The sequence below is a fragment of the Podarcis muralis genome, chromosome 13, assembly GCF_964188315.1.
Source record: "Podarcis muralis chromosome 13, rPodMur119.hap1.1, whole genome shotgun sequence".
NCBI classification, from domain to species: domain Eukaryota; kingdom Metazoa; phylum Chordata; class Lepidosauria; order Squamata; family Lacertidae; genus Podarcis; species Podarcis muralis.
In genome coordinates, this window is record NC_135667.1 from 51495211 (window position 1) to 51567299 (window position 72089).

Here is a 72089-nt window from a genome sequence, read left to right on the forward strand (position 1 = left end):
CCTTAAGAATGGATAGGTTTGATCTTCTTGTAGTCCATGGGACTCTCAAGAGTCTCCTCCAGCACCATAATTCAAAAGCATCAATTCTTTGGCGATCAGCCTTCTTATGGTCCAGCTCTCACTTCCATACATCACTACTGGGAAAACCATGGCTTTAACTAATGTAATTCATACATTACATTTCTACATTTTAAAAGATACCCTGAGGAGGAGGAGGAGGAGGAGGAGGAGGAGTTGACTTGTTTGATAATTTTGAGGAAGCGGCAAAATGAGGAATGCTTCTTTATTTACCTTGTTGCTACTAAATGTAGTTACTAATTCCCATTATCACTTGCTCTTTTCCATTGCAACACAAAGGACAATGTCTGTCACCACTGGATGCCTGATTGAACATTGCTGCATGAATTGTGCACACCAGTGAGAGGGAGGCGCTCTCAGCAAATTTAGAAAAGTAATTTCTGAAAACAAAGGTTACAGTGGAAGAATGGTTGCTCAACAACGGTGCATCTGGCATTAGATACACATTAGGAACTAGCTTCCATTATGATTTGCTATTGCACTTAGTTATTAGTTTCAATGGTCTCCAGTTGTCAAAGAGGGCAATTTTCAAGCAGGAATTGGATGGAGGGGAGGGGATCTTTGAGATTTTAATACAGGAAATGAGCATGCTGCTCCACTCCATTAGAAGCACGGAGCCCTTCAAAATGTACAATATTGCTTTTATTTAATTAAAATAAGTTGCTATGGATAGCTTTTATCGCTCAATGGCTTTCCCCTCCCTTTCTGTTGATACACTCTGTCCCTGCAGCTTAAAATAGAATACTCTTCAAGATATTCAATGCCTTAACTCACTCCCAGAATTATATAGATACTCACTCTCCCATTCTCAGTCTTCAGGCATTGTTAAAAGAATAAAATATTTAGGACTCAGTGTTGAGAATTTGGGGACGTTTATGCAAACCAACCTCAGCCACCACCATCCAACTTGAAATATTAACACTGGACTAAATGGCAAGGTTGTGGTGTGCTGGTCTCTTAGCCTCAGCTTGCCTTCCAAATTCCACTTTATGTATATAAGAGCACTGGTCCACACTGAAAGGTTGTGGTAAACTACTCTTAGTCTCAGTCCAATCCCAAATTGGATGCATATTAACACCAAACCAAATTGCAGAGCTGTAGCAACTAATTCCCTCTCAGCCGCAAGCTTCCTCCAAACTGCAATATGGGAATTGCATCCTGAATTGGCACTGGAATTTACAAAATGACTATCCCCCCCCCCCCCAATGTTTTGAAATGCACAAAGAATTAAAAGTTTCACACTAAACAAGACCTCAGTTAGAAACAGCAGGAACTCTCCGCACCCCAATATTATTTGATGTCTACAGCCATCCTCACTGTGAATAGAACACAAAGAATATAATACGAAGAACCATTCAGGGTGGTGTGGTGGTGAAAATGGGTAGCATGAGACTTTGTGTAGCAGAGGCATATTTCACCACACGCATGGACACTGTTAGAATTCCTGCTCCGTGATTGCAGTCATAGGATTGTTGTCTATCGCATGACGGTATATGTTTTGACTCCACGCAGTGGGAAGTGACAGAGACAGGATGTTTGTGTTACTGCGTTCTGTGAAGTGGGACTATTGTCCTTTGTTCTTTTTCTCTTTGCTGTCTGATGCTAGAGAGAGAGGGAGCCATGTTGCAGTGCTCCGTGTGTGTTTATATGTAAATAAAGTAGATTAGCCAAAATGCTGAGTTGCTGAGGTCTGTTACGCATGATGCGCAAACTCTGTGGATCCCTAAGTGTGCCGGTGTTGGTTAGCATTGGTCGCTGTGCTGTTCAGGCTGAAGAAAGCTTATGAAGCTCCTGAACAATTGACCAGGAGGGAGAGAACATGCCAGTCGGGCATGTGTCTCTGCCAGGGTCCTACTCGAGTGTAGGCTGAGCTCCTGACACATGGCACAACATATCCCATTTTAAAGGAATAACACATGAAGTGACCTAAAATGGAGTTAATCTTGGCGAGAGGAGGTGGGGTCATTTGTAGGGGGCATTAAAATGTGAAATACCCCTCCCAGACTTGAAGGCCTGAAGAAGCCCAGTTTAACTTTTACCACTTGATCTTGCTGATTGTATAAATGGGCCTCTTTTTTTCTTCTTCTTGTGACAACCTCTCTGAGGGGAAAAAGAATGTGATTGGCCTCAAATTTAGAAGGTCCCATGGATCCCATTTAGATTTCAATTACTCGTAAGTACTTAATGTCAATTAGTTTATAATTTTATGTTGAAGAGTCTCTGCTGTAGTCCTTCAGAGAAATTAAATGTGATTCACAAGTGCTGAGTTGCACAGAAAGAATTATGTTGAAAACCTAGGGAAGAAAAAATCTACGCAGCGATATATCCTATTTTCATTCCAGATTATGTGATCTAGAATAACAGGCTTGGGTTGCATATTTGAAGATTTAATTTCCCTCACTTATTTTTATTATCAAGCTGTATACAGTAATAAATTCAGTTGTATATATCAATATACATCAATCCTCAGACCAATCCTCAGACTCCTGGACTATTGTAAATCAAAAGTGTCTCTTTAAGAAGCAATGCCAGGACCAGAAAGGTCCAGAACAAAGACTTCACACTTCTCATAACCTTCATTCACTGTCTAAGACATAAAACTTGCTCCTGAGTGTTCTGAAGTTACCTTCTCTTCCACTTTGCAGTTGGTTAGGCTAATCTTTCTACTTCAGGGTTGGAGGGGAGGCAACTTGTTTTGATTTATAATGGAACCCACCTTTGGAAATGTGGTCTGGGTCTCTGATTTCCCTGCGGCTGCCTCCTCCCCTCCTCAGAGGGACTCTCACTCGCTGGATCACCACCTTGTTGTGGTGAGTGGGCTTGCACGTTCCTATGACCCTTGTGAGCAAAGCTATCGGGAATCTTGTACTCCCAGCAGAGTCACCCAAGGCGGTAAGGTCAAGGGGAAGGAGCTAGACAAAGAATGATCCAAGAAGTCCTCAACGGCAGAACAGGTGGATGATAATAAGCGGTATGTTACAACGGCTGTGAAGGTCCATAAATAGCAACACCCTAGAGGTCCCGGGCCCTAAGGAAGTTAGATTAGCCTCATCCAGGGCCAGGGCCTTTTCAACACTGGCTCCGGCCTGGTGGAACGCTCTGTCTCATGAGACCAGGGCCCTGCAGGATCTGATTTCTTTCCACAGGGCCTGTAAGACAGAGTTGTTCCACCTGGCCTTTGACTTGGAATCAACTTGATCCCCTCCCCCTCCCCCTCTTTCCTCTTTCCTTTTTCCTTTCTCTTTCTGTGATGGAACTCCTATTTGGGGACTTCCCTGGCTTTTTTTCTGGCCCATGTAGGACCAGTCTGGACAGTTGGCCTTGGTGAAGACTTGATGTTTTCATCCCCCAAAAAGTTTTAGATTTGAGTTCCTACTGAAATGAGGCTGCATTTTAATGTTTTAATGTTGTATTTTAATCTTGCTTTTAAGTTGTATTTCAATCAATTGTTTTTATACCTGGTGTCAGCTACCCTGAGCCCGGTCTTGGCTGGGGAGGGCGGGGTATAAAGAAGAAGAAGAGGAGGAGGAAGAAGAAGAAGAAGAAGAAGAAGAAGAAGAAGAAGAAGAAGAAGAAGAAGAAGAAGAAAGAAGAAGAAGGCAGATAAGAATCTACCGGTCGTCGTGATTACTTATGCCATTGGAACAGAGCCCTACTGCGAAGACTGTGCATTGTTCAGAGTGCACTGATCTACACACACAAAACAAATTCATGCACAGGAGCCTTCCAAAAACCCATCCCAAACCCAACCCCCAAAAGTCCCATGGCGATCGACAAATGGTAACAGGGGCAGGATCGTGAAATCTGCAAGCTCCTAGTCATAATCCGGCACATGGGTGGTGGGTACAGATTCATTCGTTCTGAGCTTTGCTCCCCCCTGCCTGCCTTCCCGGGAGAGCGGAGAAAGGCAGCGCGTTTCTCCGCTGTCCCCGACGGCTTTTGAAGGCAGGCGGGGGGGAGCAAAGACTTTCACCCCTGCCTGCCTTCCCGGGAGAGCGGAGAAACGCACTGCCTTTCTCCGCTCTCCCAGGAAGGCAGGCAGGGGGGAGCAAAGACTTTTGACCCCCGCCGGCCTTCAGAAGAGGTCCAGGACCTCTTCTGAAGGCGGGCGGGGGGCGAAAATCTTTGTCCCCCCTGCCTGCCTTCCCAGAGGCTTTTAAATCGCCCCGGACAGCGGAGAAGTCCTCCGCTGTCCCGGGCGATTTTAAAATGCCGCCCGCTAGCATTTTAAGATTGCCCCGGACAGCGGAGAAGTCCTCCGCTGTCCCGGGGTTTTTTAAAATGCTGGGGGTGGGAAGAAAAGCCCTTGTCCCCCCCCCCCCAGCCTTCAGAAGAGGTCGGGGGACAGACTGTCCCCGGACCTGGTCTGAAGGCGGTTTCCCTAGGAACGCATTAATTGATTTTCAATGCATTCCTATGGGAAACCGTGCATCGCAAGACGAAAAACTCGCAAGATGAAGAGACTTGCGGAACGAATTAATTTCGTCTTGCGAGGCACCACTGTATCCGGAGAGGCGGCCTTCAGGCAAGTTTTAATTTTAATTTTCCTTCTCCCACTTAATGCCCCACGCTCGCCCGAGCAGCTTGCAGTCCTCGGTAACCACGGCGACCCGAGGGAGGGGAGGGAACAGGGAAGTCGAGGGCGGCGGCGAGCCGCGATGATGTCAGTGGGCCGCGCCGCCTCGCCCTGGCACGGTGTGAGAGCCCCGGCTAGTGGTGCGAGCTTCAGAATAAGTGGGATCCGCGTGCACGAGACCGAGATTGCGGGTAAGGAGCTCAGCCCTGGGCAGGAGGAAGCGGGGCCGCGCGTGCGGGCCACATCCCCACAGAGAGCGAGCCTCCCCTGGCCCACCACTCCGGGCAAGTCCACTCGCATGAGGGGGCGGCGATGGCGACGGCCGGCAGCTTGCCTGCAATGCCATCCCTCGAGCAGGCGAGGAGCCCGGAGGCTACCAGATACGAGTCCTCTTTCCCACCCTGCTCGGGAGTCCAGAGCACTTGGTTGCATTCAGGATCTAGAGTGGGGAAGCGGGGCTTGTGTCTGGGCTGGACACATTGGGCTGCCTGTGCCGCTCGACCTGCGGGGAGAAATCAGGGTGGGAGTCACGACCGTGAGGCAGGGCTGCCAAGTGTGGCAGAAGAGGACACGGCCGTCGCACCTGTCCTTAGGTAGGAGCTTCTTCCGTGTCGACCTGCTGCCCTAAAGTCTTGGCTTTTTTCTTGGCTTTTTGGCGGTTGGCACAGAAGGAAGGCAAGGGGGAGGGGAAAAAATTGAAACTTACACTTTCGTGCGTCCCTCCCGGCGTGACGCTGCGCGCTGACGTCACGGGGCTGTAATGGTGGTGTGCCTCGAGATTTTTTTCATGAAACAAGTGTGCCTTTGCCCAAAAAAGGTTGGGAAACACTGCTTTATGGGACATGGAAGGAGAGGGTAAGAGTGGGGTCCTTGGTTTTCCTGTTTGTTTGTTTTTAGTTGGGCATGGGAGTAAGGAGAGGGGACAAGGGAGGGGTTGTAATTGATTGTTCTGCATTGAATGTACTAGGATGAATGGGTGCAGACTTTTATCAACTATTGTGTATATTGAGGGAAATGATTTGTGTTGGCAGTGTATAGAGAGCCTTAGTAAACATGGAAATTTGGAAAGCTAAATAGCTTGAAGCTTATATGGGAAACAGATTGCAAGAGGATATTGTGGAGGATAAATGGGAAAGGGTCTGGAGGGGAAAGATATTTAAATCAATATCAGCCAGAACAAGGGAACTTACATTAAAAATAAATTACAGGTGGCATTATACACCTGTCTCCAGTAGTTGGAGAGGATGTGGAAATAGAGGAACACATTTTCATTTGTGGTGGGAGTGCCGTTGGGCAGCCGTTATGCCCCAATATTTTTAGGAAACTGAATTGTCAGGACACTGACACTGAGAAATGGTGAAATAACGTCTAAAGCAGGATTCCTCAACCTCAGCCCTGCAGATGTTTTTGGCCTACAACTTCCATGATCCCTAGCTAGCAGCACCAGTGGTCAGGGATGATGGGAATTGTAGTCTTAAAACATCTGGAGGGCCGAGGTTGAGGAAGCCTGGTCTAGAGTGCAGCTATATGGGGAAACATTATACATAGTGGTGTGCAGTGGAATTGTTCATAGGGGAACAGTTAGGGCCAGAGACACCAGCTTGTGAGCCTGCTTGGGGAGGGGGACGATGCTAATGTGATGCTAATGTGATGTCATGATGTTCCGCTGCAGGAAAGGCACAGCCAAGAGGAAGAAAAAGGAGGGCCAAACGCGAACAAGACCCCACAGAAAGCAATCAGGAGACAGGGCACAGCCAGCAGCTCACAATGTGCACGAACATCACCCAGTACTGCTGTGAACGCAAGGGGTTGTAGTCGGTGGGCTTTATAAGACCTGGAGACCTCATGAATCTTTGCACCTGGAAGAAAGCACACCTCCTGGGACATCGTGCTACTTTTGCACACTGCTGCCTCTGTCCCCCTCATAGGGAATCACTTACCACCAGGAAGCATCTCTTCCTCCTCTGTGGAGTGGCAGGAATCATTCTAAACCAGGGATGTCCAACAGATTGATCTACTGGTCAATCAAGGGACATCCCTGGTCAATCCTGGTCGATCGCATGATCCTGATCGATCACCCAAGGGAAATAAAAATACAACGGGTAGATCGATGGTCGATACAATGAGTAGATCACTGCCAGATTTTTTTTAGTGGGAGTAGATTGCAGTCAGTGCTGGATTTACGTGTAAGCTAAACAAGCTATAGCTTGGGGCTCCACTCTCTTGGTCCCCCCCAAAAAATTTAAAGGGAAAAAAAAACATTTCCAAGATATAAGATAAAAAACAAATAAAATAAAACCTACCTACAGCAACAGTGTTTTGTGTTGTATAGGCTCCTATGATGTAAGTAATGGGCCCCGCCTGCTAGCCTGCACCCTGAAATATCACTGTTTTTCTCATTTCTATATATAGGGTGCCTACATTCTGCATGTGCAAATGGCTATTAGGTCCATAAATTACCATACAGCATATGTTCAACACAGAAAACAGTGACAATTTGTTGTTGACAAAGGACAGCTGGACATATAATGGCCCCAGTACCTTCAGTAGCTCAGGGCCTCATCAAACCTAAATCCAGCCCTGATTGCAGTCTCTTAAAAGTTGGACATCCCTCTTCTAGACCTTTCACATGTGTTCAGCAGTAGCACTGCCAATGAATTTTTATGTAAAGCAAAATGTTAAGTGAGTTTACTGAGTCATTTGGATGTGGATGATCTGGGACATTTTGATGCACCAACTGCTAAGGAAATACATTGAGTTAATTTGAACTGAAGTTGTATCTTTTGTATTCCTGCATTCCATTTCTGCTATGTTGTAAGTTGGGAGATTTTAACTTTTACAATATTCTATTGATATAGTAGAGCGTATTCTTTGTCATGGCCTTTGACTGGAACGGTAGAATTTATTGAGGATGGGCTTGTGGTTCATTCTCAGGGAAAAAAATAATCTGAAGTATTTTAAGACTAGTGAAATTCTAACGAAGGGCAGGGTTGTGCTTCTCCAGTGCCCAGTAATTGCCTAGTTAGTGTATTCATGAAGGCAGAAAATGCTCATGTCACACTTCAAAAGGAACAATGTGTTTTCCAACACAAAGATGAATACATAGGAAAATGGCAACACATGAACCTGCATAATGTTTCTGGCCTTTGTAAGAAATAAAACTTGTCCCCCCCCCAAGTTAATGTAATTCTCGGTACATCTTTTTCCCCCAGAAAAGTCATTAATTTTTAACACTCGAGTGCACATACATTTTTCTCTTGCATAATACTTGGAATCTACTCCATAGAAGCACCACAATATTATTCTCCCCTGTTACTGATGCAATCTGTTACAAAATTCTGAAGCAAAAGCAAATGGAAAAGTACAGAGTCCTACAGATCATGTTAATGAGTCGCACACATTGGAGAGTGGGAGTGATGTTCATGAAAAGGGAGCTTAGTATTTATGCCATATGTTAATTCCAGCTCCAGAGAATGATAGCCTGGAATAGCGCTGTGCCAAATGTCCAACCCACAAACAATACTGAAGCAATAAGTGTGTGCTTGAAAGGGGGTGAGAAGCACGCAAAAAATCCATACCTTTCATTTTTCCTCTACAAAGCTTTTCAGGCCCGTTAGCAGACAATCAGAATCATGCACTGAACACAAGGACATGATTGAGAAATGGAGCCAACTAATTTGGGCATAAGATGATGTGAGGCCAACGAAGACAAATGGCCCTCAGTCTGCATTGCGCATGCAGCTTCAACCACACCAGAATGCTCACCAGAATACATATTTTAATGTGCATTGAGACTCACATTCAGGCTGATCCTTCCTGCTTTGCTATGCTATGGTGTAATGGCTCAATTGCCATGGTACAGACAGATGGGGAGAATTTAGTATGGTCCACATTTTAAAATGAACTGACGTTATTCACACCTCCCCAAACTATCACATAGACTGAAACGTAACTGGCAGTTTTTACACTTTTCTGAATTTTGCAATGGAGCTCTGGCTCAAAAAAATTACACCAAAATGCATTATAAATGTTCGCGTTAGGATAAGATGCATTTAGAAACTCATATATTGAGTTAAAAATGTGAGTTCAAATATTATTGAGTGATAAACTATGGATTGCAATGCCATTTTATTGAAAGTATCAGATCAATGTGGAAACTAAAAGCAAAAGCAAAACAAAACCTAAACCCAGAGAGCATCGGTCCAGTTACTGAATTATTGGTACACTCAATTTCCCTCACAGACATTGCCATATTCCCCAGAGTGCCTCCCCACCCTCCAACAACTGTAAAACTGAGGTACTTTTAAAGTGGTATGAAAATAATCTTGAAGCTCTCCCCGTTTGGTTCTAGTCTAAGACTGGAAAAAGAGAAAATAGAAGCACATTATTTTGATGCTTTAATAATAGTTTCCACATTTTTATGAAAGCTACCCCACATTAGCATTCACACACACCTTCTCCTTTGACTCCAGTTGACAAGCTCTTTCTACAACATTCCCAAAAGTGTTGTAAAGATAAAAGAGGCCTGACAGTTAAGTCCAGTCTTGAACGACTGGGGTTGGGGCGCTCATCTCGCTTTATTGGCTGAGGGAGCCGGCATTTGTCCACAGACAGTTTTTCCGGCCAGCATGACTAAGCTGCTTCTGGCCAAACAAGAGCAGCACATGGAAATGCCGTTTACCTTCCTGCCAGAGCGGTATCTATTTATCTACTTGCACTTTGACGTGCTTTTGAAATGCTAGGTTGGCAGGAGCAGGGACCAAGCAATGGGAGCTCACAGCGTTGCGGGGATTCAAACCGCTGACCTTCCAATTGGCAAGTCCAAGGCTCAGTGGTTTACACCACAGCACCATCCATGTCCCAGCGCCACCCGCATCCCAAAAAAGCATTGTAATTGGAAGTAAAAAGGGGGTCCTGGTACAGTGGTAGCTCAGGTTACAGACGCTTCAGGTTACCGATGCTTCAGGTTACAGACTCCGCTAACCCAGAAATAGTACCTCGGGTTAAGAAATTTGCTTCAGGATGAGAACAGAAATCGTGCTCCAGCGGCGTGGCAGCAGCGGGAGGCCCCATTAGCTAAGGTTCAGCTTCAGGTTACAGACTCCGCTAACCCAGAAATAGTACCTCGGGTTAAGAAATTTGCTTCAGGGTGAGAACAGAAATCGTGCTCCAGCGGCGTGGCAGCAGCGGGAGGCCCCTTTAGCTAAAGTGGTGCTTTAGGTTAAGAACAGTTTCAGGTTAAGAATGGACCTCCAGAATGAATTAAGTTCCACTGTACTGCCTTCTCTGCTTGGAAGCAAGACCTGTCAGTCATAAAACCTCCCGCCTCCTCCCGCCTCCCGCTTGCAGGGATGCTGCCACATATGATTCCATCACATGGGGTGGAATGTTTCACTCTGCCTCATGTGTGGGCCAGCCCTGGGTGCAAGGGTACCACCTAGGTCATAGTAACTGCCGGCTGATGCCACAGGCTATCCTTGCTCCCTGAATCCTATCAAGCCCAGCCCACCAGCCTCAGAGTTAGTTTATCATTCAGGGCAGCTCTTCCCTATAAGTAGAAACAGCAGTTTCCTGGTGCCTCTTCTAGTTCTACCTCTGAGTCAGGTACTCCATCTTGTGGGACAGTAGTGGAACGGCCCCAGCACAGCTTTGCTATCTCGATGAGGGCTACCTTTAGACAATCAGCTCTCAGTGGCATGGGTATATTGTGATCCCTCTGAAGGACCCGCACAACCAAATATAGTACAACAGCAATAAATAGATCAATTTTTAATTTTCAAAATGTTAGCGCTAGGTAGGGGCACGAGGGACGGAAACGTAATTGTGACTGGACAAATACATTAGAATGATACTCTCCACCACAAATGTCACCAAATCTTGTTTAACTTACCCAAGGATAAATTCCTGAAACCTCCATATTGCTGACCTTCTGTTTTTATTGATTACCTCTCGGAGGAACAGTCTCCTGGGGCAAAAAGTGGCAGTCACAACTCGAACAATAAAGCCACAGAAGCCAACAGTGTTAAATTATTGCAAATGGAATCTGGGATTTATTTGAGTTTTTTCTTGTCCTGCTGGCGCCAGCTTCAAACCTGTTTCAGACCTGCATGCATCAAGTGTGAGATTGCCTTTCCTGAAAACAAATGCAAGTTCTATGGTGTTCTCCAAGGAATTCACAATAATTTACAGAACTCCCCTGCCAATGTTCATCCATACAACAAAACCCTATAATTCACAATTCACATATAATTTTTGTTTAAGATTTTTGCCATAATTTTGGCCACAACTTTATTAAAATACATAAATGTAAGTGGTTGCTTAGGCATTGCTTATGACTATCTGTCCCCACGCCCAGGGACAGAACTGACTTCCGGATTCCAGTGAAAGCCAGTAAGGGAAAACAATATTGGGGAGAGATGGAGCCGGGCACCAGACCCTCATCCCCCCCCCCCCGCATGCTCCCGGGGGCTTGCATGGCCCTAAGCCTCGTTCAGGGGTATGGACAAAAAAATGGCAAGCCCCTGTATTCCTTTAATGGAATTCCCTTTCCACAGCAGCATTGGAGGGGCAGGCACAGCCAATCCTTACCCCTCCACCAACCAATTTTTTAACCAATGCCTAACCGCAAACTTACAAGTTGTGACGATTTGCTATGCAGTAGGCAAAAACCAAATGGCCCCAGCCAATCAGCCAAATGGACAAAATTCCTACCAGGCCCCTGCCCCAAAAGCAGACGACCCCATGACAGGCATAGCAAGGTCAATGCAATAGCCCTAGATTAGGGAGGGTGGGCGGATGATCCGATGCATGCAGCAAAAGAGCCCAGTCAGTGCTGCATGACTTGATTTTATAACCTTTGGTCCGTCCCCCTAAATGGCAACACCAAAATTTGCCCAGTAACACAACCACCCAATCACTGCAGATGGTCATCCATACTAACCTGCCCAGCAACAGAGGGGTGGACCCCACCGCAACACGTGCTCTCTATGAAAGAGAACAGGCTTTAAGAAATAGCCCTCCAATGTGATCTACTGAATTAATTTCCACATTTCAGATTGTGATTAAAAAGGACTGCACAACAACATTGCAACGTAGTTCCTGGTTATAACCCTCCTGCAAGGTTTGGAGGATCCATTGTTTGGTGCCTGGGAAATAAGCTGAAATGGAAAGCTGAGGGCTGTTTAACCCACATCCCTTTGCGCGAGGGAAGCCCTTCATTTTCTGCCTGCCGAGTCCCGCGGCAATCCCCACCTTTTACATCTGATACATATTGAACAGCACCTTTGAATACGAGCCCCAGGAGCAAAACCTGTGTTTGCCATTCATAGCAGCAAATAAGCAGATAAATCGCCAGCAAAATATGGCAGGAACACACCTGCCATTTCCCTTTGATTAAATGTATCCTGAAATGGCCACAATCTGCATAAATATACTGTAACTGTCAAAGGGTAAAGTATAGTGCAACACAAATAACACCAACTCATGCAAACCTAATTAATATTTGAGATTTATCTGTAACTGTAAATATAACACAAAATCCTTCATTTTGCAATAAGGCTATTGCAGATCATGAAGAATTTGTGTGTGTGTGTGTGTGTGTGTGTGTGTGTGTGTGTGTGTGTGTGTGGAATGGTTTTTTTCATACCAGGTTGCTGCTGCTATGCTTATTAATCTACAGCTGTTTTGGTTGTTTGTGACCCAATTTCACTGGATTTCAGTTCAATATATCCAGTTTGAGCTACATCCACCCTGAAATGGAGCTGAACTCCAGCTGTCCAGATATTCTTGAAATAAGATGCACAACTCCTGATGGCTTGATTTTGAGATCATTCTTTCTGACCACACTGGTATAAAAGCCAGTTCCCAACTTTTGTGCTTCCCAATATTTCATCACATTCTTCTTTGACCAGCACTGGCGCCAACTCCAGGGAGCTTTGGCACCCAATTTCTTTCTTGTTGTGGGTGCTCAGAACCCATTCCATGGGACCTTGGACATGACTTCCAGGTCCTATCTGAGACCGGGGCGGGTGGGGCCATTGGAGGTAGCAGAAACTGGATGCAGAGTAGCTATTTCCCCCCGAGATCCTATGTAAACTAGAGAAACTGGGGGCTGAACTTGGAATTTTCAGCATGCAACATGTACTCCTCTATTGAACAATTGCCCTAAGAGAGTTCTGCTTTTAAATCCTTTATCATTGGCACTGATCCTACCTGAAAAAAAGTTGAAAAAACATTATATTCTTGGTTTGCAGCATTGCAGGTTTTTCTTATCAGGGGAAAAAAAAGCTTCAGTAATTGCTTTTCCAACTTGTACCATAAACATCTTTTTAAACAACATGCCCCCCCTTTATGGCTTTAATTATTTACCATGTATTTACTGCCTTCTCTCTCTGTCTCTCTCTGCAATATGAAGCTTTTAAAATAATTTTTCTAACAAGTTTTGCAGTGAACTACCTAATATCTAGAATATACTCCAAGGACATGCTCCTGTAGATAGCATAGAAAAGAAGTTTCTTTCACCCCTAGAAGGGCAAGTGGAGAATCTAATACTCAGTATTTTATCTACAAAAGAACATTCACCTAATCCACTCTTAATGCATGTTGATTTAGGAATGACTTGAAAATATAAATTCTCTGAACAACTCCCACAAGAACCTCCCAGCAACTTTATTATATTTCAAGGGGTGATTTAAAATCAAAGAACCTTTTATATATATAAAGAAAATCATGGAAATCTTTAGTTTTATGTACTGCATAAACCGTCTGTCAGCTCTGAGCTACCTGTCAAAGGGTTATCTCAAAATTGCTTTTGATTAAAGGGCCTTGTCCATGCTTTCCAAAGTGGAGATATTATACGAACAATGATGCAAAACATGGCTGTAAAATAACACTATAGTGCTTCACTCTTAGAAAAGAAGAATACAGTGGTACCTCGGGTTAAGAACTTAATTCATTCTGGAGGTCCGTTCGTAACCTGAAACTGTTCTTAACCTGAAGCACCACTTTAGCTAATGGGGCCTCCTGCTGCCGCTGCGCCGCCAGAGCACAATTTCTGTTCTCATCCTGAGGCAAAGTCCTTAACCCAAGGTACTATTTCTTGAGAGTCCCATGGACTGCAAGAAGATCAAACCTATCCATTCTTAAGGAAATCAACCCTGAGCGCTCAATGGAAGGAAAGATCCTGAAGCTGGGGCTCCAATACTTTGGCCACCTCATGAGAAGAGAAGACTCCCTGGAAAAGACCCTGATGTTGGGAAAGATGGAGGGCACAAGGAGAAGGGGACGAGATGGTTGGATAGTGTTCTCGAAGCTACCAGCATGAGTTTGACCAAACTGTGGGAGGCAGTGGAGGACAGAAGTGCCTGGCGTGCTCTGGTCCATGGGGTCACGAAGAGTTGGACATGACTAAACGACTAAACAACAACAACAACAACAACTATTTCAGGGTTAGCCGAGTCTGTAACCTGAAGAGTATGTAACCCAAGGTACCACTGTATATGATGATTCAGCACAGGGGGCCCTCTGGCCAGCAAACAATGGCCAGCCAAATCCCTCTGGGAAAGACATAAGTAGAGCCTTCTTGCAAAAGTCTTTCCTTGAGATTTAATTGCAGCAACTGGTATTCAGAAGTAGGCTGTCTCTGAACAAGGAGGTGGGGGTTGTCACTGGCATCATGCCAAACAGACGTGAATTTGTTGAGTTTCAAGTCATCTTATACAGCGCCCATCGACACATCTTTCCCCTTCTCCCAGAACCTCTTAAATCAGTGGTTTCCAACGAATGCACCATGGCACCCTGGGGTGCCTTGAATGATGGTCAGGGGTGCCGCAGGCAGCCCTGGCCTCTGTCCCTCTTTCCTTCCTTCTGATGCCCTCTCAGCACAGCTGTTTGTTACAGCAACCCTGGCTACAAGCTCCCCAGGTGAATGGTGCCTCAGGCTGGTGAAGGGGTGCTGGTGGCCAGGAGCTAAGGCAGCCTCGGAGTAAGCAGGCAAGTTGGCAAGGAAGCCCAGCCAGCCAGTCTGCCAGCCCTTGCTGTTGGGAATGGGCAGAGACTTGGGAGGCTGGCAGGCGCTGTGCTGGCCTTTCTTGTGCTTGCTGTGTGCAAGACCTGCCTGGGAGCTGAGTGCCCAGATGAGCCTTTCTGCCATACAGGCCTGGCAGCGCCCACTGCTGCCTCCCAAGGTAAGGTGCTGGCCTCATGTTCACCTTTGGCCAGTCTTGGTTGGGCCACTAAGGCTGGGGGCACCCTCTTCCCAGGCCCCTGGTGGGCAGTGTCAGGAGGCACCTCTCTTGGGGGCTGGAGGGCAGCTCAGAGATCAGGGGCAGCAGCTGCCCAGAGGACTCCCAAGGAGAGGAGAGGAGGCTGAGGGAACACTCCACAACGGAGGGTGTTCGAAAAAGGGTGAGAGGCTGCCAGCTCTGCAGAGAAGGGGTGACATAACTGGGCTCCTGAGCCCCACAGGGGAGCCGCAGAAAGAATGTAGTTGGTCAAGGGAGCCATGGACTCAAAAAGGTTGAAAACCTCTTCCTTAAATGCTCTTCCTGGAGAGCAACATTCAAATTCAACCTCAAATGTCACATGTGATAGATAGATAGATAGATAGATAGATAGATAGATAGATAGATGATAGATAGATTATTACGGCCATAGGCCCATATTTGTAAATTTGCCAAAAACTCAACATGAGATGGACCAACACGTTCTAATTGATATAAACTCTGCGGAGGACATCTCCAAACATCCTACTGGTCTGGTTGCCAAGGACTCTCAAAGGTTGGACTCCCTTGGGCCCAGGTATGCGGAGAATCAGAGAATTGACCTTGATAGCTTTGATAATAACTTACTCCACTCTTATAGCGTTCTCCCGCAAGAAGTTCAGAAAGAAATACTTCATAAAATTGATACCCTTTACTTCTGCCTGACAAAAGTGAAGGAGGAACAGCTGAGATTACCTAAACAAAATATGCTTGAAAGAGACTGTGGTTCAGATTCTGTCCCATGCTTATATCACCAAGAACTGGACCTGTGGGTTGGGAAGGCACCCACCCCTACCAGCCAACTGGTTGTTGTGGAGATGAATCCACTCTTCCATATTCTGGAGGCAGAAACCCCATTACCAGACCCATCTATCATGCATCCCATCTCTGAGGCAAATATGGCTACAACATCTGCCTGGGACAAAATGAGGGAACTTAACGAATCTGAATTAGGCTCTCCATGTAAAGTGCCCCATATGGACCATATGGGTCCACTTACTTGTAATGTCACATGTGCTGAAATTCAGTGATGCATGTGGATTCACCCAACCTTGTTCCAAAGGGAACAACTTCCACATGCAAATCATGCTGAGCACCCAAGGTAAAAGAGTATGCAAATTAGGGGCAAATCCTTGAGTTGTAATTAAATAAAGGTTATGTTTAATTATTTAATATATCATATATCAATATTTCTGGGTGCGATTTATATCATTTGGAAAGCCAGCGTAGCACCGCTTGGGCTTGGACCAAGGAGACTTGGATTCAAATTCCTGCACCCAAGGGAGCAGAAAAGTTTACTTATGTATGCAACCCCGGCTGTGTGATTGCTACTAGCCCAGAGATGGAAAGAAGATAAAGTTCCCACCAGAGAAGAATGGAATATCAAATTGATGACTATGTCAGAATGGCAAAAATGACTGGAAGAATCAGCAATCAGGAAGACCAAAATTTTAATATGGAATGGGGAAAATTTATAATCTATCTTAAAAACCATTGTAAACGGCTAAAATTGTTAGTGGGATTGGAATAACACTTGTAGTTTCATGGTGAATTTTGGTCATAATGGAGATGCAAAAGATTTGAATTATTATAAAAGATGCAGGAGGAAAGGACTAACAATACGACCAACAAAGGGGAGGAGGGAAGTCCAGGCGATTCTGTGGAATCTTGTTTCTATTTTGTATGTTGATATGCCATTGTAAAACTTTGATTTGAAAAACCCAATAAATTTATTTAAAAAACCAAATTCCTCATCAGTTGTGCAGTTTGTGTAATGAAAGTGGGACAGACACCATCTTTCAGACAACAACAACAATAATTTATAATAATAATAATAATTTATTATTTATACCCCAGCCACTCTGGGCGGCTTCCAACAGAACACTAAAATATAATAACCTATTAAACATTAAAACCTTCCCTAAACAGGGCTGCCTTCAGATGTCTTCTAAAAGTTTGGTAGTTATTTTTCTCTTTGACATCTGATGGGAGGGCATTCCACAGGGTGGGTGCCACTACCGAGAAGGCCCTCTGCCTGGTTCCCTGTAACTTGACTTCTCGTACCGAAGGAACCGCCAGAAGGCCCTCGGCGCTGGACCTCAGTGTCCAGGCAGAACGATGGAGGTGGAGACACTCCTTCAGGTATACTGGACCGAGGCCATTTAGAGCTTTAAAGGTCAGCACCAACACTTTGAATTGTGCTCGGAAACGTACTGGGAGCCAGTATAGGTCTTTCAAGACCAGTGTTATGTGTTCTTGGTGGCTGCTCCCAGTCACCAGTCTAGCTGCCGCATTCTGGTTTAATTGCAGATTCCCGGTCACCTTCAAAGGTAGCCCCACGTAGAGCGCATTGCAGTAGTCCAAGTGAGAGATAACTAGAGCATGCACCACTCTGGCGAGACAGTCTGCAGGCAGAAAGGGTCTCAGCCTGCGTACCAGATGGAGCTGATAAACAGCTGCCCTGGACACAGAATTGACCTGCGCCTCCACGGACAGCTCCTTACAGGAGGGCTGTTGCAAGGATAGAATTATGAAAGCTATCCTGAGTTGTTGGAGGAAGGGTACAAATTTCTTGAATAAATGTACTAAGAAATAAAGACAACAAGTGGCAATGGAGATGAGTTGGACCCCGATAAAGAAGGGTTCTCAACTGCACAAATCATTCTATTTGTGTTCTAGTGAATGTGAGTGGAAGCACACACTCAACAAGGGAAATAGTTAGGGACTGGCGGGCAGTGATACACCTGAGGATGTTGGGGGCAGGACTTGTATGTGTCCCCTTGGCCACACTTTGAGTGTTCATGTGCTGAGGCAAAGGCCTGAGTGCACTTTTTCTCACCCATCTCTATCTTGCCACATTTTCTCCCACCCCTCTCTCTCCCTCGGTCCCTCTCCCCTGATTTGTATGCTTTTTGTCTAAGCCTTCAGCACCACAAGCTCTTACGCTGTCCTTAAATATAGCATTTAAAACTGCCTTGCTAATATCCAGAGGGGCTCAAAAAAATAAAAATACTGTACGTAAATAATTTCCACCACCCCCACTGTCATAATTCTGTGATTTACTGATGCTTTAAGTCATTCTGCAAGCTGAGTTGCTGCAAGTCTGCTGGGATGATGCAATAGTCAGGCTAAATAGAATGAATTTTAAAGCAGCATAAAGAAGACTTCAAACACAGAGTTGCTTCAGTGAATTCGTGCTTATGTATTGATTGCATATTGTATTTCCCCCCACAGTTTTAAAAGATGTGTTGGCAGTTCGTATCCAGATTATTGTAGGGGTATGCAATAAGGTGTCAACGAATCAAGCAGTTGCATTGACTCCACAAAGAATCCTGTTTCTGAAGCCACAATACATGTTAACTCTCTTTGTTTAGATTACAGCTAATTTCAGGTAGCTTTCAGCCTCATGGAGATTTTGCTTTTGGTTCGTAAGCTCCAAAGAAGTTAGGAAAAGAACGAGATGGCACTGAAGAATAGGGAAAAGTAACGATCAGAGGTCTTATGGTTTTCTTCTGCTTAGGCTGTTATTTTAGTTCCGGGTCAATCAATAGTCATTCATACAAACATGCTGGGGGCATTTTTCTCAATTTTTTGTGTGAATATCCACAATGTAACCGCAATGTGAATGTTAAGAAGTCCAGGCAAATTGTATTGAATGCGCAGAACCCCAGAGATAGACTACACCCTGCATCTGAAAGTGGAAAATCAAGTCTTATGTGACTGAAGAAGAGTTTGGATTTGATATCCCGCTTTATCACTACCCTAAAGAGTCTCAAAGTGGCTAACATTCTCCTTTCCCTTCCTCCCCCACAACAAACACTCTGTGAGGTGAGTGGGGCTGAGAGAAGTGTGACTAGCCCAAGGTCACCCAGCAGCTGCATGTGGAGGAGCGGGGAAGCGAACCCGGTTCACCAGATTATGAGTCTACCGCTCCTAACCACTACACCACCAAGACACTTGGAAGTGACATAATGCTGTAGGCCAGGGTGGTCCAACATGCAGCCTGAGGGCCCCATGAGACCCTCAGGGCCTTTTTGGCAGTCCACAGCAACGTGTGACGCTCCCCCTCCAGGCCCCAGTCCTAGCACTGCCTTCCCAAAGCTGGGTAAGTGAGATGCTGGGCTTTGAGAAGGTGGTGTGGGGGCTCTGACAGGGTCCTAGAGTCCTCCTTCCTCCTCTCCAAAGCCTAGTTAGTGCTTTCCCAGATTTGGGAAGGAGGTCGGAATGCTCCAGGGTCCTGTCTTGCACCCCACAACAAGGCAGTGTTTTTGTGTCAAAGCACTCTAGCAGCCCACTTGGTATTAAATGCTGGACTACATAGGCACATGTTTAGGGAAGTTTTTAATGTTTGGTGTTTTATCACTTTTTTAAAAAAATATTATTAATATTCTGTTTTTGGGCTGCCCAGATGGGCAGGATATACATCATCATCATCATCATCATCATCATCATCATCATCATCATCACAGTACATACCAACAGTGGGACGCGGGTGGCCCTGTGGGTTAAACCACAGAGCCTAGGACTTGCCAATCAGAAGGTCAGTGGTTTGAATCCCCGCGATGGGGTGAGCTCCCGTTGTTCGGTCCCTGCTCCTGCCAACCTAGCAGTTCAAAAGCACGTCAAAGTGGAGTCATGTGGCCAGCGGCTTAGTCATGCTGGCCACATGACTCCCTCAGCCAATAAAGCGAGATGAGCGCTGCAACCCCAGAGTCGGCCATGACTGAACCTAATGGTCAGGAGTCCCTTTACCTTTACCTTACATACCAACAGTGCTTTTTTCAGGGGGTAACTCAAGGAAATGCAGTACCAGCACTGTTTGTTTGTTTGCTTGCTTGCTTGCTTGCTTGCTTGCTTGCTTGCTAAAAAGTGTGACACTTACTGTGCCGACTTCATAGTGAATACCGGCACCTATTTTTCTAGAAAAAAAAGAACTGCATACCAAGTTGCGCAGTAAAAGTTCCTCTCAGGCAGTGCAAGGAGAGGAAGCAAATGGAAGCCATGATATTCTGTTTTAAGAGGCCAGTGAGGCACCAATAGAGAGTATTCCTCCTGTTTGACCTGAGGCTAATTGTTGCCTGAAGAAAAGTATGTACGAATGATCCAACAATCATCATGCACGCCCCCTCCCATAATGTGTTGGCGTTTCGCACACAAAACATTGCATGGGCTCTGTGCAAACCATAAATAATTATTTTGCAGTCAATGAACACCTCTTTCTCTATAGTGTACATAAACATAATTTGGCAAGATTTATTCGTATCCAATTAACCAGATATCAAGTGCATCATGTGGGGCGTGCAATTTTTTTAAAAAAAGTAATTAATTAAATGTGCCTGAAACTGAACAAAAACAATATTTATTTGAACAATATTCCACTTGTTCCTTTCAATTAGATTCTACATTCTTTGACCTCGACAGAGTATATTTTTAGTGATGTGTCATTTGTAAGAAAAGAAAAGTAAAAGATTTATTGTGTGTCTGACTTTTAAGAACTGGAAAACATCCAATTAACAGCAACACTGGAAAGTATAAAATATAATTTTATTTGAAAGGATGCTACTGGGATTGTTTTGATATATGCTCTGTTGGGAAAGAAAAGCACAGTAGTGACAAATAAATTCATAATGCGGGAACTGTAACTAGCATTACTGTGAACACGGATTTGATTGAACACCTATATAAAGCAGGTAACCCAGTGGATATTTCTTTTCTTCCAGTACATCTCTAAAATAAACCATGTAGCAATACCTCACATCCCCCAGTACATTTCAGTCTCCTTGAAATAGTAGAGCGGAGAGATCTTTTTCTTCAACAGGAATTGTCCTCACCATATATTATGCATCACCGCTAGGGGTAACGTGAACAGTTCATCCTTTGATGTTGAGGGCACTTTGAGCATCAAAGTATACACCAGCTTTTCATCACTAGTCAAGCTCAGTACACAACCCAAGGAGTTGTTTGACCTTGCTTGAAATAAATACTGCAAGTGTTGACGCAACCTCATATAAACAGTTGTCACCGTTCCTACACTTCCCGTTACAGAATTTATCTTCATAGGTGACTAAAAGTAATCTGCAGCTATTGCAGCCTTGCATGGAAGGGAGCGGGGAACCAAAATTAAGGCCAGGTTTGGACCAGGTTCTTCATTCCGGGGAGAAGCTTAGGCTAGCTCAATGTAATGTCTGGATGTAGCTCTGGGGTTCGTTGTTTTCTTGTGGGAGAGACCTGCTGTATGAACAACACAATCAGAGGAACAAGATTAATGACGGGCCGACCCAAACTTGTTTTATTCAGCAAATTAATTGGAGTAACTGAATTACTGTCCTGGATAGCTGGAAAAATTATCTGGACTCAGGATTTGATTACACCCCTAGACAATTACTTCAATGTGGCTCTTTGTCCCTGTCACGGTCTCAATCCATATTGTATGGGACCTCCTTGTCTTGTTCGGGACTCAGAGGGGACAAAGGATAAAAGTATTTTGTGCCTCCCATAAACCTAATTCAGATTGCTCTCCCCTACAACACACCTGCTATTTAGTTTAACAAACCATTTGTGCAATTGCTTCTTTCAAGGATAAGGTTGTGGATAGTTTGGCCCTTATAGTAACTCTTTCAGCTCCTTTTGCCTATGCAGAAACCTACAAATTGGTCTTTTAAAGTTGAATCCAATGACTACCAAAGATGTTCTACTGAGAAAAAGAGAAAAAGAGTGTGGGAGGGAAAACCCACGGACTGTGTTGTAGGTTCTATTAAGTATCGTATTTTTCACTCCATAAGACACACTTTTTTCTTCCTAAAAAGTAAGTGGAAATTTCTGTGCGTCTTATGGAGTGAATACATGGGCCCTGGAGCCGAATTGCCCAGGGCCAAAAAGCAGGTCATAGTTTGTTTGTTTGTTTGTTTGTTTGTTTTGGAAAGAGGGAAGTGGGTGTTGAAACAAAGCCACTGATTGGCAAGCAAGATAAGGGATGCTAGCAATAAAGGAGGCTGCCTGGGAGGGGGGAGGTAAAGACAGCGAACTTGCAAGGAGAGGAGACAAGAAGACTAAAGCAATGAGGAGAGAAGAAAAGGAGGAGCAAAAAACTGCTCCAGCTAAGGAAAAGACACTAAGGCAAACAAGAGGGAAGGGAGTGTTGAAAGGAAGCAGCTGATAGGTAAGGGACCAGAAGGGAGATAAGGGACACTAGCGATAAAGGAGGCTGCCTGGGAGGGGGGAGGTAAAAGCCCATGGATCCTCACGATTTTTACATTGGGTCACCCCAAATTCACCATCAGATCACATAGCATGTCCATGGCTACAGCCTGCACCAAAAAAAATCACGCATCCACTGTTTTGTGGGGCTGCAATGGTACAAAAACAAGGTTGCAAAGCACGGATCCACATGGATCCTCAGGATTTTTGCATTGGGCTACCGCAAACTCACTGTCAAATCACATGTCTGTGGCCACAGCATGAACCACAAAAATCATACATCCACTGTTTAGTTCAGAATATTTTTTTCTTGTTTTCCTCCTCTGAAAACTACCGTAGGTGTGTCTTATGGTCAGGTGCATCTTATGGAGCGACAAATACGGTACTTGTTTGCGGAGGAATAGCTACTGAAATGCTGTATATTTCACTGTGAATTTCATATCTATTCATACCCTTAGTGGGATAAATGATCACGTCTCCGATGTGATTCTGTCTTTACTTTAAGGAAATGTATGATTACAAATAAATAAATAGGTGGTTTGCCTCTTGAAATTCAGGTCCTAGCACTTGATAAGCAAGTCATATTCACATTTGCTATTAAAAGAAACTGAAAAATTGAGGCCATTTATCTTGATAATTGAAGTTCAGAAAGCTCAGTTCTAAATACGTTGCCCAATGGCACAGTTGCAGCAGTAGTTGCCACACACTCTGGAAGATGAGCCAAGTGAGAGAGAAGCAGGAATCAGAAGAGGTCTGTTCACATAAACCCATCAACACACATTGTGTGTGTGTAACTTAGTTTTCGAAAAAGAAAGTTTTCTAAAAGAAAAAAAAGAGGGAGAGAATAAATGAACAGAGTGCGGTGGGGACACTCCCACTGCAAATTGGGAAAGTAATTCCCCCCCTCCATCTGATCTGTTGTACATGTAACCTAGTCAGATTTCAGGTTCCACAACCCCATAACCCTTTCTTTTAACAAATAGGTGTTGGGCAGAAACTGGCATAACATAACATCCCGACCTCTGAGCTCACTCCACCCTGGAACTGAATTTATTAAAATGCTGTGGAGCTTCGTGTGGGCATGGCCTTGTCAAAATAAAATATCTACTGCAATTAAAAGCCAATTTAAAATGCTGGGGTGAAGCAGCAACGCATGGAAGGCAGACTGAACGTCTCGTTTTGCAATAAGAACTCCCGGTCTAGTTATTTATTTAAACAGTATTAACTATAAACCAATCACACCACAAAGTCCAGGCTGTCTAACACTCCAGACTATCTGGAGTGCTAGACGGTCAAGCACTAGTAAGATTAAAACTATACTAAATTCATGAAAACTGCAACTTTTTGTTGTTAGCCCCCCCCCCCAAGAATTCTTGAGCTCCACTTTTCTTCTCGCCCAGGGCAAAGGCCTGAGCTTAATGGCGGGAGCAGTGGACGGAGAAATAAAGACATTCCAGAATCAATTCAGAAGCTGGGGTAGCTTTCGTAATTCCAGGACTGTCCATGGAAAATCGGGACACTTGGAGGTATGCCTTAAAGGTAAAGGTACCCTTGACCATTAGGTCCAGTTGTGGCCGACTCTGGGGTTGCGGCGCTCATCTCACTTTATTGGCCGAGGGAGCCGGCGTACAGCTTCTGGGACATGTGGCCAGCATGACTAAGCCGCTTCTGGAGAACCAGAGCAGCGCATGGAAATGCCGTTTACCTTCCCGCCGGAGCAGTACCTATTTATCTACTTGCACTTTAACATGCTTTCGAACTGCTAGGTTGGCAGGAGCTGGGACCGAGCAACGGGAGCTCACCCCATTGTGGGGATTCAAACTGCCGACCTTCTGATCGGCAAGTCCTAGGCTCTGTGGTTTAACCCACAGCGCCACCCGGTATGCCTTACCCCTCTGTTATATTGGGGCCTCACCTCAGGTAACCCCAGGCGGGTTGCAGCATGCACCTGTGAACTGACATTTGAAAGTCCCTCACAGTAGCCCAGAGCGCTTGACATAGTATTGTTTGAGGCATTGTGGGAAATTTAAAGGGTGACGCACTGTCAGGCTTTGGGGAATCGGATCCCTCCCCCAGTGGCAGTAATTAAGCAGATCAAATAAAAGGTGCATGCTTACCAGTTAGTTCCTTAATCATCACAGTGAGAGACAAAGGAATGCATATCTCTGTAAAAATGGTGTTGCTCCCAGTAAAGGGTTTACCCCCTCCATCGCCATTAATCTACATCACTCCTAAAATGGGTAATCTGAGCTTGTTGTCACTGAGCTCTCTGTTCTATCACTCTGAAAACCTGTTTAGTTTTAGGTGAAGGGGGGGGGTCAGGAATGCTCTCCAAGGACACTGAATCTGCCATCTGTCTCTCTCCTGGTGTTTCCTCTTCTAGCTGTTCCTCACCCAGTATTTCCCAGCTTTACCCCTCTGGACTATGCCCTTCTGCAAACCACTGTTCTAAATCAATACTGTCCTCCTGCCCTTGGGAAGATTCTGAAGAAGGGGGCGGCAGCTCCCACCATTCCTCCTCAGTCCAGCCCCTGACACGCAACTAACCCACCCATCCAGAGAAAGTGCCAACACACAGGAGCCCTGGCACCTGGACCTCTGGACCAGAGTGAATCTGCACAAGGTTGTTGCCAGGACTTTAGATAATAAGTACCCCCAAATCTAGACCTAGGGGACATCAGCTCCATCTTAGAACCCTGTGGTTAGCTGCTCAAGATTGAAGGAGGCAGCAAAGAGCTGTTTGCAGAATTCGGCTCTTTTGGAGCACAGCATGTGGGTAGCCTACACACAGAATTTCAAAGTACTTCTGAGTATGGAGCACATACACTCTTGCCTTTAACTAATTTAAATTTAATTTTGTGTCTGGAGGAGAGTGGGTGGATAAGTGACTATCCTGGGACTCGGAGGCATTCGCCAGCTCCCTGACGGCCACTTTTGTTGCATGAGGGGGGAGAAAGCAATCTGAATCTACTCCCTGTCACTTTCCGTACTGAAATGGTTGCAGCTGCTCATAAAAAAAGCAAAATAATAATCTCGCCGCTCACAAGCATGCATTGGACAAGTCCAAAGAAAGGGAATGAATGCCTCAGATGTGTGGCGTTGAGAGTCAGAGAAAGGAGCAGGTCCCTTTGTATGCAGGAGCTATAACAGGACGAGAAAGACGAATGGAGATCAAGAAGCATTGTTCTGCAAATTACACATTAGTATCGCAACCGGGAATGACACAGTGAATGCCAAGAAGAATGCATTTCAGAATGTGTGCTAGGGCAGAGGTTCCCAAAGGCTTCTCAAAGCAAGGGGCAAATATCTTCAAGTCTCTTGGAGGTGGGGAGGAAAAGTGTCAGGTACCAAACACCTTGAACTTTAATCCCTGAGGAGCAGAAAGTGCTTATGGCACCCTGGGAGCATAACGTAGGCAGGAAAGTCAAGGATTTCAACCCAGTCAGAAAGTCTGGATGAAACGCAAGGCACCAGCTGTGCTTGCTTAGGAAGTGAGGTGATGGCAAAGCTCAACAACACATCACCTCATTTTGCGAAATAATATTCTGCCCTTTGGCTCGGCGAGAACTCTCAGGACAACTTATGATTCCGACATAAACAAACAATGAAAACAACGAATCACGGCGCGATGCAATCTAAAATAGACTAGAACAGCTGGGGAAAAGCAGAGATAAAGACTCGGCTGCCTCAAAATTGGCTGGGGGTGTTGAGCATTTCTAAGCATTCTCTTCCCCCTCCCCCCCCCACCACAAGGTGTTTGCAAAACTTTTCAAAAGGCTCGAAGGAAATGCTCACAAAACCTGGCCTTTGTTTTGACTGTTTTCATCTTCCACTGTTGTTAGCCTCTTTAGTTTAAACAAATATGGAAACACTTTAGGAACATTGTAAAGTGCCGTACGTTATATGGTGCTACTAATTGTCTAAAAAAGGTGAGGCATGAGCCATCGAACATTAACCACTTTCATTGTGGATAACTAACAAAAAGAGTCTAGTATTTCTCCTCACAGGGATGCGGGTGGCGCTGTGGTCTAAACCACTGAGCCTCTTGGGCTTGCCGATCAGAAGGTCGGCGGTTCGAATCCCCGCGACGGGGTGAGCTGCCATTGCTCAGTCTTGGTCCTGCCAACCTAGCAGTTCAAAAGCATGTCAAAGTGCAAGTAGACAAATAGGTACCGCTCCGGCGGGAAGGTAAACGGTGTTTCGGTGCACTGCTCTGGTTCTCCAGAAGCAGCTTAGTCATGCTGGCCACATAACCCAGAAAAACTGTCTGCGGACAAACGTTGGCTCACTTGGCCAGTAAAACAAGATGAGCGCCGCAACGCCAGAGTCATTCGCAACTGGACTTAACTGTCAGGGGTCGCGACTGTACTTAACTGGAAGTAGAAAGAAACCAGGCAGGTGATTTTTTGGTACACCATCTCAGAAAATTGCTGATGTATTGACCAGGTTGAATTTGGTTAATGCAAATCCTGTGGATACACCAATGGTAACAGGTTTCCAGGTAGATGATGCTGGTGAAGCATTTTCTGACACTACATTGTGGGGGATGTACTCCTAACTGACTGCATAGGCCCGGAATAGAATTTTTTTAAGAGTTGGCACAGAAGGCGTCTGCTGAATTTTATTGGCAGAGTGTTCCAGAGGACTGGGCCGATGACACTAGAGGCGCCATTTCTCAGTGCCATCAAATGAGCCTCACCAACTTGCAGAAGGACCAAGGATGCTCCTGCAAATGATCTGAGTGATCAAGCTGGGATATAAGGGTTCAGGTGAGTCTTGAAGTATCCAGGGCTTCATAAATCAGTCCAAGAACCTTGAATGTGGCTTGGTAGCAGATGGGCAACCAGCACAGCTGCTGTAATGATGCTGTTGCATGTTCTCAACCAGAAGCTCCCATCAGCAATCTGACCACAGAGTTCTGCACCAGCTGGACCTTCCAAACCAAACCCAAGGGCAGCCCCACATATGGTGCATTACAGTAATCTAGCTAATCTAGTAATCTAACTATGGTGCTCAGGCTATCCCTGTCCTGGAATGGCCATAGTTGGTACAGCAGACAAAACTGGTAAAAGGCACTCCTAGCCACAGAGGACCTCTGGTGCCAATGATGTATCTAGGAGTACCCCCAAATGACACACTTGCTCCTTCACAGGGAGTGCAGCCCATCCAGAACAGGTAATTTGCCAATTTCCTGAACATGGAAACCACCCACCCCAAGAGCTCTCGTCTTCCCAGGGTTCTTCCCTCTCCTGATTCAGATGTTCTGGAAAAGTAGATCTCCTAATGATCACACACAATGGCTTCATATAGGTATTAAATAGCAGCGGGGAGAGAATAGTACCCTGTAAAACTATTTATTTATTACATTTTAATACCATTCTTCATGGTTCTTCCACCCCCGCCAACACAGTTTTATCGTCACAGTATCTCAGTGAGTTAGTTTAGCAGTTAAGCTGAGAGAGAAGCATTTGTTAATTCAAATGTTTATGTCTTGCCTTTCTCTTAGAGACTCTTAAGGCAACACAAAGCAAAATTGAAGAACAGTAAAAAAAAAAAAGAGCATTAAATATTATTAATATAAAACAGCTACAAGAGAAAACTTAAAAGATCAGAGCCAAAATATAATTTAAACAAATAAAATATATTTGGTCTTAAAAGGCATGTTGCAGCTTCTTACCGAGTAGCAAGCAGTGAGGTAACCATATGAGACTCTGGGGAGGGCAAATGCATGTTTTCCCAGTGGAAGTGTTAATACAAATATAAAAAAATAAAACCGCTCAGCCCTTAAAAGCCAATGCCTAGAAAGCGTGTAGTTAAGTGTGAATGAACCCTTATAGTGAAGATTTGTCTTCGAAAGGAATGTTTTCATGGTCTCATATAACCAACATGCTTAAGTCTAATCAATGCATGAAAGGGTTAAGACCATAGAGTAAGCTGTCCTGCCAGGTTTCGCTAGGTCACTCCCCCTCACTTTGAAAGTAAGGTAATCAAGGCCTTTCTTCATCTTCAGTCTACCGGAGAAGCTCAGCATGTAAAGAGGTCTGAGCTGGTTGTTGCAGCTCAGATTGCATGACTCTAATAATGCTCTCTTGAGTTCCTGTACCAATAATTCAGGAACTTTCACCACTGTAACTAAGCCAAGCTTTACTGCCTGTGTTTTCTGACTGATGTATGGAAAAGCACATGAAGCTGACCTTTGGAGAGTTTGTAAGTAAACCATTTTTAACTTACCAAAAATGTGGTATTTTTCTATGAAGAGAGAAGTTTTGGAATTCACAAGGGCATATATTAAAGGCCGAACAGCCTATATTTCCACACTTTGCTGCATGTTTTGTGACTTTAAATTTCTCTCACCAAAGACTACTTTCCTCAAACTTAGATCCTGGCATAGGGGAATTCTTCTTTTTAATACTTATTTCCAGTGCTATTTTTCTAGAAAAAGTGGTTCTGGAACTCACCATGAATGCCTCTCCTGTTCTCTTATACAGTGGTACCTCAGGTTAAGAACTTAATTCGTTCTGGAGGTCCGTTCTTAACCTGAAACTGTTCTTCACCTGAAGTACCACTTTAGCTAATGGGGGCCTCCCGCTGCCACCTCCGCGCAATTTCTGTTCTCTCTTTTTTTAAAAAAATAATTTTTATTAACAGGCCAATCACATCACATTATCCAAATCACATTAGTTCCAAATTATACAGCCAAATTTTAAATTCTGTTGGGGGTACCCATACATCAAGCTCCGCACGAGTCCAAAACTCCGAACGAGTCCAAACATCACTTATATTACTGCTTTAATTAGACAGTTCTATCCAGTTCAATCCAGATAGTCCTTTATTACTTTCTTTCTCTTCTTGTTGTTATCGTATATTCATTTCTTTGCGATCTCTGATAATTTTCACAAGCAGATTGAAAACAGGCATCCTCTGTGTGGGTTTGTACTCTCCAAAGATCATATCGCTCAGGGACAGCCTCTGTTCAACGCTTCCATTAAAAAAAAAAAAAAATCTTCAGTCTGTCCTTTACTTTTCTCAGGCTTGCCAAATAAATCAAATGAGTCAGGAGGCTCTGTCAGGTCAAGCTTGCGTTCCAACATTCCTTCTCTTTCAAATGATCCTGATTCTCCTCCCCCTGTCCTTCTTTCTCCGGCAAGCCTGTCTTGGCGAGACGCCATTTTTAAACTGCGTCATAAAAATTTTCCTCTTTCTCACCGTTCACCAATCCTCTCTCCTGTTATAATCCATCCCACACAGTTCTTGAATTCCTGCTTGTGATTAGTAAAAACGCAACAATCTTATTTCTATCTGGGGTGAAGAGTTATTAATATCACATCGTGCAAAGAAAAAAAAAAGTTTTTTCCTCCACCCCCCTTCATTCCAAACATACAGTCTCCTAGTGGTGATTCATCAGAAGATTTACTTATCCATCCGTCACTCCCGGTCACAGAGATCCATTAATCAGCAGTCTTATCTCTCGAACATTACTTGATGTATGTGCTTCAGCTTCATTCCAATCGTATGTTTGCGCAATTCCTGTTCTCATCCTGAAGCAAAGTTCTTAACCCAAGGTACTATTTCTAGGTTAGCGGAGTCTGTAACCTGAAGCATCTGTAACTCAAGGTACCACTGTAATAGCAATGGTGCCTACCTGAGAGGTTCCAGAACTGAGTCCCAGCTGAAAAAAGCCCTGCTTATTTTTTCCTTGCCAACCAACAAGAATCACCTATAAATGCAAAATGTTTGCCTACGCGGCAGGTGTGCCTCAATCTCTTTAATTTTTGCATCATACAGCCAAAATCTTCCATTAGAGAGAAAGTGCTTGCAACTTTTGCCTTGGATTCATTTTCCATTTCTAGTGGCTGCTCAGTATTGTAACTTTTAACTAAAGGCCAGCAGCTTCCGGCAAGTGTTTCATTTTCTACTTCCTTGAGCCTTATGGTTGCTCCCTCAATGCACAGTTCCTGATGTGAATCACCCCTAGACTAGTTTCCCTCATTATCCATGTCTATTCACCTGTAATGGAAAGGTAATGGTTCCAATCCTTCTTTTTCCTCTGCTGACTGCTTGTGCAGCCTGTGGAAAGACACAAGGGAAGAATTCACTCTTCATTTTGGAGGGAAGTTGTGAATTTTCAGATCTATTAAAAACTTCATTTTTCAAGCTGCTCCTGAATGAAGGATTTCAGTCCTTCCCTGGAGTATCTTTCATGAAATGGCCTCCCCAGTTCTCTCATCCATTAATTTTGGGCACTATTGTAGATCTAGTTAAGATTGTTTAATATCATTTAAATATTGTTAATGGAGACAATGGGTGTGGCCACTCCTCCTTCTAGTCCCTCGCTGTCAGCTCATCGCTTCTTTCACTGACCAATCTGGACTAAGAAAGGATTGTTTCGGACAACATTAAAAGAGCCAAAATTTCTCAGAAGAATTTTTTTTAAGAATAATTGGCAAAATGGACCGCCCACAATTAGCACTGAGAACTTGATTGTTTTCATTCAGCCTTACTCAGCTTTTAAAGAAGCGTTTGAAATGCATCCATCTTCTGGAGGAGAAGAATATGGACTTTAGTGAAAGGCAAACAGAACAGAAAGCTTCTTTTAAAAAACAAGAATAAAAAAAACAAACCACCCACAATGTTTCAGGTCTTTCTTACAAATTATTAAAGGAAATAAAACATTAACAAAACAAAAAAAAATCAGGTCACCTCTAACAGTTATAGTCCTAACCTGGAACATGGAATGACTTGAAAAGATGGAACAGAGCAATTAGCTGGCACAGATGTATCATGGCTTGCAATAAAAGTCAACCTACAGTAAAATACTTCGGCACTAAATTGACCACCCCATAATAAAGCTCCACAAGGAAATTACACTTCCAAACTCACTCTGTCACTTCCTTGAATCACTGCAGGGCCTGCCACATGCCACAGCTATAAAAATTCCAAGTCAAATGGCAGCTGGATTCCTCGGATGCACCTCAGCTATATTAAACAAGCGAAATACTCATCAATGTGGCCTGGGAGTGTGTACCTGAGAAGAGAGTTTCTTTATTTCAAGGACAACTTGTGGGGTAAGATACATTGCGTGGACAGGGGGAGTCCCCCAAAACCTAGGCGGCCCCCGTATAGAATAACGACTCAAGGCAATGTGCTATGGGATTAAAATTGGCCACAACTTTATTATGTTTCAGGTGTGGGTAGACCTTGGCTTAGGCATTGGGCATTTATCCATCCCAGTCCCCAGCCGGGGATCTGGGGAACATCAGGGTTATCCAGTGTGTGGGGAGGATGGGCTGGCTCTGGAGAACATATGTTCAAGCAGAGAGAGCTCACCCCCATTACACCGCCGTCGCAGGGGAGAGCAATGACAACCTCTAGGCGTACGGCCAAAGCCTCCCCTCAAAACAACCCCTTTAACGGGGAACCCTGGCATCGCCACCACAAAGAGGAGGGGCGTGGGTCACCGCTACACGCCCCCCCCATTTAGGGAAGATAGACTAAAGGATTCCGCCCAAGGCCTGATATCGCCAAAGTTGTGACGTTTTGCTACGGGAAAGCCAAACCTGCCAATGCAGGAGAATTCCTTTCTGGCCCTTCAACAGCAACCTTGATGTAGCAGCGCCCATGTACCTGTGGAGAAGAAGTTAACCTGCAAAAGAAGGTGGGTGAGGGTGGGTGGGGTAGGAGAAGCTCTGGAGCCAACTGACGCTTCCCAGATAAGATCCTCCTCCTATTGTGTGGGCAGGTGGTCCCTCCCCCTACCTGGCCTGATCACCTTGACAACGCTTCGTCGGGTGGGATTGGGCAACTGGCTGAGGTAGGCGGAGACCTCCAGGTACCCCACCTGGGGGGAGGCGGAGCCAAGCCTGTGTTAATGTTGCGCATAGGGTCCTGGGGGCTGCGCACGACCACGCAAAGGGCACCCCCCCCATTTAATGTGGGGAGCGATCATTGCAGCCTCCGGTGGGATCTCTGTCAAAAGGAACTAGAGGTTTCCTCACTGGAAAAGCAGCTGATGGAAGGGACGAGTGTTGGGGAAGGAGGGCTGGCCGTTCACCAGTTGCAGCAGTGTCCCTGAGTTCAGCATTTTGCTTCCTTCAATAGGCCTGAATGGCAATATCTGCAAATAAGGGAGAAAATAAAGGAATGGTATAATATGAGGCGTAGTGTGGAAAAAAGTAGAGAGGAAGAAGTCCCCCCCCCCTCATAATAGTAGAATATGGGGCCAGCAAACTGAGTTGGAGATGCAGAACAGACAGAAGCACATCTCTCCCCGCCCCACAATCATGACTGTTGCAATAATTTAGATTGTTGTTACTCGTTACTCAGAGTGAAGTGCAAGTTCATTGGGCAAAATGGAGTCCCACAGTCTTTGGATATAGAAGTCAACAATCCAAATACAGTTGGTATAATGACTCTGGACTAAAAGATAGAGGAGGAAGAGTTATTCTGTACGTTTGCTGTGTTAAGAGATAAATACCCCTTATTGCAGATGGCCCAATGGCAATATTTGCAATGGCTTTTTAAAAAAATAAATAACCCTGTTTGAACCAGCAGCCATTACAGAATCTAAGACAGTGGTGTCCAAACTTTTTTCAAAGAGGGCCAGATTTGTTGAAGAGCCGTGAGGACCGACCAAAGCTGTTGAGCTTTTATTTAGGATTGAAGTTGTTGAGTTTTTAAAGGATTGATTAGGTCCCCAAAACGGACTTTGGACACACCTGATCTAAGACACCAGAGATATTGGAACAATTGGCTAAACCCTTTGAGACTAAAAATCTAGTGACTACTTTTTATACATACAGTGGTACCTCGGGTTAAGTACTTAATTCGTTCCGGAGGTCTGTTATTAACCTGAAACTGTTCTTAACCTGAAGCACCACTTTAGCTAATGGGGCCTCCCGCTGCTGCCATGCCGCTGGAGCACAATTTCTGTTCTCATCCTGAAGCAAAGTTCTTAACCTGAAGCACTATTTCTGGATTAAGTGGAGTCTGTAACCTGAAGCATATGTAACCTGAAGCGTATGTAACCCGAGGTACCACTGTATAAAGAATTGAAGGTTCCTATATTACTTAGACAACAGGATAATGTTTTAGCTTCTGTCGCAAACATGTCAATTGATTTTTAATTGTATCTTATACAACAACAGCAAAAATATTTATAATTTATTGGACTCTGTTATATTTATATAGAAAAGGACTATCTATGACAACATATTATTATTATTATTATTATTATTATTATTATTATTATTATTATTATTGCAGGGGGTTGGACTAGATGACCATTGGGCACCTTCCAGCTCTAGGATAATTCTTCTTTGAATCATGTTCATGCAATGCAGTTTTAGGAGAAAGTACTAAATTGTATGAGTATTACTTTGAGGGGAAAGCTAGCATTGTCAGGGGATAATATTCTTTTAAAATATCTACCTGCTGTATGGAATTTGACAACTGGTCAGTGTAAATGGATTTTTTTATCCCCTCACTACGGCTAAAACTCTGATACTGATCCACTGGAAAGATAAATCTATGACTCCCTTTAATCAATGGATAGAAGACATGACATATGTCTTGCAACATATGAACAGATTGCTTATAGGCATGGACTGTGTATGGACAACAACAACAACAATTTATTACTTATACCCCACCCATCTGGCCGGGCCTCCCCAGCCACTCTGGGCAGCTTCCAACAGGATATTAAAAACACAATAAAACATCAAAAATTAAAAACTTCCCTAAACAGGGCTGCCTTCAGATATATTCTAAAAGTCAGATAGTTGTTTATTTTCTTGACATCTGATGGGAGGGCATTCCACAGGGCAGGTGCCACCACCGAGAAGGCCCTCAGTCTGGTTCCCTGTAACTTCGCTTCTTGCAGCGAGGGAACTGCCAAAAGGCCCTTGAAGCTGGACCTCAGTGTCCGGGCAGAACGATGGCAGTGGAGACGCTCCTTCAGGTATACTGATAGATATTATGATAGCTGGAAAGCATTTATACAAAATATAGTAGGTTACAAATAATTGTATATGTATTAGAATAAAAATGTCATGTATATACCACTGTGTTAGATAAATATGTATAGAATTATAATGTTTTCCTCCTTTTTATATATATTTTTTGTATTTTTAGTGCATGTTTTTGTTTCTTTTTTGTTGGTTTTTTGTTTAACTGAAATATTTTTTTAATAAATAAATAAATAAAAACAATTCAAATGCAGTTACTTGCATGCATTGGCCAGCCTTAGAGTACGTGCAAAAAGTTGATTGTTATGAATCTTGCTTTCCAGTTAATGCTGCTCTGCAATTTTGTTGTTGTTTAGTCGTTTAGTCGTGTCCAACTCTTCGTGACCCCCTGGACCAGAGCACGCCAGGCACTCCTGTCTTCCACTGCCTCCCGCAGTTTGGTCAAACTCATGTTGGTAGTTTCGAGAACACTATCCAACCATCTTGTCCTCTGTCTCCCCCTTCTTCTTGTGCCCTCAATCTTTCCCAACATCAGAGTCTTTTCCACGGAGTCATGAGGTGGCCAAAGTATTGGAGCCTCAGCTTCAGGATCTGTCCTTCCAGTGAGCACTCAGGGCTGATTTCCTTCAGAATGGATAGGTTTGATCTTCTTGCAGTCCATGGGACTCTCAAGAGTCTCCTCCAGCACCATAATTCAAAAGCATCAAAAGCATCAATTCTGCTCTGCAATAATGACTGCCAACACCAGAATTTGGAAATGTTCACCTTTAACGCTTAACATCTGTATAGTGCTTTCAGGTCTTCAAAGTTTTCCACATGTATCATGCAGTTATAATCCTTACAACAACCCTAGTAAGTCAGGTTATGCAGAGGAGTGCGTTTAAGGAGCAGACTTGCATAGTAAGTGTTTGCTCTTTTGCCAATTTAGTTATATCAGAATATTAATGAAGATTAGCACCTTTTGACTGTGGCTGTTTCAGAAGTAATTGACAGCGCAATTATTTCAGCCTTCTTTTTATAATTCCCTTTTTCTCTTTTTGGAAAAAAGGAATTAACTTCTACTAGAGGGGGTGGAATGTTCCCTGGGCAAAGGCACAGCAGAGGTTTTTCACTAGCAACTTATTGAACTTCCATTATCAATCTTCTCAAGTTTTGGGGTTTTTTTTATTTCCATTTTCTGCAGTGCTTTATTTTAAGAAAATACATAGGACTTCTATTGTGAAGCATTTTAAATGCTGGGGATTCTGCTGATATGCAATATCAGCATTGCAAACAGCGATATATAAGCTGCACTCCTATACATATGTACGTGGGGCTTACTTCTTAGTAAATATGTTGTAGATTCTTTATATGTTTAGATCCATACATCTTATTCCTTACAATCTCAATAATGACTAGTGAACAAATCGGCTCCCAAACGCCACAAAGTGAGTGTTCCGGTTTGCGGATGTTTTTCGGAAGCCGAACGTCCGACGCGGTTTCTGATTGAGTGCAGGAAGCTCCTGCAGCCAATTGGAAGCGGTGTCTTGGTTTTTGAACCATTTTGGGAGTCGAACAGACTCCTGGAATGGATTAAATTCGAGAAGCAAGGTACCACTGCATTCCTCACCCAAGTAGGGATACGTGTGTGAAAGCCTGTGTCGGTCTGCATGTATCAGCTAGTAAGATTGAGGTTGGCATCTGTCTGTCTTGGGAGACAATGGAGGAGTAAACCTTTGGGGATTAAGTCAAACCATGGAGAGTTACAGCACCTGCTGTGGCTGTGGAGACCAATAAGGGAGAGACATGTTTTGTTGCAGCTGGGGCAGATGAAGGCATCTGGTTGTGCTGATGCATGTGTGCCCATGGTGTTTCTTCTCTCTGGGCTCCTCCCAGTGGTCATTCCTCCTCTGACTTATTTTCAAAAGCAGCTTACCGTATTTTTCGCTCTATAAGACGCACCAGACCATAAGACGCACCTAGTTTTTGGAGGAGGAAAACAAGAAAAAAAAAATATTCTGAATCTCAGAAGCCAGAACAGCAAGAGGGATCACTGAGCAGTGAAAGCAGCAATCCCTCTTGCTCTTCTGGCTTCTGGAATAGCTGTGCAGCCTGCAATCGCTCCATAAGACGCACACACATTTCCCCTTACTTTTTAGGAGGGGAGTCTTATAGAGCAAAAAATACGGTATATTTTCCAGAGGGAAGGCCATGCAGCCAAAATAATGCAGGGTCCTGCAGTATCTCCTAAGTGCCGCTGACATATTTTTGGTTACCAAAAAATTGATAGATTAAAGCCCGCTTTTTCTGATGCATGGAAAGTTATCCTCAGTTAGCTAACGCTGGGCTCTCATCCATTAAAGTTTGTCACAACAAATACAGTGGTCTTTAAATTAAAACAAGATTCTTAGCTTTGTTGTATTTTCTGTTTCAAGGATCAGTAAGAAAATTGTATCTTCTTTGGTGGCAAAATTCATTCAGCCTTGGAAGAGAATAAGATGAACACACACACACACACACACACACACACACACACACACACAATTAAAACTCTTCAAAATGACAGAAGGCAGTGATGGTTTTTTGTGTGTGTTTTTAATACTACTGGTGTCCTTTGTGATGACTCACAATCAGTGTTTCATGGCACCAAGTGAAATCTTCATTAGCAGGAAGTGATAACAGCAGGCCTGAATATCCGCCAAAAAGAGATCTTTATCAAACATACTGAGAAGGTCAGAAATAGATGCTCCTCTTGTTGGTTTTCCATTGCTTGAGTACAGAGTGTCACATCAAATTAGGTTCAACCTGAAGCTGTTGCTTCCTTGTTCTATGAGAGGCATCTTAGTCAAATAATGCATTACATGATAAATTGCTCCTAGGCTCTTACAGTTCAGTATCAGGATTTTATGTTTTGCCATGATGGGAAAATCCTGCACATAGAAAACTGTGTCAGGCAGAAGGCCATACTCTCCCACATTTCTCCAATGAAAATAGGGACATTGTATTCCGTAATAATAGTTTCACTATTTATACCCTACCCATTTGGCGCAATTGCCCCAGCCACTCTGGGAGGCTTCAAACACATATAACAAACATAATTCAACATTCAACATTAAAAAAACCTTCCCTATACAGGGTTGCCTTCAGATAGCTCAAGGGTCAGATAACTCTCTACCCTCCAACATTTCTCTGATGAAAATAGGGGCATCCTACCATACCCTCGGGATGCAGGTGCCACTGTGGGTTAAACCACAGAGCCTAGGACTTGCCGATCAGAAGGTCAGTGATTCGAGTCCCCACGACAAGGTGACCTCCCGTTGCTCGGTCCCAGCTCCTGCCAACCTAGCAGTTCGAAAGCACATCAAAGTGCAAGTAGATAAATAGGTACCGCTCCGGCGGGAAGGTAAATGGTGTTTCCATGCACTGCTCTGGTTTGCCAGAAGCGGCTTAGTCATGCTGGCCACATGACCTGGAAGCTGTATGCCAGCTCCCTCAGTCAATAAAGTGAGATGAGCGCCGCAACCCCAGAGTCGGTTACGACTGGACCTAACGGTCAGGGGTCCCTTTACCTTTACCGTACCCTCAAACATTTCTCCAATGAAAATAGGGATGTCCTAAGGAAAAGCAGGACTTTCTGGGATCAATTCAGAAACTAGGACAGCTTCTGTAAACCTGGGGCTGTCCCTGGAAAATAGGGACACTTGGAGATGGGGTCAGGAAGGCTCCAAGACATCACATTTTATATACATGGGGAATTGCTTTGCTGAGGGAGCACATTCAGTCACCTAGCTCTGAGGTGGCACAAGAGCTGCAAAGTGTTTCTCCTGATTTGTGAAGGTATTATGCATGAGGGAAGGTCAGACACAGACAGCCTCTTTCCATTGGGTGGCTCAACTCAACCCCCTTTATTTAAAGCATGTGTTTATTTAATGCGTAGAGGGACGTGGGTGGCGCTGTGGGTAAAAGCCTCAGCGCCTAGGGCTTGTCGATCGAAAGGTCAGTGGTTCGAATCCTCGCGGCGGGGTGCGCTCCCGCTGCTCGGTCCCAGCGCCTGCCAACCTAGCAGTTCGAAAGCACCCCCGGGTGCAAGTAGATAAATAGGGACCGCTTACTGGCGGGAAGGTAAACGGCGTTTCCGTGTGCTGCGCTGGCTTGCCAGATGCAGCTTGTCACGCTGGCCATGTGACCCGGAAGTGTCTCCGGACAGCGCTGGCCCCCGGCCTCTTGAGTGAGATGAGCGCACAACCCCAGAGTCTGTAAAGACTTGCCCGTACGAGCAGGGGTACCTTTACCGTTTTTATTTAATGCGTAAATGACTTATTGGTTGACTATGAAGAGAATTTGACCACATTATCTAGATGAGGATTATGTAGCGTATGTTTGTACTACATACCTCAAGGGCTGCCTCTCTGCAATCACTAACCAGGACCCTCCTATCATCTCAGGCCCTTCTTCCTGTGCCTTCTTCGTGAGAGGTCAAGAAGGTAGCAACACGAGAATGGGTCTTCCTTACGCTGGCTCCCCATCTGTGAATGGCTCTCCCCAGGGAAGCTCACCTGGCACCTTTCTTACATCTCTTTAGGTGCCAATTGAAAACATTCCTCTTCTTCCAGGGCTTTGGCTAATTAAACAATCTATGGCCTTTTAAGAGGGACGCAGGTGGCACTTTGGGTTAAGCCACAGAGCCTAGGACTTGTCAATCACAAGGTCGGCGGTTCGAATCCCCACAACAGGGTGAGCTCCCGTTGCCTGGTCCCTGCTCCTGCCAACCTAGCAGTTTGAAAGCACAAAGTGCAAGTAGATAAATAGGTACCACTCCGGCGGGAAGGTAAACAGCGTTTCGGTGCACTGCTTTGGTTAACCAGAAGCGGCTTAGTCATACTGCCCACATGACCTGGAAGCTGTTTGTGGACAAACGCCAGCTCCCTTGGCCAGTAAAGCGAGATGAGCGCCGCAACCCCAGAGTCGGCCACGACTGGACCTAATGGTCAGGGGTCCCTTTACCTTTTATGGCCTTTTAAACTGTGGAGGTACTGTTTTGCTTGTTAGTATGCAGTGTTTTCATATGGGCAGTATATAAATGAAACAAACAAACAAACAAACAAACAAACAAACTTTTCACCAATGAAATTTAAGGGAAGGGCAACAGGCTAGTTGGAAGTTCAATGCCTGTTACCATCACAATGTATGCCCCTCCCTCCCTCCCTCCCTTCTCCTCAAAAGGAATCACAGAGTGGGAGACTTGCCTGAAAAGATTTTCATTCTTCCCTTTTCCACAGCTGTCTGAGGTTACATCTTGCCATTCTCCTCCCTCACTGACCAAACTGTGGGAGGTAGTGGAGGACAGAGGTGCCTGGCGTGCTCTGGTCCATGGGGTCACGAAGAGTCGGACACGACTAAACGACTAAACAACAACAACAACAACAATATTTATGCTTTAGGAGAATTAGAATCATAGAATCATAGAGTTGGAATAGATCACAAGGGCCATCGAGTCCAACCCCCTGACAAGCAGGAAACACCATCAGAGCACTCCTGACATATGGTTGTCAAGCCTCTGCTTAAAGACCTCCAAAGAAGGCGACTCCACCACACTCCTTGGCAGCAAATTCCACTGTCGAACAGCTCTTACTGTCAGGAAGTTCTTCCTAATGTTTAGGTGGAATCTTCTTTCTTGTAGTTTGGATCCATTGCTCCGTGTCCGCTTCTCTGGAGCAGCAGAAAACAACCTTTCTCCCTCCTCTATATGACATCCTTTTATATATTTTATATATTTTATATATATTATTTATTTTCTGTTTATTTTCCTTTGATGTTGGAAACTAATTTATTACTGATGTGAGCCCACCCTATCAGTATGAATCACAATTTTTTTCATTCACATCCACACAAGCTTTCAAAAAGACTACATCCAGCTAAAACTTGGAGATATGAAGCTTATGAGACTTCTAATCTTCCCTCGTAGTTTGGCCTTCTTATTCCACTGAGGGTTTTGCTTCTGAAATCTGGGGAAGCTTTGCTGTTTCCTAAGCAAATATATTTGTGTTATGTATTTGATGTCTCCGGGAAAGTTTCTGTCAGCCTTCTGATGTAGCACATGATACTTGCTGGACAGACTAGTGATGATATCAGACAAGTTTGTCTCTGCACTATTGAATATCATCAAAGCTGTTTTATGCCATGGTTCCCCTTCAGGTGCTTTGTACTATAGCTCCCAAACAGCTCATTAGAGATGTTTGATTTGGCCACAGTGACGCCCGCCTTAGTTGCATGTCATTTGAATAACATACCCGACATGGGGCTGCCTTTGAAACGTGCTCAGAAACTTCAACTGGTTCAAAGGGATGCAGCCAAATTGTTGACTGGGGCTGGTTATAAGGAGGAGATGACTTCCTTCCTAGAGCAGTTTCACTGCCTATGACTTATAAAACCCTACATGGCTGAGGTCCAACCTATCTGAAAAATCATATTCCCCGGGTTCTGAGATCTTTGGAGGAGGTTTTTCTCAGTCCTGCCACCATTCCACACATGTTTGGTGGGAAAATTGGAGAAGGCCTTCTTGGTAGCTGCTCCCTTACTTTGGAACTCCTTCCCTAGAAGAGTGAGACTGGCTCCCTCCTTGTCCTTCTGCTGGCAGGTGAAGAAGACCTACTTGATCCAAGAGGCTTTTTGAGGAACTGACTGCTTTTAAGGAGGGGGCTGGTGCCGTGCTCATTGGAGCCCCTTCCCTATGAAAAAGACACATTAAACTAAAACATTTAGGATGTTTAGCCTAGAGCAACCTTTCTCAACCTTGGGTCCCCAGATGTTCATTGAACTACAAATCTCATCATCCCTGGCCACTGGCCATGCTGTCTTGGAATGATGGGATTTGTAGTCCCACAATATATAGGGACCCAAGGTTGAGAAAGTGTGGTCTACAGAAATAGAAAAACAAGTGGGGGTATGAGACAGGATTATAACATTACGAATACGGTAGCATGTTAAGGATGGATATCTAGAATTGTCTCTCATCTGTAATACTAGAACATTGGGTCATTCAATGAAATTGTTTTGCCATAGATTCAGTGGACGCAGGCAAAATAAAATATGTATTCACATAACACATAATTAACTTGTTGGAATCCACAGGTGCATGGTGTGGTGGTCACTGGTTTAGTTGGTCTGAAAAAGAGATTAGGCATTTTCAAGAATGGCACATTTATCAAGGGCTATTAGCTAGAATGAGGGATGCGGGTGGCGCTGTGGTCTAAACCACAGAACCTAGGGCTTGCCGATCAGAAGGTTGGCGGTTCAAATCCCCGTGACGGGGTGAGCTCCCGTTGCTCGGTCCCTGCTCCTGCCAACCTAGCAGTTCGAAAGCACAAAGTGCAAGTAGATAAATAGGTACCACTCCAGCGGGAAGGTAAATGGCATTTCTGTGCGCTGCTCTGGTTTGCCAAAAATGGCTTAGTCATGCTGGCCACATGACCCGGAAGCTGTACGCTGGCTCCCTTGGCCAGTGAGCGCCGCACCCCAGAGCCGTTTGTGACTGGACCTAACAGTCAGGGGTCCCTTTACTTTTACCTATTAGCTAGAATAGCTAAATGGAGCCTCCTTTCTCAGAGACAGTGTACCTCTGAATTACAGGTGTTGGGGACAAACAATAAGGAAGGAAAGGCTGCTTCCAAGATTCCTAGAAACACCTGGCCATCCCTAGCTTAGTGGACAGATTGGCAGGTTAAAGCGGGTCTGTTGTTTGATGCAACAGGTCACTGTTTTTGAACTTATGATGTAATATATATACTTGGTCTTCCCAGAAAGGATGAATGCTGTTCAAAAAGTGGTTAAAAAAATAAATATGAGTCACATCCTTCCCACTGCAAGTAACTCTGTTCAAATGCATTAGCTAATCAATTTAACAGATTGCCTGTCATGAGCGTTTGATCTTCCTATTCTGACAATTATGCTTCGATGTCGGGGTGGCAGGGAGTGCTCACAAAGTTTGCTTTCCCAAAAACATTATAGTTGCACACAGCTGATATGCAACTTCTGTTTAATAACTTCTGCACCAGTCCTAAACTTGAGTAGAGATACTTAGAATGAGCACAGCAGTCTTCAGCACTAAGTATTTTTAGGAAGCAATTTATCCGGCCAGTCAAGGAAACTTAATTGTTTACTATTGCAAGAAAAACATCACTACAAAATAAATATATATTTTTAAGGTTTTCTGACCTGTAGATGACGCTTTGAACTAAATGCTGTAGGTACCCGCTCACTAGACCAGAAATGCAATCCCATCTCTTTTCATTATAATTAAAAGAATTAGTTTTGCATTCACGCGCACTGGAGTAGAATAAATGTTAGCAGTCGTTGTTGAAGTGCCTGGATGTCCTTTCAGCCTTTGTGAAAAACAATTAAAAGGCCCTAAAAGGAAAGTTGAAATTGGAGCACGGTCAACTATGACACGTAAGAGACCATCATGTGACTGCAGTGCTTATTTATAGCTGCAACAACAAATGCAATCTCTTTTGAGGCATTTGGTTTGCATGACATCCCAAATATACCCACAATGTAACTGGCTGTGTTTAACTATATAAATTCTTTATACATCATATAAAAATAACTCTTTTCACATTATCTAATTGAGTAGAAGAAGAAGAGTTTGGATTTGATATCCCACCTTTCACTCCCCTTCAGGAGTCTCAAAGCGGCTAACATTCTCCTTTCCCTTCCTCCCCCACAACAAACACTCTGTGAGGTGAGTGGGGCTGAGAGACTTCAGAGAAGTGTGACTGGCCCAAGGTCACCCAGCAGCTGCATGTGGAGGAGTGGAGACGCGAACCCGGTTCCCCAGATTACGAGACTACCGCTCTTAACCACTACACCACACTGGCTCTCAAGAAGCAATTAAGGACCAACATTTAGAACAGGAAATACAAATAGATCAGTTCTTATATACGTAATGTCCAAATAGAAGCTTTTGTGTTTCACGTATGTACAAATGAACCAGTTTTTTAAAAACGTAATGTCCAAATAAAAGCTTTTTGTGTTCCACATATGTCTTAGCGAATACAGGTGTCAAGCGTAACATCTTTAAGGAACAGTACTTGCAAAAGATGAACTTTTCTTTGTAATGTTCCACATCTGTCTTTGCAAAGTATAGTTGTTGTATACAGCTGCTGTATGCAGGTATCAGACGAAGGATACGAAAGATCTTAACGTGCCTTTGCAAAATATAGTTGTTGTATGCCAGTGTCAGACGAAAGAACTTCATCGTGACAAGGATTCCCGGAATAATACCTTGTTTTGCCCTGCTGGGCTTCGTCAGCTGAGCAAACTCATATTTCGTGTATCAGAGACATGGAACGAGTGAATAATTATGCAGAATCATTATGTCATCACTACAGCAGAGGCAAAATGCCACGCACACCCAGTGGCGGAGGAAGATCCTCCACTCACGACTGCAGCGGAGGAGTAGTGATCCCACCGCTGTTCGTACGGTGCTTGAGTGGTGTTGTCGGCAAGCTGCCCCATACCGCGCATACTACACACGGCACACACACATGCTACGTATGTAGCGGCACCACACATGCTACGTATGTAGCGCCGCCGCGCATGCACCATGCATATGGCGCATGTGCATGCACTGCCGGATGGTTTACCCTGCCCCCCAACACCCCACACTGGATGCCGGTTAGCGTTCCTTTGCCCCTGCACACACCCTGCCAACTTCACCATCCTGTTTGCTTTTGTTCCAGTCTCCAAAGTGCCTCGTTCTCCCTTCAATGTGTGCAAAGTATGTATGAAACTTAGCGGCTCCAATCACATTCCTGGGTGCCATAAAAGGTTGCAAAGAAGGCCTTTGATTTGCTGCCTGCAACACTGCTTCCATTCCTCTGCAGCCTGTCTTTTGCAAATACAAAACCAAACCAAGCAAAACCACAACTGTTATTCATCTTACTGACTGCTGTGGTCAAATCATCTAACTTAACATAATTTAAGTAAAAAAATTCCTTCCAGTAGCACCTTAAAGACCAACTAAGTTAGTTCTTGGTATGAGCTTTCGTGTGCATGCACACTTCTTCAGATACCAATTAATTTAATACCAATTAATACCAATTAATTTAATTGATACCAATTAATTTAATTAATTTAAGTAATTAATTACGTAACTTATGTTGTCATCACCCTGTTCTACCTCATTCATTTCCACGCGAAGGAAACACAATGTAGATGGAGAGAAATATAATCACTTGCAGACTGAAAGCCAACAAAGAAAACCACAGTGAATACTATTCCCGATTGTTGGGATTGATTTGCCTGGGCTGAATATGTGAATATTTGCAATTTCTGCACCCTTTTCTGTTTTTGTTTGAATTGTGCATCATCCCTAAAGCCATATTGTGGCGTCTGAAGCAAAATCAGAGTGAGGATAATGCCTTCTGCCCACATTCTGGAGCCCACATGGTTGAAAAATAAATAGTGCCCATCAACAGTTGGGACACAAGTGATGCCACCAGGGTCACTGAACAGGCAGGAGGGGTTGTTGTTGTTTAGTCGTTTAGTCATGTCCGACTCTTCGTGACCCCATGGACCAGAGCACGCCTGGCACTCCTGTCTTCCACTGCCTTCCACAGTTTGGTCAGACTCATGCTAGTAGCTTTGAGACACTGTCCAACCATCTCGTCCTCTGTCGTCCCCTTCTCCTTGTGCCCTCAATCTTTCCCATCATCAGGGTCTTTTCCAGGGAGTCTTCTCTTCTCATGAGGTGGCCAAAGTATTGGAGCCTTGGCTTCAGGATCTCTACTTCCAGTGAGCACTCAGGGCTGATTTCCTTAAGAATGGATAGGTTTGATCTTCTTGCAGTCCATGGGACTCTCAAGAGTCTCCTCCAGCACCATAATTCAAAAGCATCAATTCTTTGGCGATCAGCCTTCTTTATGGTCCAGCTCTCACTGCCTTGCCGTGGCAAAGGGGCTTGAATAACTCAGAGAAGCTATGAGCTATGCCGTGCAGGGCCACCCAAGATGGACAGGTCATAGTGAAGAGTTTTGACCAAACGTGATCCACCTGGAGCAGGAACCGGCAAGCCACTCCAGTATCCCTGCCAAGAAAACCCCATGGACAAAGACAACAGGCAGGAGGGGAGTTCCATGCAAACTTCCGCTCTCTAAACTTTGGCTTTTGAGTAAAAAGGTTGCTAAATTAAATTTTGTTTCTGCTTTAGTTTCTGCCATAGAAGCTATAACTGCACACAGCTGCAAACTGTTGAAGAAAGGAGGAATGGGGGTTTATACTGGGGAGTGGTGGCATTCCCCCAGAGCAAAACACTGCTCTTGCACTGACAATCAAAACAGGAGAGCATTCAGTGCGGTCTTAATTATATAAACTATTTATATAATAGTCTGTTTTCCAAAGTCAGCTTAGAGGTCGGACAGAGTCAGACAATGAACCTGACCCCCAAATGCCTGACATATTCAATGAAAAAGAAGAGACAGACGAGGAAAGGCTGGGAAGCTCAAAATCCCTTTCAAGGCATCTTAAAATATTTATTGTTAAAAGCAGGTAAAGGGTGTTGCTTAGGAAAAAAACATCAACATGTACAAGTCAGCAGAACTCCAGAGCTGTGCCTCCAACAAATGAGTCAATAAATGTGCCGCCCCACTCTCAGACTTCCCTGAAAGTTTGCAAGAGATGTCTGTTAGAATTCAAGGGAAAGAAAAGTGCCACTGATTTTCACATAATAAAAGGCAAACGGTTGCCTGGGAGAGCCTGACAGCAAATCCACCAGCTGGCTGAGGAAACAAACTGACAATATAAGGCACTGAGCCAGCACTACAAAAACGGTTCAGTGAACCTGGTGAGCATTACTGCAAAAATAGAGGACCCTCTCGGATTATTGTCTGAGTTCTACCTGGAAAAATATGACAATGGGGCATCTATTGCATTTTTCAGATTTGTCATGTTCTGTAATCATGTACACATATGTGAATACTATATAACAGACCAAATTATTATTATTATTATTATTATTATTATTATTATTATTATTATTATTATTTATTACCCCACCCATCTGGCTGGGTTTCCCCAGCCACTCTGGGTGGCTTGCAATAGAATATTAAAATACAATAGTCTATTAAACATTAAAAGCTTCTCTAAACAGGGCTGCCTTCAGATGTCTTCTAAAAGTCTGGTAGTTTGTTTTCTCATAATAATAATAATAATAATAATAATAATAATAATAATAATAATAATAATTTATTACCCCACCCATCTGGCTGGGTTTCCCCAGCCACTCTGGGTGGCTTGCAATAGAATATTAAAATACAATACTCTATTAAACATTAAAAGCTTCTCTAAACAGGGCTGCCTTCAGATGTCTTCTAAAAGTCTGGTAGTTGTTTTTCTCTTTGACATCTGGTGGGAGGGCGTTCCACAGGGCGGGTGCCACTACCAAGAAGGCCCTCTGCCTGGGTCCCTGTAACTTGGCTTTTTGCAGCAAGGAAACCGCCAGAAGGCCCTTGGCACTGGACCTCAGTGTATGAAAATGTATGGAGCTTTATTGCTATGCAAAATAGTTCCCGTTATTATTATTACTTTTATTTGCATTTATATAGCACCTTTTCCTCAGAGGAGCTCAAGGTGGTTTCCCCCTTCCTCATTCTACCTCCACAATAGCCCTGAGGTATGTGAGGCTGAGAGATAGTAACTGGTCCAAGGCCACCAGCAGCTTCATGCCCAAGGGGGGGGGGATTCAAACCCTGGTATCCCGAGGCCTAGTCCAACACACTTACCACTGCCCCCCCTTAGGATAGCATACTGGGGGCTAGCCTTTATGCATATCCCACTGGCTCCCTAAGTAGGGCTGCCATACATCTGGAATTTCCCAGACATAGCCAGTATTCAGCCCTCGTAAACAGCATCTGGGCGGAAATCACTAAAAAATGTCTGGGAAAATCTGGACATATGGCAGCCCATGTTGGCAGTGCAGATTTTGGCAAATTTCATTAAAAATAGCTCAAGAACTCATTCCCCCACCCCTGAGATTTCACAAAGAAAACTCGACAACTTTTTTGTCCAGATTTTCACTTTTTGAAATGTGGCGACCCTACTCTAAAGCACAGTGCTTCCTTGCTAAAAAAAAACCCACTGAAATAAGTCATTATTAGTTCCCATTTCACAGCTTCTGTGAATTTTAATCCAGCTTTTAAAAACTGCGATTTAATGGTCCACTCACTAGAAAGTAGGCCACAGATTTATTGGGTGGGATGACCAAGCTAGCGATTCCTTAACAACCAAAATCTTTCATCTCTTCCAACATTCTTATTCAACATCTCTTATTCAACATCTTTATCAACGACTTGGATGATGGACTCAAGGGCATCCTGATCAAATTTGCAGATGACACCAAACTGGGAGGGGTGGCTAACACCCCAGAGGACAGGATCACACTTCAAAATGACCTTGACAGATTAGAGAACTGGGCCAAAACAAACAAGATGAACTTTAACAGGGAGAAATGCACTTGGGCAAAAAAAAGTGAGAGGCACAAATACAAGATGGGGGACACCTGGCTTGAGAGCAGTACATGTGAAAGGGATCTAGGAGTCTTGGTTGACCACAAACTTGACATGAGCCAACAGTGTGACGCGGCAGCTAAAAAAGCCAAAGCAATTCTGGGCTGCATCAATAGGAGTATAGCATCTAGATCAAGGGAAGTAATAGTGCCACTGTATTCTGCTCTGGTCAGACCTCACCTGGAGTACTGTGTCCAGTTCTGGGCACCACAGTTCAAGAAGGACACTGACAAACTGGAACGTGTCCAGAGGAGGGCAACCAAAATGGTCAAAGGCCTGGAAACGATGCCTTATGAGGAACGGCTAAGGGAGCTGGGCATGTTTAGCCTAGAGAAGAGGAGGTTAAGGGGTGATATGATAGCCATGTTCAAATATATAAAAGGATGTCACATAGAGGAGGGAGAAAGGTTGTTTTCTGCTGCTCCAGAGTAGCGGACACGGAGCAATGGATCCAAACTACAAGAAAGAAGATTCCACCTAAACATTAGGAAGAACTTCCTGACAGTAAGAGCTGTTCGACAGTGGAATTTGCTGCCAAGGAGTGTGGTGGAGTCTCCTTCTTTGGAGGTCTTTAAGCAGAGGCTTGACAACCATATGTCAGGAGTGCTCTGATGGTGTTTCCTGCTTGGCAGGGGGTTGGACTCGATGGCCCTTGTGGTCTCTTCCAACTCTATGATTGATTCTATGATTCTATGATTTAGACCATGCAAAACCTCTAATCTGTTCCTATGGTTTCCTACCCCTCTCACATCTGATCCATGTTGTGTTCCTTGCCTCTATTTTCAATGACACACTCCCCTTATCTCTCGACTCTCGTATCTCCACTCTGCCCATGACTCTTCACTTCTCCAACCCTCATCCCTCAACCACCTGAATATCTCCTGCTCCCTCACATGATTCTGCTTATTCTCTATAGTTGCTCCATTTTGCTGGGAACTCTCTCCAAGGATATGCCAGAACATTTCTCTAACCACCCCAGTTTCCACTTTCCCCTCAGAATCTACCTATCTGCAGATTGAGATGACTTGGAAATTTCAAGTTTGGAAATACTGAGTCTAAAACTGCAGTTCTAACCCCACTGACCTGGGAGTAAGCCTCATTGGGACTTACTTTTGAGTGGACATGGTTATAACTGTGATGCAAATCCCTAAGAACCTTGACCCTGTATGAAGCATGAAGTTATTCAAATTGCTCCTTTCATTTTCTTGCAAGCCAACTTCCCATGAGTATGTGTATGCAGGCCTTCATTAGCACCTACATGCCTTGTCAGTCAGAATGGTCCAGTGCAAATTTTGCTGACTGTTGTAGCTTTCAAGGGTTCCCTGTCTTTTATTAAGAATGTGGAAGCCCTGGCAAATTATAGTTTCCACGAATTTTTGCATGTGAAAGGCCTTGGGGCCTAATGAAAGCCAAAGCAGCCTTCTTTGCACTCTCCTACTGTCAGCCTTTGAAGAATCTTTTTCCTCCCCCGTCGCGGTAAATAAGATCAAACGAAAGGAATGTCTTACCAGTTAGATTCTGTAATAATCAAAGTGAGAGACAAAAGAACACATCTCCCTAGAAATGGTGGTGCTCCCAATTAAGGCTTACACCCCCTCCGTCCCTATTAAGTTATGTCACTCCTACATCTTGTAGTCTGAGCTTGGAGCCTCTGCGCTTTCTGTTCTGAGACTTTCTGAGCTCTTCTCGACCTTGGGGAGGGTGGATCTGTAATCTCTCTCTCTTCCCGTGCTTTTCTCCTAGCTGTTCCCCACCCAGTTCTTCCCTTGCTTCTGCCTTCTGAACTGTGCCCCTCTGCAAACCACTGTTCCAAATCTATACTGTCCTCCTGCTCCTGGGAAGATTCAGGAGCAGGAGCACGGGGTGGCTCCCACCGTTCCTCCTCAGTGCAGTCCTCCTCAGCATAGTCCCTGACACCTACCTATCATTGCTGAATGACAATGTGCCTTTTTTCACACACACACCCTCTACAGACTGGAAAAGCATGTGTATGGTGGGGGAATACTCATGGGAAGTAAGTATGGATGGAAAACATTTCTTTTGAGAAAGGGAAGGGGTGTCAAAAAAACTCACATGGGGAGAGTGATCTGCAAATTCATCTCCTTGTTTTAAAGAACTGGTCAGCGCAACTACTTTAAGTAGACAATGAGCTGGTCTTAAAGCACTGGGAAAACAGGAACAAGATGATTGTTGTATGCCATGCAATTCCAAGAAAGATTGAGCTAATTCTGGGAGCTGCTTTTAAAGATGTCATTAAAGTCAGGAGGGAAACAATCAGGGAGAGAAACTTGTCAATGTCACTTAAACTTCCCAGTTTACAAGTAAAAGCAATTTAAGAGGGTCATCTATAATTAACAAGATACAGTGCAAATTGCAATCAAGCATCTTGTTCAATCAAGAAGTAATTATGATATTCCGGGCTGAGGGAAGGCAGCATTTCTTGTACCCATTTAATGTGATAAGCAGTGAGCACATTTAAAATGCCAATAAAATGAAAGCTGTCAGGAAGCCGTTTTCCCTTCCAAGAACTACAACAGTTGTCCTAAATAAAGTTAGCTTGCTGGCAAGGCTAACTGGTTCTGTTCATCAAGTGTTGCACCCTTCAGACAAACATGGGTGCCTTTTGTAATGGGAAGGGAGCAGACAACAGCACCCTCTTTCTGACAGTCAGAATATCAGAAAACTGAGCATTGGTTTTGTCGACTGTTTCAAACGTAATTTTTTTATTGACCATTTTTAATGTTTCTCTCCCAACTTTCTCCCTCTTTTACTCTCTTTCCCCCTTCCTCTCCTTGATCTCATCCCCTCCCTCAATATGCAGCAATTGGGCTTTAGAAAAGCTTCCATTAGTGCCAAAAGGAGTTTTGAAAGAAAAAACTAACTGCAGGATGGGGATGCATTGGAGTGGAAAGGGTTAATCGCTTGCTCCACAGTGATTTCGCCAAAAACCACAGACAAGCACACAGAATGGGAATCTGTGGGGTGTGCGATGGGGAGATGGTGGAGGTTTGCAGCTGGTGCACAAATGGTTAGTTCCCCCCCTTTCTCTGTGCCAGGAACTCCCAAAAATCACACCATGGAACAATTAGACTTAAGGAGAGTTTGCAGTGGTACTAATGGTTAACAAGTGGGGAGGCTGCAGCTTAGATGGGGCGGCCCTATGACCATGTATCACATCTCCCTTTACCATTTTGTTGACAGAGAATGATTAAAAGATTTCTTTGAAAGGTATGCACTGATTTGTATGTATGACAGTTGCACAATAAAAGTGTTTGAGAAAGAGTTTTGATCTACTAGCTAGATCCCATTGATCGCATCTTGTATTGTTTTAGTTTAATCTCATATCCCACTGTGACCACAGCCTTCCTGATCTGCTATCTGGGTTTTCTTATTAGTCTTCTTTCAAATTCTTTTGGTAATGGAATTCACATCATGTAAAAAGATCTGAAAACCTCTCTTGAAAATTTCTGGTTCCTCTGGTGCAATGATTTCCATTTCCTTCTGTATTTTGTTTAGTTTAAATTAGTTTGAAGTTAATTGGAATCTAAGGCACAAAGGCACTATTCGAAGTTAATTCCATTTATCATGCGCCACCTAGCACTTCCCCATGCAAGTAGCTGCAAATGGTCACAAAAAGGATCTCAGAAACTTAGTCAGTGTACACACTCCCATTGACTCTGTTCTCAGTGCACTCCAAGTGCTGATTTGGGAAACAGTGCTGATTTGGGAAACACACAATACTGACCACAATCCATGTCTATTGTGATAGGAATTTTATGGTCTTAGATATATGGTAATGTTCATAAGTGTACCAACCAAGCACCTACATAGATCAGCACAGGAAGGCCAACCTGGATTTGATTCCTAAACTGATCAAATGTTTTCTCTGCAAGGTCAAAGTGGAAAAGCCTCCCCATTGTCTTTTCCTTCACAAATCCTGTCTTAAGGGTATGTCTGTGTTTGAATAGGGTGTGAGCCAGTGACCTGGCCCAGGAACTAAGTATTTATCACTACAAAAGAATGGCCAGGCTCCCCAGGCAATCCAATCAAGTAACCTGCCAGACACGAGATAAACAACAACAGGAGAAAACAATATTCAAATTTCTGTTTTAGACCGCCTTTTCTGTGATGTAGATGTGATGTATCTGAGGGGTGGTCTTAGGTTACACCCCTTCTGTGATGTATATATGATGTTTCTGGGGGTGGTCTTGATCTACAACGTGGCCATTTTAAAAGTCTTTATAAGGCCTTGCACAGCATTTTTCTGGGTCCCTCCTCTCTCCTGCGGGTGAGGGGAGCACCCTGTTGCAACAGATCAATAAAGATCAGGCTTACTAGCTGCTTTGCTTCTCAATATTCTCTGGTTGGCCTCTGTTATTCTCTCCTACCAATAAGGAACCTATGTAAGGTCTCTATATGGGCTCTTGGATACACCATAAGGGAAAAGGGCAATTTTTGTTTACAACACTACCTTGTACTTGCCTTTTGTTTCCTATGAAAAACTGTGTTTTGATGCATTTTCCCTAAAACCAGCTTTGATCTGAATTGAGAAAAGGAATGACCTCACTGCATTTTAGGCTGGTATCTTCTTCTTCTTCTTCTTCTTCTTCTTCTTCTTCTTCTTCTTCTTCTTCTTCTTCTTCTTCTTCCTCTTCTCAGTAATATTAGAGACTTCTTCCAGAGATGCACATAACTTTTTCACTTTATTTTTCTGGACATTTTTGCCTTCCCCCAAATTAGCACTGCTTCCTCTTGGCTTGTTATTTTCCCTATCTCCAAATTGTCACTGCGCACCGTTACGGAGCATAATGTGTCCAGTCGGCTCCATCGTACCCAATTTAAAACCAGGAGAAGTTGTTGCCTGCCTTATGTGTGGGTCCAGGTACAATGAAGCTGCAGGCAGTGGAGCCAAAGTATGATAAAGTTGCAGTAAACACAGGGCAACCGCTTGGGATTTTAAAAGGCCACAACTGTATTGATTACAGAGGTTAGCAGGTTTGGGGTCAGGCATGGAGTCTGTGTCCTGTATCAACCAGTCCATCTGCTAGCTGATAATTTGGCAGGGCTAACCAAGGTTAACAATCACCCTATGATGTACACCAGCTTGAGGCGGCCCCTCCAAGATCACCATATTGGAGGCGCTATGGACCATCAGCTTGCATCTGGGCATCTGGAAAGAAGCATGACCTCCCCCTGGATCCCTTTAAGGGGGTATCCTGATTCCTTGTCTGACACTGAGGCTTGGGCATTGCTGGCTTTTATAGCTAGTGAGCAGATCAGACAGTGACGAAGTGGTCAGCTCCCCGAACCATGTCTTCCAGCTTACCTGAGATTGTCTGCAACTGTGGGCAAGCCCCAGCAGCCAGCACAGCTGATGGAGGAGGAAGTGAAATCCTCCCCTGGCCATCCCTCCAGCTGGCAGTAATTGGTCCTTTCCATGTCATGAACTGATATGCTCCAATATTTGTGCCTCACTAACTTCTCGGTGGCCTCACATCTAATGAGAGCCAGTGTGGTTTAGGAACTTAGGAGACCAGGGTCAAAATCCCCACTCGGCTATGAAGCTCACTGTGGTGATCTTGGGCCAGTCATCATCTCCCAGCCTTAAATTGTATACCTCCAAGACAGGTGAATAACAAGCGGATCTAGTTGCCTAGTGGCCCCTGCATTCTTTTAGCATCCCGAACAACAAATGGCTGCATGTTTAGCTGTAATAAAGTTAATAAAATGTGGTCCAAGTCGGATTCACTCATCTGTATCTTGCCTCTTTATTCCAGGTTTAAGCACAATGGCTCGTCAACTGATAAGGGTGGGAAAAAATTGTGTACGTACATTTTCATCTATCTATCTATCTATCTATCTATCTATCTATCTATATCTATCTATCATCTATCTATCTATCTATCTATCTATCTATCTATCTATCTATCTATATCTATCTATCTATCTAATCTATCATCTATCTATCTATCTATCTATCTATCTATCTATCTATCTATCACCATCATCTATCTATCTATCATCTATCTATCATCTATCTATCTATCTATCTATCTATCTATATCTATCATCTATCTATCATCTATCTATCTATCTATCTATCTATCTATCTATCTATCATCTATCTATCTATATCTATCATCTATCTATCTATCTATCTATCTATCTATCATCTATCTATCTATCTATCTATCTATCTATCTATCTATCTATATCTATCTATCATCTATCTATCATCTATCTATCTATCTATCATCTATCTATCTCTATATCTATCTATCTATCTATATCTATCTATCTATCTATCTATCATCTATCTATCATCTATCTATATATATATATTTAAGAACCCTTTAGTGCTAGTAAGCCACTAATTTCCTTAGATGCTGAGTCTGTACATTTCCTCTCTGCATTTACTTTAAGCTATATGAAATAGGATTTCTCCCCTCTAGCCCTGGCTTCCATGTCCATAACAAAACCAGTTATATTTGGGTGGCTTAGGAGGTGGTGGTTCTGAGAGAAATCCCTGATTGGCTCTAACCACAGCATGGAAATGCATTAGTCAAATAAAGAGGTTGCTGGCTCTCGCAGAATTTCTTAATGGCCAAACTGATAGGGGTGCTGTCCCTCTCCCAACTGGGCTGCTTCAATTCCATTGAAGTCAATGGGATTGAAGCAGCTTAAGTTTTCACAAGTGCTAAGCCTTGCTTTCCAAGGCTACATTTCCTCCTTTGGATGAAAGACATGCGATGCCGATAAGCAACTAGGCCAAAATAAAGGGGAATGTGATGCCTTCTCTATATGATAACTTGCTGGGATTAATATGTGATACACCAAAGTCACCGCTAAGGCATTAAACAGCCTCCTGCTCATCTCAGCAAAAATAACTCAAATATGCATTCTATATGAATGATGCAAGTGCAGCTGGTTTGCTGGATAAAGGGATTTTGTGATGTATAGGAGTGAGAAAAGCCTCTCCCTGTATATTTCTTTGGGATGTTTCTGCCAACACGAACACTGTTCGTGCCACGCAATTGTCACAATGCAAATCTGAATTACTGTTGGATTTCACACTTATCATTAGTTGCAGTTGGCTTAATTGCACAGCATGCTTCCCATTCAAAAGCACGGCAGAATGATTCAAATATGAATCCCCATGGACATTATTATCTCTAATTATCTTGGCTGAGCTACATGTTCTCCTTTCAAAAGTAGGTGCTTGCCTTACTTTCATTGTTAGGAACAATAGGAGTGACTGTGCAATGGATTGTACAACCAGCCATCACTTTCCCCCCTGAATTGGATAAATATTATTTTAAACCTGTTGCCTGTTGAGGACACTTATACATAAGAGTGAACATGCACTTTTCATTTTATTTGGGTTTTTTGCATTGTGAGTGGAATGTCACACACAGGGTTGCCATATTTAGGTGACATAAAACAGTTGAACTGTCCTTCAGAGCATAGCCATGGGCACTTTAAGAATGCTCTCCCACACTTCACACTAAAGGGGGAGGAATCTAATTTCCTGAGCTCTCGAACTGTTATGCAGTTACTGAGCTTTCATACCTGATGCTGTGGTGGCAGTGAGGGAAACTGTTGATGCATATCATAATAACTGGATTCTGTTACATTTTGCTGAATCAAATCTCTTTCCCTCTTCTTTCCGACACACCCCTCCTTTGTGAGCGAGAGCCCTCTGAGTCTGTTCATCCAGGACTTTGACCTTTATTTTCTAGGAAGAAGGGTATGTGAAAATTACTGGCAACAAGTTTCAAGACAAGGAAGTTGCAACACTTTCATTTGTAACTTGCTAATTTGTTTTTCTTTCCACACCAGGGACACCATTTAGGTTAAAAGGACTATTTTTTTAAATGAACTGTCAGTTTCTGGGGTGGCTAGCTTATTTGAAGCGCGTTTCTGTAGGCTAAACAGCAATGCTGCAAAACACAGGAAACAACAGAGACAGAAAATTTGACAGCTGTAATTTTCCCTTAGAACCTGCAAAGTTCAATGTCAGATGAAGAAACATGTGGGCAATATGAACCTAAAATATTGGAAATTTAAATAGCACCAGGATCATGACATGGGGTTAGTTCACACATATATGTTTGTTGCCTGATGATTGAAGCATTCAGTAGTAAACTGCGTGTCTGAATGAGCCATAATGAAGTAGAACTTTCATACAGAGTCATACCATCTCCAATGCAGTGAAATTCGGTGTAGGCTGAACACACACACACACACACACACACACACACACACACACACACCTGCTTGTCAATCATCAAATGTACAGTACTAAGGGCTTGCCGATCGAAAGGTCGGCGGTTCGAATCCCCACGGCGGGGTGCGCTCCCGTTGCTCGGTCCCAGTGCCTGCCAACCTAGCAGTTCAAAAGCACCCCTGGGTGCAAGTAGATAAATAGGGACCGCTTACTAATGGGAAGGTAAACAGCGTTTCCGTGTCCTGCGCTGGCTCGCCAGATGCAGCTTGTCACGCTGGCCACGTGACCCGGAAGTGTCTGCAGACAGCGCTGGCCCCCGGCCTATAGAGTGAGATGGGCGTACAACCCTAGAGTCTGTCAAGACTGGCCCGTATGGGCAGGGGTACCTTTACCTTTACCTTAAGTGTGGAGAATTCAGGTGATATGCATTCATGCATAAGTCTGCTCCACATGGAGCATAAATGAGGTCTGGCCTTTCATGCTGCCTCAATGCTAAACCACAGCGGTGTGTGTGTGTGTGTGTGTTCTGAGCTTCTTGGAAGAAGAGCAGGGTATACCTGTAATAAATAAATTATTTCTCACCCCAGCACTGCAAACGGATGACCCATCTCACGGAAGTGGAGAGAGAATCTCAGTAAGCGCTTTGAAAGAAAAACAAGCTGAATTTGTTTTTCTTTCAAGCTGAATTTGACTTGGTCCTGGTCTCTTCTATAGCTAGGTCTATCTATTTCAGAGCATTTTTAGCCCATTCATCATCACACATGTCAAACTGTTTGATTTTTTAAAAAACAAAACAAAAACAATAATACATTAGCATTGAATTAAAAAGCAGGGCAAAATACAGTCAAAATTGCCAACAGAAAACCTAGAAGTGGACTAATCTTTATAAATAGCCTAAGCAAATAAAGAGGTCTTAGCCAGGCAGTGAAAAGTATTGACACCTGCCATAATTCCAGGGAAAAGATATTCCAGAACCAGGATGCCACCAAGAGAAGGTCCTGTTCAATGTCACCACCCAACGTCTCATGCCCAGTATCTAAAATTATGAATGGATGGCCAAGATATGTTTTCCGTAAAGCAGCCCTGCACAATTTGTAAACAGTTCCCTTTGCCCTTTGACTGTCACTTCATCGTCATCCTGAGTTGGAATGTCAGAAGTTAAATTTGAAAGCACCCTTGCTATGTACAGTATAACCAAAATGAATTTAGCCTGCTAGGGGGTTTATTTGATTTGTTAGATGGCTTGGTTTTGGGTATCTCCCCCCCCCCTTTTTTTTCTTTTTACACAGATGCCCTAGGACACTTATCTTTTCTAGTAATGACTGAAATTCAAAACAAAGGGCATATTAGGAGGTTAGCTATAAGGATGCTTGAAATCTCTGCAGCTGCCTGACCTGCAGCAACTCTCTAGAATGTCAACCCTAATATTATAAAGGACTGTGAAATATTGTTGTCAGGCAACCTCCAAGTTGAACTCTCCACCACTCTGGCGGCTGTTCACCAGCTCCAGGAATTGAGTTGGGAGATGTGGATGTTAGATTAAACAAGGAGATGACGGTGGTGAAGATGAAGGTGATGGATAAGCCCAAGATAAGCAAGGGCAACACTAGGGTGGCCAAATCTCAAAATGCCAGTTTTAGCTTCCCACTTAAAGGCATGAACACAACATGGCAGCTCCAAAATTGGTGTCTGCCATGTTTCTTGAGGCAGCCGTTTCCCCCCTGATCAATGCTTCATCTATGTCCTTTGTGAATGAAGGAAATGGGAACAGCCTGTTGAAAGGGGAGCTCTTGATGCCGCAAATGGTGGTGATATTAAGTTTTTGAAAAGTTCCCAGGGACCACCACAAAGAAGGCAGAGATTGATGGACTTTTGATGTTTTGTTTATTGTTTGTGACTTTTGTTACGTTTGTAATTAAGTATTTTTTCATGTTGTAAGCCCCCTTGAGCATGGTTTGAACTATGGAAAGGTGGCATACAAATAAAATTACAGTGGTACCTTGGTTTAAGAACAACTTAGTTTATGAACAACTTGGATTAAGAACGCTGCAAACCCAGAAGTAGGTGTTTTGGTTTGTGAACTTTGACTTGGAATAAGAACATGTTTTGCTTCCTGTTGAGTGTGTTCCATTTGTAAATTGAGTCCCCCACTGCTATGGGGAAGCACACCTTGGTTTAAGAATGCTTTGGTTTAAGAACAGACTTCCAGAATGGATTAAGTTCGTAAACCAAGGTACCACTGACTGTATGTATGTATGTATGTATGTATGTATTATCTGTCCATTTATCATTGAATGGTTTTGTTAAGAAAGAGCATGGCATGAACCACATTCGGACATCATCTTCAGGTTTTCCACTGACCGCATTCCTGACTTCCATGTAGTCATAAAAAATTCAAATTGGAGCCTATAATAATATAATACTAATTTATTATTTATACCCTGCCCACCTGGCTGGGTTTCTCCTGCCACCCTGGGTGGCTTCCAACAAATATGTACATACAAACCATATACAGATGAAAAAGTTCCACAGGTGCAATTTCTATCTGCTTCTGAAAGAGCAATAAAGGAAAGAAACTCAACCCAGAGCAGTTTTACCCATGAAGACCTGTTCAGAAGTTATGATAAATGCATGCAGGTCAAAGGCCAAAAGTGCACCCTGCTATCTGCATTGGCTCAAGGGAAAACAGGTATAAAAAGAGAATTCCTGGATGCTAAGATCCAGGTTTAGGGCAAGTACTCTTTGGTGAGCTAAGGCCAGCAGAGATTTAAAGTCACAAAACATGTAGCAAAGTAAAGTGTGGAAATGCAGGCTGTTCGACCTTTAAAATATGCCCTTGTGAGTTCCAAAACTTCCCCTTTCACTTAGCATAGAAAAAGACCCCTTCATACATTAATTAGACTTAAGCATGTTGGTTATATGAAGCTGGTTATCCCACAGTTTGAACAAGACTGGCCAGTCCTGGAAGAAAGAGAAAAATTGAAGTATCATTATAACCATTATAAAAAGATTTAGCTCTGATTCAAAAATGACAGCAACCTTTTCCTCTCTCTCTCTTTCTTTTTAGAAAAGAGTTCAGACACACTTGGACCCTAATTATTCCACACTAGAGTTGCTACAGAATCTTACTTGAAGGAGAGTTTCAAAGCAAATATGGAGGTTCCTCCTCAGGCGAAAAGAAGCCAAAAAAATGTCAAGAAGACTATTGAAGTTTTGCACATCACTTAGAAAATAACCTGTATGCATTTTGTGATATGGAAACTCCAATATACTCAAATTCAAATATACTATAAAAATAAAAGTAGCCGTTAAAAGTTGCCAAGTTTATTCACATACCCTTCCTGACTTCTCCTTATCTTCTAGTCTTTTTTATTTAGAAAAATGAAAAATCAGAAAAAGGGTTCCTTTTCAGCAAATAAACACACAATATTTACACAATACCCTACACCAGGGATGTCCAACCAGTCAATTGCGATCTACCAGACGATAGTTGAGCGTCAGTGGTTGTTCCTGGTTGATTGCGTGTTCCTGATTGATCGACCCTCTCCCCAAATAAGCTCAACAACTTTGGTCAATCCAAGGGGTAGATCACTGCCAGTGTTTTTATAGCAGGAGTAGATCGCAATCTCTTGGAAGCTGGACATCCCTGCTCTACACAAATCCAGAGTGGAGTTCCTAGCATAATTGGACGTCACCTTGTATGCCTTTTTCCGGCAGCCCAGCTGGTGTCATAGAATCATAGAATCATAGAGTCGGAAGAGACCACAAGGGCCATCGAGTCCAACCCCCTGCCAAGCAGGAAACACCATCAGAGCACTCCTGACATATGGTTGTCAAGCCTCTGCTTAAAGACCTCCAAAGACGGAGACTCCACCACACTCCTTGGCAGCAAATTCCACTGTCGAACAGCTCTTACTGTCAGGAAGTTCTTCCTAATGTTTAGGTGGAATCTTCTTTCTTGTAGTTTGGATCCATTGCTCCGTGTCCGCTTCTCTGGAGCAGCAGAAAACAACCTTTCTCCCTCCTCTATGTGACATCCTTTTATATATTTGAACATGGCTATCATATCACCTCTTAACCTCCTCTTCTCCAGGCTAAACATAGATAGATAGATAGATAAATTTATTGTCATTGTCCGTATATACACAGTATACACAACAACGAAAATCAAACACCCACCCAAAGACCGGGTTCACATACACATTTGCACGTATCTCCAACACTCTCATCCTATTCAGACATAATCTATAAAAACATAACATAATCCAGAATATAACATAACCTATTAAAGGCATAACATAACCTAAAACCTATCTCATTCCTTCCTACTCCCTGCTTGCTATTCCTTGCAGCTGGCCCTGAGATCATTATTTAGTGCAATCAGAGCTCTTGGATAGAAACTATTCAGAAGGCGTGTGGTTCGTGTTTTCATTGTCCTATATCTTCTGCCCGAAGGCAACAGTTCAAAGAAGTTGTGAGCAGGATGGGTGGGATCTCTCAGGATATTGTGTGACTTCTTCAAAGTGCGAGACGTGAAGATCTCATCCAGGGTTGGTAGTTGGAGCCCAATAACATTCTGGGCAATTTTAATTATTCTCTGTAAAGCTTTTTTATCCGTTTCAGAGCTGCTCCCATACCACGATAATATACTATAGGTTAAGACACTCTCGATGGTACTGTGATAATAGGACAGAAGTAGGTGCTGAGATAGATTCAGTCCCCTGAGCATTCTCAGGAAATACAACCTCCCCTGCACCTTCCTCACAACCATATTAATATTTGCAGTCCATGAGAGGTCCTCAGAGATATAAATGCCCAGGTATTTAAAACTACCAACCCTCTCCACCTCCACCTCTCCCAGCTCCCTTAGCCGTTCCTCATAAGGCATCGTTTCCAGGCCTTTGACCATTTTGGTTGCCCTCCTCTGGACACGTTCCAGTTTGTCAGTGTCCTTCTTGAACTGTGGTGCCCAGAACTGGACACAGTACTCCAGGTGAGGTCTGACCAGAGCAGAATACAGTGCCACTATTACTTCCCTTGTTCTGCTTTCCTTTGGACCACATCAGTAAGGCCAAGGGCAATCTTGTCATTTGGGCAGCCCTGGACCTCCACACACACTGCCCAGGTTTGCGCTCCGGGGAGTTCACTCTAGTGCTGTTGATGCAATAGTTTGGCTTCATCCCAGAGGTGCACCTCATTGATGCTTGAGATAGACGGATGCCAACAACGACAGTAAGCAAAGAACACATGGCTCCCTGTGCTTTCTTGCTCTGGTGTTCCATGTTTATAGCCATACCTTTCTTTCACAGCTGTAGAGAAGTTGCAGTGTTGAATTCTACACCAGTTTCCATGACAACTTGCAGATCTTCACATTATTCACCAATATTGTGCATTTGAAATCACAATAGTTTGAAGTTTATTTTTATTTCCCCCAAAAAAATATTGTACAGTAATGCCCATCACAACTCTTCTTCTTATGTTAGTGTCAATTACGGAAACAATGTACCTCTTAATTTCTTGCCTTAACCTTGTACATAGAGTTTAATAGATATATAGGAAGCAGAGGGACCTTGGAATCAAAGCTATTTAGGTTGCAAGAAGGCAATTGCTAGTCATCTCCTAAGAATTCTTCAGCTGCAGCTGTACCTGCATATTCTAAAATTATTACTCTTTATCCCTGTCAAGAATATTAAAAATATATGGTTCAATTTTTTGCTGTCTGCTAGATAGAAACTGCTTTAGGAGACAATAAAAAGGCAATATCATATGCTTAGGAACTGAATAAATTGAGCTGCCTCAGAAAAGTGCCTTCACCTACCACACATTACACAATAGCGTTTCTTCATAAAATGAACTGGTGCCTTTTGAGGACCTCATATGTTTGGCTTTCCCTCTTGCTGTGGGAGCCATTTGTGAGATCAGCAGCCTGTACATCCAAGATGGCTGACTCTTCCGGGTTGCATGGCAGCAGTGGCTGTACACACACACACACACACACACACACACACACACCCCTCCTGAGCAGTGTGTTGTCAAATGATTGCGCTGATGAGGCAATTTGCATTTAAACCTCTCTGCCCAACCCTTTGTCTACTTTATCCTTTTTTACCACTGTTGTAAAGGTAAAAGGCAAAGGACCCCTGGACGGTTAAGTCCAGTCAAAGGCGACTATGGGGTTACGGCACTCATCTCGCTTTCAGGCCAAGGGAGCTGGCATTTGTCCACAGACAGCTTTCCAGTCATGTGGCCAGCATGACTAAACCGCTTCTGGTGCAACGGGACACCGTGACAGAAGCCAGAGTGCATGGAAATGCAGTTTACCTTCCCGCCACAGTGCAGGGGCCAGAAAACATTACTTGAGGCACTGAATCTGGCCGCTTCACTGGGAGTTAGCCATTGATCTCCACTAACCTTTGGCCTAGTAATCAAAACTCCTTTTACTGACAAAAGACAAAAGCTGTCTAGCCACTCACCCACGTAGTCCAAAGCAGGGAGGCTAGGGTACCCCCAAAATCATTTTTAAATGAGGAGACTAAAACTCCTCAACATTCTGTGGTGCCATGCACACATGCAGTACATGCTTACCTCATTTGCACAAGCCTTGCAACATTCTTAGCTCACTTGCGCACGCCATGTGACCTGCTTGTGTCATGTGCACAATACATTAGCATGTTGCGTAGTGTGTGAGTAATGTCAGTATGTTCCACGGTGTGTGCAATTGGTGCATGGCACTAACCCCCTCAATCATGGGGAGAAGCCACTAGGGGGAAAAACCCAAGATCTCAGTGTGCATTGACTATTGAATAGCATGTTACAGGTAGGTAGCCGTGTTGGCCTGCTGTAGTCAAAACAAAATAAAAAAAATTCCTTCCAGTAGCACCTTAGAGACCAACTAAGTTTGTTATTGATGTGAGCTTTCGTGTGCATGCACACTTCTTCAAATATAGCCAAAGATTGCCTGAAGATGAAAAATTTACAATACATTTTCTGTAAAATGAGGCAAGGAATAACATGACTTACCAGCTCAGTTGTAGCTTATCTTTAAGGCCATGCTTCCATATATATTCCTATACCATTATTCTTTATTACCATAGCAAAAACTCTCGAAGTCTCTTGCTGAAAAAACAACAAAACAACAACAATCTTTATTACGGTCCAGAGACCAACAAAACATTACAAATCAATACAGAATTCATACAGCCTACCTCCAGGTTAATCAAGCACTTTGTTTGATATTCCTATACAGTGGCACCTCGGGTTAAGTATACTTAATTCGTTCTGGAGGTCCGTTCTTAACCTGAAACTGTTCTTAACCTGAAGACCACTTTAGCTAATGGGGCCTTCTGCTGCTGCCGCGCCGCTGCAGCACAATTTCTCTTCTCATCCCGAAGCAAAGTTCTTAACCTGAAGCACTATTTGCGTGCTGAGGTCCCCCAAAACACCCCTACCCCAATAACTCACACATCACTCGTAAATTTTTGTTTAAGGTTTTTGGCATAATTTTGGCCACAACTTTATTAAACATACAAATTGTGAGTGGTTGCTTAGGCATTGGTTATGACTATCTGTCCCCCCCCGCCTTGGGGGACAGCACTGACTCCCGGATTCCAGCGAGAGTCAGTGTGGAGGAACAAGATCAGGGAAAACTGGAGCTGCGACACAGACCCTACAGTTACTCCCCGCATGCTCCTTGGGGCTTACGCGGCCCGTACCCGATTCCAGGGGTTTGGATGAAGAGATGGTAAGCCCCAGAATTCCTTTAATGGAATTCCCGTGCAGCAGCATCACCTGAGGGGCAGGCACAGCCAATCCATACCCCTCCACCAACCAATTTAAACCAATGCCTAACCGCCAACCTTACAAGTTGTGACGATTTGCTACGCAGTAGGCAAAAACCAAATGGCACACACTAATCAGCCAAATGGAAAAATTCCTACCAGGCCCCCGCACCAAGGCGGACGACCCCATGACAGGCATAGCAAGGTCAAAGCACAAGCCCAAAAGGGAGGGAGGGCGGGTGATCTGGTTCCCACATCGAAAGAGAAAGCAGCTTGCTGTGAACCTTGTTTAAATAACCTCTGTTCCCACCCCCAAATTGGAAACATCAATTTTACCCCAGCAACACAAACCGCCAATCCTTGCCAGGCCCCTCTATCTTATCCTGTCTGGCAACTCTGGGGTGTCTTGCTAGGCCCCATCCGCAACACGTGCTCTCCTTTAGTGAGAACACGCCTTCTGGGTTAGCGAAGACTGTAACCTGAAGCGTATGTAACCTAAAGCATATGTAACCCGAGGTACCACTGTAATTGGACAGGCTCATTAGATGAACATTAAATATCAAATAGCATTTCTTCTTTGGGGTGGTACAGACATGAACATTAATCACTAGAACATCAAGATGACTTGCATGTGTGAATAGGTCCTCACAGATACAGCACCAAAGATGGTCACATCATTGCACACACAGGGTTTGTCTAATGGAGTCAATTCACACAGCTAGATGGTCAAGTCTAACTGATTTTTGCCTGGACTACAGGCCAGCACTACCATTAGGTAGAATGGGATAGTTGCCTGATACAGCAAATTTTGGGTGTCATGGAAGCTTTTAGCTAGTGTCACATTTATTTATTTTTTACTTCCATTGAAAGGCAGCATCACATGTAGAATCTTCTGGTGCTGAAACAGCTTGGCTATCACTGGGTAGCCTTGGCTTGGGGTGTTCATGGTGGGGGTGTCATTTGCTGTTCCACCTCAGGCGGCAAAATGTCTTAGGCTGGCTCTCGTTGGAAAGTGGCAAGATATATATAAGCCTTAGCATTAAAATGGTTTTGAGGCTAAACTCTCTTTTGTTTTCAGGCATTGCATACATTTCAAATCTATTATTATTTGACTGGAGGCATTGCGACCAAATTGCGATTGCCTAGCAACATAATCAGCCTTCTCATTAGCGCTAGGGTGGAGGAGCCTTAAAATAGTTCAGAATCGTTTAGAAGTTCAGAACCAACGCTGGAAACTTTCCGAAATCCTCTGATAATATATGTGTGAAATAAAACAACAAGGAAAAGGGAGGACAGGGGTTGGTTGTTGTATTAACTAATTGAGGTCCACTACCGCTGATAGGTCTGGAACACCCAGCCCATATAATAATCTGCATTTTAGAACAAAATGTGGGGTGCTGCTAATGGGATTACTGCAATAAAATAGGAACCCGGGAAGCTGACTGACACTGGCTTTCTGGGATTTCAGCCACCAGACCTACCTGCAGATGCCAGGGATTAAACGTGGAACCTTTTGCACCAAGGCAGATGCTCTAGTGCTGCCTTGTTCCTTCTATTAAACTTTTTAGAAATGAAGGCCGTGTGAACACTCACCCTTTAATTCCCCAGCATTTTCTGTGGTCATTTATGGAATGCTTAGGGAAGTTTTAAATGTTTGGTGTTTTATTGTGTTTTTAATATTCTGTTGGAAGCGGCCCAGAGTGGCTGGGGAGGCCTAGCCAGATGGGTTGGGTATAAGGAATAAACAACAACAACAACAACAACAACAACAGCAACAACAACAACAACATGCTTGGCACTAGGAGTATCTAAGCACTCATCCTAATAAATTATTATTATTATATTAATTCCTGTGCTTCCTTTTGCTTCCTCATCCTCATCCTTAAGCTCCTTCTAGGGTGCAAAAGTATTATTTTTTCTGAGTCTGTCTTCCTGGTGGAAAGTATATTGTACACAGAACTGGACAAAAGATGGGCTCTGGTGTTTCAAATGGTAGATGCACAATACCCAATTTAGAAGCTGAACCCGCTGTTTTAACAAATGCGTATCTAATGGTGGTTGTGATAATCAGGCTCTCAATATTTGTTTGTTCACAGTGTACTGGGTTCGCGTCTCCGCTCCTCCACATGCAGCTGCTGGGTGACCTTGGGCCAGTCACACTTCTCTGAAGTCTCTCAGCCCCACTCACCTCACAGAGTGTTTGTTGTGGGGGAGGAAGGGAAAGGAGAATGTTAGCCGCTTTGAGACTCCCTAGGGTAGTGATAAAGCGGGATATCAAATCCAAACTCTTCGTATACACCACTTGATTATAAAAAGCCACAAAGCAGTTTACAGAAAGATGAAAACATAAAATCAAGGGGCAAAATGCAATACATTAAATGCGGAATGGGTATTGCGTCTTGAGGCCTCAAGCCAGCCCCACATGAAATAACTACACACGGACACAGAATTAAGGTTGATAGGTAACATTCAGGCCACAGCTTTATTGATTGCAAATTAAATGTGAGTGGTATTGGCATAGGCATTGGCTGAAGACTGTAATGGACTACTGCCCCAGTTGACAGAGTCCATGTAGGTAGACCCATCGGGGCAGCAACATCAGGGTTTTGCCCGACAGAATCTCACCACGAGGTTCCTGTGATCCTGGCATGGCCCTAGCCCATCAAGCAGACTTCGGACGAGATCCGGGACCCCCAGATTCCTTTAACGGAATACCTTTTGATCATTGAGGGTTGATGGCCACACCTCCCCTCCACACACAAAATTAAGCCAATGCCTAACTGCCAAACCTGGAAAGTTGTGACGATTGCTAAGGGGGTAGGCAAAAAACCAAGTGGTCAGTGCCAATTTGCAAAATGGATAAAAATTGCTACCCAGCCCCTGTCCCAAGACAGGCGACTCACACATAGCAAGGCTGAGAGACTACACTAAGGACGGGAGGGCGGGTGTTCAGCAGCGCCAATCAAGTGCCTAAGGCACTCTTGCGCTGATGATTATATAATTCCTTAACCACCCCCATCCCTTTCCTGATTGGCTGTGATGTCTGATGCCTATTTAGAGAAATGAAACTTAGACCTAGAAATGAAACCTACTTCGCCAGGGGTGTGTCCAGGGGCCCAGTCGCAAAAAGGACCACTTTCTGAGGACAATCCCATATGTGTGGCACTTGTAAAGGACCCCTGACCATTAGGTCCAGTCATGGCTAACTCTGGGGTTGCGGCACTCTTCTTGCTTTATTGGCTGAGGAAGTCGGCGTACAGCTTCCAGGTCATGTGGCCAGCATGACTAAGCCACTTCTGGTGTACCAGAGCAGCACACGGGGATTCGAACCGCCAACCTTCTGATCGGCAAGCCCTAGGCTCTGTGGTTTAACCCACAGCGCCACCCGCGTCCCTGTGGCACTTGTAGTCGGGCCAATTCTGCTGATTGAAATTGCTGAGTCGACAAATGTAGGGTAAGGTGATTTCATGGGTAAACCGGCCCCAAGTTGTTAAGTGTTCTGAATACTACTAGCAACACCTTGAACCGAGCCCAGTAGCAGATTGGCAACCAGCGCAGATCTCTGAGTCCAGGCGCTATATGCTGGCAAGGCCTCACTCCTGTCAGCAATTGTGCTGCAGCATTCTGCACTAACTGCAGCCTCTGGATCAAGTGCAGATGCATAGATCACTGGTTTATTTGCCATGTTTGGCTTACTCCCAAGTATCTTTTCTCTGCTTTACTGATATGGCTATTGAGAGCTTGGAATAAGTAAAACCCATACAATAGCAACGAAGTGACACATTTTGCACTTGAATGGCTCGTGTAGCAATGCCAACAGGTGTTTTCTTCAATTCAGTGCATCCTGAATGAAAGAAAGATTACCCCAGCTACTGCGTTATTGTTCAGAACTGTAACTTGCCTAGATTGCAAGGTTTCAGAGTAACCATTTTGGTTGCAGTGACACGATCTATTATAATGTTCTGGTTTTAATTTACTCCTAAGTATCCTCACGGGACTACCCACATCATGTATTGATACCAGGCTGAAAAAAATTGATCTCTGCAGGGGATGTTTCATTTATCATAAGCCATGCGAGAAACGGAGGGGGGAAGTGGGGGGGAAACCCTCCATGTTCCTTTGTCTCTGAAATTATGTGGTGTCAAGCATTTCACCCCCCCTTCACGACGCACTAAATGTTGCTTTTGAAAGTTTCAAAGGCGTAAGGTTGAGCGTATGGCATGCATCTAAATGTCATTAATAATTCATCACAAAGCATACAATTTGCACAGAAAAGGGTCTTGCCACGCAATTGTAAATTACTGCAAGGTACAGAGCCTGGTTAGCTCTGAGCTGGCTCTCTTCGATTAAAGACCCACGAATCCATTTTATTGCAGTTGGGAAGAGGGAAAATGCAAATCGGGAATGGTATGAATTTCCACGCGCTTCGAGAATGCTTAAGACGGTTTGGTGCCTGAGAAGAACCTGAAATGGTGAGCCCCATTAGCGAACAAGGGGGAGAGGAAAGATATGAATTGGGAAGAAGCGAGGGGGGCAATCAAATCAAGCTTACCCAAAAGTTGAACTTGGAATCAGAGACCAGTGAAGGAGGAAAAGGGACCTGCTCTGAATCACTCTGGGCAGGAGAAGAGCCCAGGAGACCTCAGAGGGCAGCCCCTCACCATTTCCTCCCTTGGGGTGGGAGGAGACCAGCAGCATCTCCTGTTCACCAAGAGGCAGCTGTGGAGGTGGCACTGAGGGAGGGCTGGCGATTAGGTGGCAGATCCAGCAGCCATTGCTGCCACCGCGGCAGCAGCAGATGATGCGTCCCTTGGAGGCTGTCAGGGGCTGGACTGAGGAGGAATGGTAGGGCCACCCTGCCCCCCTTTCTTCTGTCTCTTCCTGAGAACAGGAGGACAGTATAGATTTAGAACAGTGGTTTGCAGAAGGGCATAGTTCAGTGGCTGCAGAGGGGAGAAGCTAGGGAATAATGGGAGAGAAGAAGCACCAGAGGAGAGACAGTGGGTAGACTCACTGTCCTTGGAAAACATTTCTGACCCCACCCTCCCAGGACCAGGTGAGCATTGAGAGCAGTAGAACAGAAAGCTCATAGGCAAAAAGGTCAGATTAGCTGACACAGGGATGACTTAGAACAGGAGAGATGAAGGGGATGGGACTTTACTTGGAGCAACACCAGTATTTAAGAGAGACTGCATTCCTTCGTCTCTCTGTGTACATAGTGAATAAATTACTTGGTATCTGAAGAAGTGTGCACACACACGAAAGCTCATACCTAGAAAGCTTACACTTAGTTGGTCTTTAAGGGGATACTGGAATTATTTTAACAAATTCTTTTAAAGACTGTCTTAAGACAAAAAGACTTTATTCTCTTAAGGGAGTTCTTTTTGGATCATATTTTAATTTAAAAAATTATCTTTCATCTTGTTATTTATTATTACTTGGTAAGAATTCTTCTTGCTTATCTGCTTCTTGGCTGCCACTGTGGGAGGGATCAGATTCCCTGAAGCCTGACAGAGGCTGGATCCTGCCCCTGTGGACCCTGCCGCCCGAGGTGGTCACCTCACCTTGCCTCATGGGTGGGCCAACTCTGCCTCCTGGACAACAGCAACTCACAGCTGCAGTAGTTCTGAGTATACTTTCTTTATTACATTAAAGCAATGGGGTGACTGAGATGCGGGTGGCGCTGTGGGTTAAACCACAGAGCCTAGGGCTTGCTGATCAGAAGGTCTGCGGTTTGAATCCCTGCGATGGGGTGAGCTCCCGTTGTTCGGTCCCTGCTCCTGCCACCTAGCAGTTCGAAAGCACGTCAAATGCAAATAGATAAATAGGTACCACTCCGGCGGGAAGGTAAACGGCGTTTCCATGCACTGCTCTGGTTCACCAGAAGCGGCTTAGTCATGCTGGCCACATGACCAATAAAGCGAGATGAGCACCGCAACCCCAGAGTTGGCCACAACTGGCCCTAATGGTCAGGGGTCCCTTTACCTTTTAATGGGGTGACTATCTAAATTAGAGGTAACAAATGTGCTGCCCTCCATGTGTTACTTGACTACAAGCTCCCATAATCCTTAGACACGCTAGCCAGGAGTGATGGAAATTGGTTCACAACATCTGGAAATGTCTAGCTCTAATCTAAGTTCATTGCAAATGGCCAGGTGTCAGAAGCAGAGAAAGGGATGGATCTCTGACAGGGATCTATGATACCATGAAAAGAGTCTGCTGGACCTTTAATTGCATTTTTATCAGTTCCAGAAGACTAAGTCAATGGACAGTCTTCTACAAATATAGTAAATAAGATAAAAAACCGATGACATTCACACCATAGATTTAAAGCACATGCATTGCCTCCAGAGAGTCATGGGAACTATGGTTTATTAATTGTGCTGGGAATGGTTGCTCTGTGAGAAGTAAACTAATGCTCCCAGGATTCTTGGGAGAAGTGTGAATATGACCAATAAAAGCTAAGGCAGATTGATTAAAATCTATCCTTTTAATGACTGAGGGATTGCGGATGTGCTGCCAGCTTGGGCAGACATTGCGCAAATGAACTTACATGAAGCTAATGCTAAAAAGCTGGAGTCATCAGACCATCACTTATTCAAGTTGATTCACTTCTTATAGCTTGGAGCAGAACTTGGGTGTCTTAAATCCATCACTGAAACTCTTAATCAGGGTTTTGCATATTTCATATGCATTATGGTTTCCTCACCCTTTCTAACACCTGCCCTCAACGCCAACTTCACAAGCAGTACTATTTATTTCTCACAATTTCGCGACAGATTGTGGTTGGGCTCATCATGGTAGTGGTGCTTTTTTCCAATATGGTGTGAAAAGCATGAAGGTACAGTAAACACTTACCTCTGTGTTATTGTTTTTGCCTATCTTTGTTTATCAGTTCCTTCTCCTGGATCGGCAAGGGAAAATATGTACCTGCTGCCTTGCGGGATATCTTTGAGAGAAGAAAACACTAAGGAGTAAACCCCACACAAATCTGAAGTAGATTCCCAATAAGATGTTTGGAGGTCACCTTGTATGCCTCCTTCCACCAACTCCTGCAGCCAAGCTGGTGCCAAATGTCTTGCCCTGTTTCCTTTGGACTGGTGAAGCCAGTGTGGTGTAGTGGTTAAGAGCGGTGGACTCGTAATCTGGTGAACTGGATTAGCTTTCCTGCTGCTCCACATGCAGCTGCTGGGTGACCTTGGGCTAGTAACACTTCTCTGAAGTCTCTCAGCCCCACTCACCTCACAGAGTGTGTTTGTTGTGGGGGAGGAAGGGAAAGGAGAATGTTAGCCGCTTTGAGACTCCTTTGGGTAGTGATAAAGAAGATATCAAATCCAAATTCTTCTTCTTCTTCTTCTTCTTCTTCTTCTTCTTCTTCTTCTTCTTCTTCTTCTTCTTCTTCTTCTTCTTTGGACCACATCAGTGAGGCTGAGAGGCATGACATGTAGGCAGCTCAGGACCGCCATATACGCTGCCCAGGTTTCCACCCCAGGGAGGTCACTCTGGAGCTGTGAACACAACAAAACCATCACGGGAGGCAGCTGTTATGAGTTACCGGTTTCTGCAGCCGCAGCAGGCTCTTTGATTGTCTGGCAGTTTGACTTCACCCCCAAAAAGGCACACCCCATTGTCTCTCAAGACAGACAGATGCACAAAACAACAAGTGTATCCTTTACCTTGTGTACGACAAGGCTGTATATTGTCTCCCTGCTTATTTAACTTATATGCAGAATTCATCATGCGAAAGGCTGGCTTGGATGAATCCCAAACCGGAATTAAGATTGCCGGAAGAAATATCAACAACCTCAAATATGCAGATGACACAACCTTGATGGCAGAAAGTGAGGAGGAATTAAAGAACCTTTTAATGAGGGTGAAAGAGGAGAGCGCAAAATATGGTCTGAAGCTCAACATCAAAAAAACGAAGATCATGGCCACTGGTCCCATCACCTCCTGGCAAACGGAAGGGGAAGAAATGGAGGCAGTGAGAGATTTTACTTTTTTGGGCTCCATGATCACTGCAGATGGTGACAACAGTCACAAAATTAAAAGACGCCTGCTCCTTGGGAGAAAGGTGATGGCAAACCTAGACAGCATCTTAAAAAGCAGAGACATCAACTTGCCAACAAAGGTCCATATAGTTAAAGCCATGGTTTTCCCAGTAGTGATGTATGGAAGTGAGAGCTGGACCAGCAAGAAGGCTGATCACCGAAGAATTGATGCTTTTGAATTATGGTGCTGGAGGAGACTCTTGAGAGTCCCATAGACTGCAAGAAGATCAAACGTATCCATTCTTAAGGAAATCAGCCCTGAGTGCTCACTGGAAGGACAGATCCTGAAGTTGAGGCTCCAATACTTTGGCCACCTCATGAGAAGAGAAGACTCCCTGGAAAAGACCCTGATGTTGGGAAATATGGAAGGCACAAGGAGAAGGGGACGACAGAGGACGAGATGGTTGGACAGTGTTCTC

At 44.1% G+C, this 72089-nt stretch overlaps 1 long non-coding RNA gene across 2 annotated transcripts; it reads right to left on the minus strand.

Annotated features, from left to right (window-relative positions):
- Window positions 1-20488: 20488 nt before the first annotated feature.
- LOC144325027 (uncharacterized) lies at window positions 20489-32629 on the minus strand. 2 transcript variants are annotated; one of them, XR_013390314.1, is made up of 3 exons: window positions 32106-32629; window positions 30118-30177; window positions 20489-21144 (listed from the first exon to the last, which is right to left on the minus strand). It is a non-coding gene; the product is annotated as an uncharacterized LOC144325027 (long non-coding RNA). The 2 variants fall into 2 exon arrangements; XR_013390313.1 differs by lacking the exon at window positions 32106-32629 and adding an exon at window positions 30991-31921.
- Window positions 32630-72089: the final 39460 nt, after the last annotated feature.